The sequence below is a fragment of the Schistocerca piceifrons genome, chromosome 3, assembly GCF_021461385.2.
Source record: "Schistocerca piceifrons isolate TAMUIC-IGC-003096 chromosome 3, iqSchPice1.1, whole genome shotgun sequence".
NCBI lineage: Eukaryota > Metazoa > Arthropoda > Insecta > Orthoptera > Acrididae > Schistocerca > Schistocerca piceifrons.
This window is the reverse complement of record NC_060140.1, coordinates 389735899-389807987: the sequence shown is the minus strand read 5'-3', so window position 1 is coordinate 389807987 and position 72089 is coordinate 389735899. Positions and strand designations below refer to the sequence as shown.

The 72089-nt window shown below is 41.1% G+C and overlaps 1 protein-coding gene across 1 annotated transcript; it reads left to right on the top strand.

Annotated features, from left to right (window-relative positions):
• The first annotated feature begins 29618 nt into the window (after positions 1 to 29618).
• Positions 29619 to 60476, top strand: LOC124788683. Its single transcript, XM_047255965.1, has 4 exons — positions 29619 to 29665; positions 43067 to 43281; positions 43458 to 43645; positions 60300 to 60476. Exons 2-4 carry the CDS (start codon positions 43236 to 43238, stop codon positions 60474 to 60476), a joined length of 411 nt encoding a protein of 136 aa, XP_047111921.1. The 5' UTR covers positions 29619 to 29665; positions 43067 to 43235.
• Positions 60477 to 72089: the final 11613 nt, after the last annotated feature.

Genomic DNA, 72089 nt, shown 5'->3' with positions numbered 1-72089 from the left:
CTCTGTACAATGATGTTCACAGGAACTGGTGAACCGAGGCCGAACACGTAGTCATGAAGGAAGCGGCCGACATAGAGAGGCAACAGAACTTGAGGACTGAGCAATCGACAGAGAGGCACTCAGAGCCCCGGATTAATCGTTATCATCGATATAACAAGCAACTGGTGCTTCAGGGACTATGAAACTGGTGTAGAATATTCTCCATTGATGAGTTCCGCTTTCAGCTGAGCCCTGATCACTTGCGAAGATGGTGGTTAGCACACTGGACTCGCATTCGGGAGGACGTCGATTCAATCCCGCGTCCGGCCATCCTGATTTAGGTTTTCCGTGATTTCCCTAAATCGCTTCAGGCAAATGCCGGGATGGTTCCTTTAACAGGACACGGCCGACTTCCTTCCCGATCCTACCCTAATCCGATGAGACCGATGACCTCGCTGTTTGGTCTCTTCCCCCAAATACGCCCACCACACACACACTTGCGAAGATGTGTTTGGAGAGGACCTGCACAACGTTGGGATACTAACCCAACTGTCGCCTATCGTACAATGAGTGATGGTCTGAGGTGCAATTTCATTTCCTAACAGAACCCCTTCGGTTTCACCAGCCGCAACGTAAGAGCACTTTTTTTTTCTTTATTGTATTTCGATACCCCCCAGAGGTGGGGCGGGCTGGCAGCAGCACAATACGCCGATCTGCAGCCAACAGAAAAGTTAAAAAACAGAATCAGGAGATAAGAAAAACAAAAAGTGACTGTTAAAAACTGAAACACGGGAAAAAGATATGAAGAAAATATAAAAACAAAACGGTCAGCGATGCTGATTAAAACACATAGTAAATAGACATGCACAATTTAAAAAACACAGCGACAGTCTGGTTTCTGTTCACCTGAGATAAAAAAACACAACTAGCGACAGTATGGTGGATGTTCGCAACACTGACAGGGGACGCACAACACTGAACCTCACTTAAAATAGCGCTATACAGGCGACGTGGCAGATGGAGGGGGGGGGGGGGAGGACCTGGACCAATGAGGGGGAAAAAGGGGGGAGGAGAGGAAAGGAAAAAGGGGGAACCGACGGAGGGAGGGGACATGGAAAAGGGGGGGGGGCTGGGCGGACGCGAGAAGGAGTGGGAAAGGCATTGAACAGGAGATCAAAAAGGACTTGGGGGAGAGAAGGGAAGAAGAGAGTGGGTAGGCAAGGAAAAAACAGGACGGTAGGGGGGGGGGGAAGAGGGAGCCCAGGAAAAGGACAGAGGAAGGGAGGGGGTGATGAGGATCAGAGTTGATAGGAGGTATATATCGAGGGAGAGAGGGCATCATCCGGGAGAGGAGTCAATGGAAGCCACCTTTGGATAGGAGAAGAAGGATGTGGAGGTGGAGGGTAGGGGGGACACAACGGTGAAGACGTGGCAGAGGGCTGGGATGGAAAGGAGAGGAGCAACCAGGGGACGAGGGGAATCTAGGCTGTGGGAGGTGAAGAGGACATGGATATATTCGAGGAAAAGGAGCAGATGGGGGAAAGGAATCAGGTCATAGAGGATCCGCGTGGGGGATGGGAGGCATATACGGAAGGTGAAGTGGAGTGCATAGCGCTCGAGGATCTGCACAGGCTTCTAGAATTGGGGGGGGGGGGGGGGAGCGGCAGATATCCAGGCAGGACTGGCATACGTTAAAGCACAGCGGTACATCGACGATATTCTACGCCCTGTTTTGTTGCGTTTGGAGCATTGAATTGTGTGATAATGATGGTCTGTGGGACAACCAGAAAAGAAGTGAATCAAATGTTTTGAGATTTGGTGCTTCCTTCGTGAGGAAAGGAACTTATGGACATCACTAGAAGTCTGCATGTAATGTTTATGCTCGCTCGAATTTTTCTGTGTAGCTATTACCGCGTAAGTTCGGCAGATGACGACACAGCCGTTTTGGATTGGGGAAGTAGCTACACTCGACTTCATTGAAGTTCGTACGAGTTAGTTGAATGCTTAGTGTCTGTTCCTTCGATAGGATAGGCACGAAGCAGATACCACAGCTGTGAAAACTGAATACAAAAGAAATGGTTCAAATGGCTCTGAGCACTGTGGGACTCAACTGCTGAGGTCATTAGTCCCCTAGAACTTAGAACTAGTTAAACCTAACTAACCTAAGGACATCACAAACATCCATACCCGAGGCAGGATTCGAACCTGCGACCGTAGCGGTCGTGCGGTTCCAGACTGCAGCGCCTTTAACCGCACGGCCACTTCGGCCGGCAAAACTGAATACAATCTGAAGAAGTATCACTGCTATCAGCTGCAGCGGGATATTAATCGCAATTAGCGGCGACGAACGAAAATGTGTACCGGACCGGGATTTCGATTAATGTCTCGTTCGAGTTGCCCAAGCGCCACTCAGTCCACTACTCTACAATCACGGCGCGTGAGATGAGGAACAGCACGACAGCGAAACTTGACTCGAAAAAATAAATCCTGAGTGCCAAATACGATGGTCGTAACAGTGTCTCGGAGAGATTTTCGTTAGCAACTGATCTGAAAGTCCGCTACATATACTGGGGCAAACGCTCTGTTCTCCTTACACATTCAAAGACACATGTCCGCATGACACATCAAAGTGTAAATTCTGAAGCATTACCAGTTTCTTTGAAAGCTAAGGTAATTAAAAAGGCAGAAATTTCTGCCAGATATATTCGTCCATTTATATTAATATTGGCTGTAGCATGCACTTTATGTTAGGAGCTTGTAAATGTCGGTTTAGAATTAGTGCAGTAGACATCACCAATACTTTGCTTCATTGTACTACAGGAGAGTGAAAGACGACCCGATGATATTATTATGGCAGAGTATGATGTCCAGCGTTATCCACGACATACCCGTCAATGTACGAGGGCTATTCAGAAAGTGAGTTCCGATCGGAAGCGAATTGGGAACCACTGTAAGAATCCGATGTATCTTTGCACCGATGTGTTGGGCAGTGTCTGTAGAACGCCCGACGATCGCGTCACATCGCTCTTTTCAGTTCTGAGCGCAGAAGGAGCACGTAAATGTACCTAGAAAACGGTGTCTCCCACCAAGTACGCGGGCCTTCTGAGATATTTCGCCTGAAACTATGCAGCCCACGTAACATAACTGTCACGCCGTTCCTTCTTCATGACAATTCTCAGCTGCACTCTGCAGGGGCAATGAAGATCCTCCTACAGCATTTTCAGTGGGAAGTGTTTGATCACCCACAATGCAGACCGCAATTGACCCCTTGAGTTTCATCTTTGCTTGCACGAACCGCTGACTATGAAGACAACATTGTGGCACAGACAACGAGCTGTAGATCTGCGTAGAGAATTAACGGAAAGCACTGGCGGCTGCCTTCTATGACAAGGGTATTGAAAACTGGTACAACGCCACGACAAATGTCGAAGTCGGAGCGATGATTATTTAGATACTTAACTGGAAGTTGTGTCTAGCTGTTGCACATAACACATTTTTTATTTTTACAGTAGTGCCCATTTCGCGGACGATCGGAACTTACTTTCTGGACAGCCCTCGTATATGGATGTAGAACGAATATATGACTGATACATATAGGAAAATGTCTAACATATTTATTGCTACACAGTTTGTTTATCAAGATTAGGCACTGCGAAATATGATATTGGTTACAACTCTCTATTCTGAGAAGAAAAAACTACGGGAAATTTATTGAGGTCTACGTTGACGAAACATTATCCAAACTGTTACGAGTAAATCCCCAGCATTTTAATAAGACTTCGCTTTTTACTGACCGAGGCGGTGATATATACAAGGCACTGAAGCCTTTCAGCATTATGCATGGACTACACGTGTTTTGAACACAGTCCTGAACCACATTTTCGATGACGATTATTTAACATACGTGGTTGCAATGGTTTATTTTACGACTTATGCTGCCAGAGAGGACTATTCGTATCATTAAGAAAACTGTTGACTTAAATTGGGTACAGACAAGCTTCAAGCAAGAAACAGAGGGAAGGTGAAACAGCTTCTTTGATATGCTGCAGTCTGTAGTTAGACAGCAGAATTAAAGTGTGGAAATGCTTGTGGAGATAGGCGTCTAGGAAGAACTTACTGGTCGCGACAACAACACTGTAAAAGAACTCGCGCCTTTTTAGAACCATTCCAAGATGCAGTAGGAATGCTGGAAGGCGAGATGAGACATATCCAACAGTTCAGTTATTTTTTTATGAGTGCACAAACTGAAAACTCATTGTAATACAGGGCCCGAAGATACAGAGGAAAGTACAGTTTCTGTAGAGCTACTTTTCTTATTTAATACACTCTGCTTGTCCAGCAAATGAAAATGGTACTTAACTGCAGATCGTCAGTTTCAGTGTATTTTGGCAGTACATACAGCTGTCGTATTATCTTTTATCAGTGTAGATATTACGGGCGCCGCAGGAGCACTGTCTCTGTCTCATCGAGGAGAAAGTCGAAATTCGGACGTTCCACAGAACAGTTACACTACTGGCCATTAAAGTTGCTACACCACGAAGATGACGTGCTACAGACGCGAAATTTAACCGACAGGAAAAAGATGCTGTGATATACAAATGATTAGCTGTTCAGAGCATTCACACAAGGTTGGCGTCGGTGGGGACACCTACAACGTGCTGACATGAGGAAAGTTTCCAACCGATATCTCATACCCAAACACCAGTTGACCGGAACTACCTGGTGAAATGTTGATGTGATGCCTCATGTAAGGAAGAGAAATGTGTACCATCACGTTTCCGACTTTGATCCAGTAACTGTTAGCAGAATATGGAATCGGTGGGTTCAGGAGGGTAATACGGAACGCCGTGCTAGATCCCAACGCCCTCGTATCACTAGCAGTCGAGATGACAGGCATCTTATCCACATGGCTGTAACGGATCGTTCAGCCACGTCTCGATGCCTGAGTCAAGAGATGGGGACGTTTGCAAGACAACAACCATCTGCACGAACAGTTCGACGACGTTTGGAGCAGCATGGACCATGAGTTCGAAGACCATGGCTGCGGTTACCCTTGACGCTACATCACAGACAGGAGCGCCTGCGATGGTGTTCTCAACGACGAACCTGGGTGCACGAATGGAAAAACGTCATTTTTTCGGATGAATCCAGGTTTTGTTTAGACCATCATGATGGTCGCAGCCGTGTCTGGCGACATCGTGGTGAACGCACATTGGAAGCGTGTAACATCGCCATACTGGCGTATCACCCGGCGTGATGGTATGGGGTGCCATTAGTTACACGTCTCGGTCGCCTCTTGTTCGCATTGACGGGACTTTGAACAGTGGACGTTACATTTCAGATGTGTTACGACCGCGGCTCTACCCTTCATTCGATACTTGCGAAACCTTACATTTCAGTAGGATAATGCACGACCGCATGTTGCAGGTCCTGTACAGGCCCTTCTGGATACAGAAAATGTTCGACTGCTACCTTGGCCAGCACATTCTCCAGATCTCTCACCAACTGAAAACGTCTGGTCAAAGGTGGTCGAGCAACTGGCTCGTCGAAATACGCCAGTCACGACTCTTGATGAATTGTGGTTTCGTGTTGAAGCTGCACGGGCAGCTGTACCTGTGCACGCCATCCAAGCTCTGTTTGACTCAATGCCCAGGCGTATCAAGGCCATTATTAGGGCCAGAGGTGGTTGTTCTGGGTACTGATTTCTCAGGATCTATGCATCGAAATTGCTTGAAAATGTAATCACATGTCAGATCTAGTATAATATATTTGTCCAATGAATACCCGTTTACCATCTGCATTTCTTCTTGGTGTAGCAGTTTTAACGGCCAGTAGTGTACATTTCTGCAGCTGCTCTTTCGATTACAGAAAATTCTGTATCTGACAGAGATGAGGCGTTAAATACACAAGTCAGATTTGTGATGAAATTTCAGTTTCTGATGAGCTAGAATAATATTGTAACATGGCAGTAATATCTTAGTTTTTGTGATATCTGTAGACATTTATTTAGGGTCGTCTAAAGGGTGACAGCAGCGCTCAGGTCGTTCGCCGACAGCCTGCCCGCTTCGAGTGTTCGTACTCGTACAAACCATGCCCGAGCGCGGTGGACTCCAGCGATTATTAGCGTACAAAACGGGCTGTTTGCAGACCTCTAGGCAACACTGACTAGAAAAAGGGACAGTATGATAGGACATGCTTCACAACGTCGAGTAAGTTTCAGTGTACTGAAGGTAGCTGTAGAGGGCGAAGCTTATACGGCAAAACAGAAACTGAAATATAGCCAAAAATAACTGACATGGCGTGTAAGTGGCACTCAGATGAAGAAGTTGGACACAAGAAGAAGTCGTGGCGACCAGTCGAAGAAAACTGAAGAAAAACCACTTGCTCTATCGCAGCATTAATCTGAAAAACATATTTTAAATACAAACTTATAAAAACAACGCAAGCTTATAATAGATTCATAATTGTCTTCTTTTCTGATCTGTAGTTTGTTTGTGTTTATGATGCAAGAGAAAATGCAGCCATCAAAAATAGTTTAATGTTAATGTGAGAGTGAGGTTATGAGAGAAAATTCTACAATAAGGTAACATTAATTTCAGGAATTTTATTTTACTTCATATGCCACCTGCGTTTCGTGTAATAATATTTTTTGCATGATGGACGGAAGAATTAGACATGTGACCTAGCATATGTATTACGCTTAAAATTTCATACTTAAATTTTATTTCCAGGAGTCGAATTGGCCAGTATCAAACACCGTTCAGCTGTCAACTTTTTGGGCTTCTTTTCTTACTGCCTTGGTGTAATTGCCATGGCTTTGATAGCTTGGTTTGTCAAAAACTGGGTGCATTTTACACTGATTGCCGCCGTACCATGTTTTATTCCACTACTGCTTCAAAAGTAAGTATATCACGTATCCAAACAGCTGAGAGTACATACAGTGACTAACGAAAAATACACCTTGCGATACTGTTTCACTGAGTGTTCACCAGAAAAGTACAAATGAATAATTGTTTTCTAGTTATAAATTGTTTCCAAATAGATTTGTTGCTATGAATGAGGTAGAATATAATCCGAAAACTGTACCTTATCTTCAAGGTACCGTAAAAAATATACTTAGTCATTTAACAACCAAATATTTTATTTCGTTTCAGTTTTCGATAATCAAGAAATGAATGTTCACAAGGTCCACAGTAATTTTCATCTTTCGTAACATTCTCATCTTATTTCAAAGTCCGTTGAAGTTAGCTATTGATACTTCACTATATTTTGGTAGATAGCAAACCATAGAGTCCATATTCTTCATTTCGGAACCTGGAATGTAATAGCACATAATTCTCAATATTTCCGTTCAAACAAAACGTTAATATCTGGCTGTATTTTAGATAAAGAGGTCTGTAATTACCTGGAATTTCAGAAGGAGAGCGATCTCTGTATAAAAGCAAAATAGTAGTTTTATTGCAGTTGGTACATTTTCTGATTACGAACTGCTACAAATTTATACTGCCCTCTTCAGATCTGTAAGTGTTTTAAATATGTTACAGGTTTTGTGATTGTTATACGTAATCTAGAGTAAAGGTTAACGCAGTTTTACATATCATCGGATACGTGGATTATAAAGCCCCTACTTGTGGCACAGTGGCATCTGGCCACTGAAAACATGGACGTAAACTGTGAAAATAAAAATATTACTTAAATATAAGCGCTAAAAACGTTTAAGGAGACTCCGTCGTCTTAGACTACAGTAACGTATACCTCACAGAAAAGACACTCCCGTGTAACACTAAGTATACTGAAATAAAAGCCGTAGTTGCATCAGGAAGACACAGAGGTGTCAAATACATCAGACAGACCACATGCACTGCTGTCAGGTGTGTGCATGGTGATAACCGGCTCGGCACTGCTGGAAAGTTGTCAAAAGAACCGCGCAACACTACAGTGTACTAACAGGTGGCAGCAGTCTTACGCAATAACATACAATGTGGAACAACGTCAAGCTATATGCAAAGTAAATCAATCTATTTTCACCAACTGTAAGTTCACAACATTGTTGCAAAATTATAGAGCATGCAGTAATTTATTTCCGATCATACTGATCGAAAAACGTTTATTGAAAATAAAATAAGTGTATACGTGTATATTGCTATCGCAGTATTTTAACTTCAAATTGTACTATCCTTTGATGATGCCACAGCTTTTCAAACATAACGAAAATGTAAATTATGTGTTTACCATAATGGCATTTCCACTGAGTCTTAATATTTAGAAACTTGTGACAATGTGCATACAGTGTGTAACAAAGAGTAATTTCTGAATAACTGAAGTATCGTTCGATAAAGAGGAACATCAACAGGGAACCTACTGCACCTCTTCAGTCCAAGTTTCTAGGCTTAATTAATAAAAACTAGAAATAGGTTAAGACGGTGGTTCTAATGCTTCAGTTTTCTACATAGTCTCTCCACATGTGAATACAACGCACAGAAAGTCCATAAAATCATGTGAAACTCCTTCTCTGGAATATTGTACAACTCTAGGAGACAGAGCTCTCGTGAAAAATAAGTAATTTAGGTTGTAATTAATTGTAGTTGAACACTTTTAACTAATTAGATACGTTCTTTAGTGTACTCTTCAAGCTCACCATTAAAAGTTTTTCTCTTACTTGTGTAGTGTTCTAGTAATCGCGAAAAGTTCGTTTGTTTTCTTACTGCTACGTAGCCTAATTTTTCGAATGTGCATATTTAGCGTTATACCGCTATTGGAAGTGCATTTGCTGTAGTTTAACTGATTAAATACGTTCATTAGGGTGCTTTTCAAGCTCACCATTGAAGGTTTTTATTTTATTTGCTTATTGTTCCAGTAATCGCGAAAAGTTCGTTTTCTTTATATTTCGCGGCTTTGCCTTACTTTCCGAATGTGCATACTTAGCGTTATACCGCAATCTTAAGTGCATTTGGTATAGATTAACTAATTAAATACATTCATTAGTGTGCTCTTCAAGCTTGCCATTAAAGGTTTTTCTTTTATTTACGTATTCTTCCACTTATCGCAAAAAGTAAGTTTTGGCTACATTCGGCTGTTTAGGCCTAATTTGTGATCGTGCATATTTAGCGTTATACCACAAATTTAAGTGCATTTGGTAATAGTTTACTTACATATTAGTTTCCAAAACATATTTAGTGTCCTTTTGCATATGTATTTAATATATTATCGTTATCACTTAGTAAATCTCTTAACTAATTTCCAAACTACCATGGATACTAAGTGTGTGAGCTGCAGTAGGAAAGTTAGTTCAGGGGTTTTGTGCAGTTGTTGTGACAGGTGGTTTCATTGGGGAAATTGTAGCTGCGTGGGAATTGGGGAAGCAAACGAGACTCTTCCATTCTTTTGCAGGGTTTGGTCAAGAGATAGGATTATAGCTGAACAGGAGGAGAAAATTAGAGGCCTTCTGGCTGATTTGGACAGAGCGAGGGAGGAACTGAAGAGGTTAAGGGGTGAGGAGGGCAAACAGCGGTGGGAAATGGTAGCTGGGAACAGGGGCCATAGAAAGAGGACAGTGTCTGACAGTTTCCCAATTGGCACAACCAATAGATTTGCCTTGTTACCACAGTTAAGTAAGGAAGAGGCTCCAGCAGTAGTAGATGCAACAGACTCTAATTAGGAAACCAACTGTTTCAAAAAAAATAGAAAGTAAGAGGAAAGTTCTGTTGCTAGGTAGCTGCCATGAAAGAGGTGTGGGCCAGATTTTGCAGAAAAAATTAGGTGACAGGTACCAGGTCACAAACTTTTTCAAGCCAGGTGCAAGTCTTAGCCAGGTGGTAGAGGATATAGGTTCCTTGTGCAAGGGATTCACAAAGCAGGATAATGTGATGATAGTGGGTGGGATGGGAAACAGTATTGATAGGGGTCAGGGCTACAGTATTGAGTGTGACGTGGTGAAAATAGCCTTTGCAACAACCCATACCAGTGTTGGGCTGGTGCCTGCTTTTGTGTGGCATGATCAGCCCCAGTTAAACCGCTCTGTCAGGAGGGTAAATATGGAGTTGGATCAGTTGCGTAGGGTGGCCACTCTGTGAGACATTGGATTGGGTCATGTCGAGGCTATTGATAGGGGGGATTTCACAAGGAATGGCCTACATCTCAATAGGAAAGGGAAGGGTTAACTGGCAGGGTTATTAGCGAAATCCATAAGGGGGGACACTAGTACGCATGGATGTACCTCTGTTTTAGACTAATATCAGTATCCAATGAGAAGTTCAGGCAGGCAGGTGCTAAAGAGGTCCAAAACTCACAAAATTCTCACAAAAGGAAAGAAAATAATAATGTTACCATACTTAACCAAAATATTGGTGGATTAGAGTAAAAAGCAGATTCTCACAAAAGCAAAGTAAAAAACAATGTTACCATTTTTCACCACAATATTCCGGGATTGAAGAATAAAGTAGATAAGGTCTTGGTTTGCTTAGATGACATTGAATCTGATAATGTAATAGATATACTGGAAAAGGTAAATATCAGTGGTTATAAACTAGCTGCACATATGAGTAGAGAGAGTAAGGTGGGAGGAGGAGTTGCCATATATGTCAAAAGTTATCACTGTGTAGAAAGCTTAGATACAAAAAAGTTTTGTCTAGAGCAACATATAGAAGCATGTGCCTGTCAACTTAAACTGAAGGATGGCTCTTTTATAATTGTAATTGTATATAGGTCCACTTCAGGTAACTACCATTTATTCCTGGAAAACTTGTTGTGCTATCCGTCAGATAGGGGAAAGCAAATTATTATTTGTGGGGACTTCAATGTTGATTCACTGAAAGAGTGTAATAGGTAGAATGACCTGGAAGTCTTGCTTGGTTCTTTCAATTTGACATCTGTCATTAATTTTCCTACTTGGGTAGTAAAGGACAGCAGCACATTGATAGATAACACTTTATAGACCAAGATAGGTTTAAAAACATAAATTCTTGTCCTGTTTAGAATGGCCTTTCTGATTGTGATGCTCATCTAGTTACAGTATATGACGTAGCTCCATTCAGTAATTCAAAACTATCCTCCAAAGTTGTTTGTTCCATTAATGACTCAACAATTAGAAATTTTCAGAGAAAATCTTCAGCATTTAGACTGGGACGAGGTGTGCAAGGAACCAGATGCTAATTTAAAATATAACTTATTTCATGATACACTTGTAAGAGAATCTGAAAACTGTTTCCCCAAGAAAGTAGTTAACTCTAATTATAACAAACCATGCAAAACACCTTGGCTTACTATAGGAATAAAAATATCTTCTAACAACAAAAGGGAACTGTATAAAACAACAAGAAAGAGTAATGACACAGAAACAGCCAAATATTATAAAAACTACTGTGTTACATTAAGAAAGGTTATTTAAAAGTCCAGAAGCATGTGCATCATGTCTGAGATTAATACCTCTAATAACAAAATCAAAACAATTTGCAATATTACTACAAGGGAGACAGGGCAACCAAGAGTGCAGGGTCACGGCATCACCACCAAAGAGAATGGAATCTTGATAAACAACAAGCCGGAAGTCTAATATATTTTGAATAATCATTTTTTAAATGTTGTAGACAAAATAGGATCTAAATGTTCATTAGAAGAAGCAAGGCAGTTAATGGAATAGGCCTTACCCACACCATTTGATACAATTGAAATTCTACCCACCTCTCCTTCGAAGATAATAACCTCTCTCAAAAATAAAAGCTCATATGGAATTGATGGAATTTCCAGCAGGATAATAAAAGCTTATTCCCAAGAAATAAGTGGGATTCTTAGCCACATATGTAATAGCTCTCTGAAGCAGGGTATTTTCCCAGATAGACTGAAGTATGCCATTTTTAAACCACTGCATAAAAAAGGGGATACGTCTGATGTCAACAACTACCGCCCTACATCTCTTCTGACTGCCTTATCCAAAATTCTTGAAAAAGTAATGTATTGTAGAGTAGCTTCACACCTTTGTAAAAATAAAGTTTTAACAAAATGTCAGTTTGGTTTCCAGAAAGTTTTTCAACGGAAAATGCTATATATACTTTCACTAATGAAATATTAAATGCTCTGAGTAACCGGAAGTCACCTGTTGGGATTTTTTGTGATCTATCAAAGGCTTTTGATTGTGTAAATCATGGAATACTTCTAGATAAGCTCAAGTATTGTGGTATGAATGGGACAGTGCTCAAATTGTTTAAATCATATCTAACTGGAAGAGTGCAGAAAGTTGAAATGAACAGTTCACATAATATGCAAAAAACTGGTGATTTCTGAAACTGGGGAACAATCAAGAATGCGGTGCCACAAGGTTCGGTCTTGGGTCCTCTGCTGTTCTTAATATATATTAATGACTTGCCATTCCATATTCACGAAGATGCAAAGCTGGTACTTTTTACCGATGATACAAGTATAGCTATCACACCCAACAGTCAAGAATTAACTGGTGAAATTGTAAATGATGTTTTTCAGAAAATCATTAAGTGGTTCTCTGCAAATAGGCTCTCATTAAACTTTGACAAAACACAGTATATACATTTCCACACAGTAAATGGAATGACACCATTAATAAATATAGACTTCGATCAGAAATCGGTAGCTAAGGTAGAATATTCAAAATTTCTAGGTGTATGCATTACCTTCGTTCGACGTCCTGAATCATACTGTGACCTTAAAGTTACCGTTTTCTTCTGCAACACATATTAGGTATTGCTAGCTGATACATTCACATCTTACCGAACTTCAATTTTATTTTATTTCTTCGTAACAAAAACGTATAATATGTAGCCTAAATGTGCAACCACGTTAACAGAGACCCTGAGAGGCATGTGAGTAATCCAGATTTTACCATGTATATTCCTCATCATACTCACGATGTACCTAATACCAAACACTGCGGACAGTAGGCATAAGCATTGACACTAATTAGTGTTTTTAAGACACTTCAAGCAACACAGATTCCTGCTCCGCCTGCTTCTACATCTGTATCTACATCTACGTGGGAATTCCAAATGACTGTGTGACAAGGCTTTCCCGAATGACCTCGCACAAAATATCGTTGCGACTGGGTTGAATTGCAATTCTTTCATTACGTCTTTCGTCATTCTTTATGGTTAGGTGGTTGCCAGCTATTACAAAATTAAAGGCAAGGTGTCAACATTAAGATTGTAAGCGGAATTTCACTTTTAAACCCAGACGAGAAAGCAGATAGGCAAAAAAATTGTGTTGATTGCTTGTAGGAGAGGGAAGAACTATCTGACGGTGTGACAGAAGAAGAAGTGGGAGTCAACGTGAGCTACATAGGCGATACAATAATATAATCAATGTTGAATGGTGGAGCTTTGGAAGACTTGTGATCGAATGAGACAGGAGGCACAGATAATACTCCTTTGGAGTTTCTAATGTCGTTGGCGGAACGGGCAATCAAACGACTATTGAAAATAGACTGTAGAATCTACGAGTCTGGAGGCGTACCATTAGACCATCATAAAAATCATATCTAAATAATCCCGAAGACAGAAAAGGCAAATATTTGCGATAACTATCCCACAATGAACAGCTCACACATCCAAGTTGCTGACAGGAACAACATACAGATGACAGAAAAAGAAAATTGAGTATCTGTTTGACGATGCGACGATTAACATCGCAAAGCTCAAGGCATCAGAGAAGCAATTCTGACATCGCAGTTGATATAGGAGACAAGAGAAATCGAGAAAAGTTCATAGGATTCAGAGTGAGACTTTCACTCTGAAGCGGAGTGTGCGCCGATGTGAAACTTCCTGGCAGATTAAAACTGTGCGCCGAACAGAGACTCGAACTCGGTACCTTTGCTTTTCGTGGGAAAGTGTTCTGCCAACGGAACTACCCAAGCACGATTCAGGACCCATCCTCACACTAGAGTACTTGCCAGCGAAAGGCAAAGGTCCCGAATTCGAGTCTCCGTCCGGCACACAGTTTTAATCCGCCAGGAAGTTTCATATCGGCGCACATTCCGCTGCAGAGTGAAAATCTCATTCTGGAAACATCCCCCAGGTTGTGGCTAAGCCATGTCTCCCCAATATCCTTTCATCCAGATGTGCTTGTTCTGCAGGTTTGGAGTAGAGCTTCTGCGACGTTTGGAAGGTAGGAGACGAGATACTGGCAGAATTGCGAGGATGGGTTGTGAGTCGTGCTTGGGTAACTCAGTTGGTAGAGCACTTGCTCGCGAAAGGCAAAGGTCCCGAGTTTGAGTCTCGGTCCGGCACACAGTTTTACTCTGCCAGGAAGGTTCATAGGATTTGTCGACCTACAAAAACGTGTTCGACAATGTAAAATAGCGAAAAATGTTCACAATTCTCACGGAAGTAAATATAAGCTATAGCAAAGGACGTGTAATATATACTTTTTACAAGAAACAAAGGGAAAAATACGAATAGAAGACCAAAACGAAAGGGTAGGATCAGAAGCTATATGAGACAGGGATGCAGCCTTTGATCTCTACTGTGCAATCCGTTCATCGAAAAAGCTATGAAGGAAATAAGATGAGGGTGGAGGAACGTGATGAAAATTCAGAGTGAAGAGATATGATCAATCAGATTTGATGATGACATTGCCGCCTTCAGTGCAAGTGATTGCAGGACTTATTCGCTAGAATTTACAATTTAATTAGCTCATATCCCTACGGACCGAGGTTAAGCCGAAGAAGGATGAAAGCTGTGCGAAATAGTAGCATTGAGATTAGCAATAAACTTAACACTGAAATGGACACAGCACTGAACTTATCCAATAGTTACCGTAGAGGAAGGTGTCTGTGGTGATAAGACAACTATACGTGATTTGCAAGGAATGTTAAGAAAAGTAGGAAGCTATTTTTGCTTAGGTATACAAACTGTATCTGCATCAGCACAAAAATATTCAGTGCTGAGGACGATGAAGTAGAACACAAAAGGATAAAACTCGAAAGCATCGTTCAATACGCGTTAGACACGTATGTTCTGTGCAAGAACCAATGTGGTTTAAAAGTGACGTTAGAAAACTGCTACGTAAACAAAGAGAGCTTCATTACAGATTCAAGAGAAATAAAAACCTATAAAACAAGGAAGAGCTCAACGAATCGACACTCAGCGGAAGGAGAGCAATATCTATGAAAATAAAATTATGTCAACCGATCTTAGTAAAAAAAACCCAACAGGCTTTGGCCTTAAGCAAAATCATTAAGCGGATCGAAATCCTCTACTCGTTCAGTCAGTGACCACACTGGCACCAATAAGGTAGATAACAGAGAGATGGCTGAAATATTGAATTCGATCTTCCGAAATTGTTTCATCCCGTAAGATCGTAAAAAGCAAGGTCCCCCCTTTCAATCATCCAACGAATGCAGAAATGGCAGATATTGAGGTAACCGATCGAGGAACAGGAAAGCAACTTCAGTCATTAGCAGTGGAAAGGCATCAGGTTCAAATGGCTCTGAGTACTATGGGACTGAACATCTGTGGTCATCAGTCCCCTAGAACTTAGAACTACTTAAAGCTAACTAACCTAAGGACATCACACACATCCATGCCCGAGGCAGGATCCGAACCAGCGACCGTAGCGGTCACGCGGTTCCAGACTGAAGCGCCTATAACCGCACGGCCACACCGGCCGGCAAAGGCATCATGATCAGGTGATATACCTATAAGCTTCAACAAATATTATGCGAAAGAACTTGCTCCCGTTCTACCAGTAGTTTATCATGGATCGCTGGAGCAACGAACGATATCTAAGGACTGGAAAAAGCCACAGGTTATTCCCGTTTTCAAGATGTGAGTCTGTTGTAGAATTATGGATCATGTATCATGCTCAAGAATTAGAACGTTTTTTGGGAACAAAAATCTACTCTATGCAAACAGTATGGACTCCACAAATAGAGATCCTGCAAAGCTCATCTCGCTCTGTTACTACATGAGATCCACAACGCCGTAGACAATAGCGCTCTGGTTGATGCGGTGCTCCATGACATGAGAAACGCATTTGACACCGTCTCACATTGTCGATTAGTGAAAAAAAATTACCTACTATCGGACCAGATTTGCGACTGGATTCAAGAGTTCCATGCAGATAGAACTGAACACGTCAGCCTTAACTAAATAAAATGGACAAATGTAAAGTTTATTTCCGGAGTACCTCAAGCAAATTTGATAGGACATCTAAATTGTTTACATAACAAAATCTAGTAGAAAGCGCCGGAAGCTTTTTGAGACTCTTCGGAGATGACTCGGTTGTCTATAAGAAAACAGCAGCTCCACAAGACAGAATCGATTTGCACTACGACCTGTGCTGGAGTGATGAATGGTGGAGGCTCTGGCAGTTGACACTGAAATGTGTGTGAAATCTTATGGGACTTATCTGCTAAGGTCATCAGCCCCTAAGCTTACAGACTACTTAACCTAAATTATCCTAAGGACAAACACACACACACCCATGCCTGAGGGAGGACTCGAACCGCCGCCGGGACCAGCCGCTCAGTCCATGACTGCAGCGCCTGAGGCCGCTCGGCTAATCCCGCGCGGAGCAGTTGACACTGAACGTAAATGAATGTAACATGCAGCGCATGCATAGGAAAGGAAACCTACTACTGCACTACTACACTATTGATGACAAATTGCTGGAAACAGCATCTGCCGCAAGATATCTAGGAGCAGTTATTCAGAGCGCCCTTAAGCGGAATGACCACATAGAGCTAATAGTAGGGAAAGCAGATGCCAGACTGAGATTTATGGGAAGAATCTTAAGGACATTTAGCTCATCCACGAATTAAGAGGCACACACGGCGCTTTTTCAACCGATTCTTGAGTATTGTTCATCTATCTGGGATCCTTCCGAGGAAGAACTGACAAAACAGATATAGAAGATCCAACAAAGAGCGGCGCTTTTCGTCACGTGATTGTTCAGTCGGAGCAGGAACGTCACCGAGCTTCTCAACGAACTCCAGCGGCAGACGTTATAAGAAAGGCGTTGTGCACCTTGGAGAGGTTTATTATTGCAGTTTCGCGAGAGTACTTTCCGATAAGATTCAGACTACATATTACTTCCTTCCACATACATTTTGTCAAACTATCATGACGAGAAAATTCGAGTAATCAAAGTTAATACAGAGCCGTGCCAACAATCATTCCTCTCACACACTAGTCGCGAGTGGAACAGAGAAGGGCGGATCAGTTAGTGATACCACAAATACCCTACGCCACACACCTTTAGGTGGCTTGCAGAGTATTGTGTACACTTGTATTAACTTGTACTAGCCAATAAGAAAAGACGTTTGTAAGCACATGCGCAGTCGTTACGCCCCACTGTTAAATTATTTACGTTGATCAGTGATAGCTGGTTCTACCTTTTCTTAAACATTCGGTGTGGAGGCACGTGCCCGAGGTGTCGGTGTCCCACGAATCTTTCTGTTCCCCTCTCCACTTTCAAAGATGTTATACTACCAACCCTCGTTTTTCGGCGAAATTTCACAGCGTGCTGTTTCTCTCTACAAATGCAGCTCTTCCAGGAATCTGCCATTAAGAATTAATAGGCATGCATCCCACGGCCACACAGCTCGTGAAAGACAGACTCTGTTGTCCAGCACGTTCTGGAGGTATGATCTGCACTGTATGACTTCAGACGCTCGACGAAAGTGTGGATTTCTGCCTAACTCTCGTTCCACGGAAAACAGCCCAGCCCGACATTATACCTTTGTAACGCCGGAAATGCATATCCTCCTGTTTCCATCTACTTTACTATAATTTTTTTTCCTTATTTTGTTACCTGAAGATATGACATTTCTGTGTCTTTGTATATTGTAATTGTTTTACTATCTGTATATATTTATGCATTTATGTCGATTTATAATTGGTTTGTTTTGTGAATATTATTTGTATTTATACGCTGGGTCTGGCCTAGGGAAAACTATGCTATCGGACGAATACATCGATAGGTCGTGTGGAGAACCCAAGTGTTTAGGATATTTGGTAGTGTTAACTCTACCGCGTGGAGCGCGGGCAGAGCAGAGGGAGTCTGCCTGGAGTAGCGAGTGGAGTAGGTGTGTTGTGTGACGCTCCCGCGAGTTGCCGCGCTTTCGGGGTTTGGCAGCATGTAATTGCGCTCGACTTGCTATGATAGTTTCTGACACGGTGTCGCGGACGGGAAGCATTAGCTGGCGCACACTAAAAGCCCGTTTCACCTGGTGACCGTGTCGAGAAGGAGGCGCGCCAACATCCAGCTTCTGCAACGGCGACGGCCGACAATGAGTGACTGTCGCCACCTCCTCGATCGACGACTTCAAACCTTCAATCAACCAACAAGGAAGACTGGAAGCACGTAAAGTTTTAGATCTGTATGGCAGACCTCAGCTTTTAAAACTGTTCAAATCACAAAATTACAGCAACGTAGCATGAACCTTTGTTGCTCATTGTCCCAACTGCATTACCAAGCAGGGTCCCTTCCTTTTCCGGAATGTACCCGAGTGTCGTTGAAATTCAAACGCCAGCATTAAAGCAATATTATTCTATTTCACTGCTTTAATTTCAAAGTTCAGTTAAAGTATTCATAGCTGGCTACAATATTTAGATTACACAAGCAACAATTATGAGTGCGAGTTTTGTTACCATATTTTAGCTTACCTGTGACTACAGCTCAGCTTGGTACGTACTAAATTTCACTATTGTTAATTGTTCAGAATCATTTAATTCAAGTTCAAAGTTAAATATCTTATTTCTAAATTGCGTAGATTCAAGTAGCTTTTGAAATGATTGTTGAGGTAGTCCAAGACTAACCGTATCTTATTGAATTTCGATGTGCTTCAGAAAGAAAGCTCACTATTAAATTTAGTCACTAAATTAACTTTCGATTTTCCGGTTTTATTAATTCTTTTGCTAAATTAAGTCAGAGTGTAGCGAAATTTATTACTTCCGACAAACCTTCAGTTTTCACACTACACGTGTCAACCCTCAGTTGCCACGCTTCTAGTGCTAATTATATGTGTAATAACCTTTGTTTTTTCAGTTACTATAGTAATTGTCCTTAGGACTGGCGACCATAATTTCCCCCAAATCTCAAATATCTAATTAGCGCCAATTAATTGTTAACGTGACGACCGCACATTTACTTTCTTTATTAACTTTACTCATTTCAAAATTAATTTCCACCAGTTTCATTTGCATTTTTCCTTTCATTTAGATGTAACCCTTTCCTCCCTCTTTACCGACAGATTAACTTCGGTGACGATTGCTTTTTCCCAAATTTCCATTAGGTACACGCGGTTTAATTTTTCACTGTCATTAAGGTCGATAAGTGAGGGGGAGGTTACACATTCATGGCATATTTGTGTCCCTACAGCGCTCTCGTTCTCCGTGGAGCCCACCCCGCTTTCACAGTGGCTCCTCATTTGCCAACGATTGCAGTTAAACTCACGAATGCACATTTCATTATCCAGTGGAGATTAATTTAGTCTGATTTGATATGATTCTTTCTTAAGGTGTTTTACGTAAATTATGGGACAATTTGGGGAAAATGGTAGCGTAACAATTAAGTATTGACCTAAAGTTCCTGCAATATTTTCCAGTTACTTTCTTATTCTGAAAGTTGCATATTGGTAGATGCAATAGTTTACTTCCATAACATTTTACTCATGTGATCGTACCTGTCATTCTCACCCCACTTAGATGTTAATCCAACTTCAGAATTTTACGTTTACTTTATGATAGGACGCTTTTCAGCATTAATATACGCCACTGCAGTATATCTCTACTGAAGGGGGCTCTTCGGATTCCTGGCGAAGATATATACAGGGTGTTACAAAAAGGTACGGCCAAACTTTCAGGAAACATTCCTCACACACAAAGAAAGAAAATATGATATGTGGACATGTGTCCGGAAACGCTTACTTTCCATGTTAGAGCTCATTTTATTAATTCTCTTCAAATCACATTAGTCATGGAATGGAAACACACAGCAACAGAATGTACCAGCGTGACTTCAAACACTTTGTTACAGGAAATGTTCAAAACGTCCTCCGTTAGCGAGGATACATGCATCCTCCCTCCGTCGCATGGAATCCCTGATGCGCTGATGCAGCCCTGGAGAATGGCGTATTGTATCACAGCCGTCCACAATACGAGCACGAAGAGTCTCTACATTTGGTACCAGGGTTGCGTAGACAAGAGCTATCATATGCCCCCATAAATGAAAGTCAAGAGGGTTGAGGTCAGGAGAGCGTGGAAGCCATGGAATTGGTCCGCCTCTACCAATCCATCGGTCACCGAAGCTGTTGTTGAGAAGCGTACGAACACTTCGACTGAAATGTGCAGGAGCTCCATCCTGCATGAACCACATGTTGTGTCGTACTTGTATAGGCACATGTTCTAGCAGCACAGGTAGAATATCCCGTATGAAATCATGATAACGAGCTCCATTGAGCGTAGGTGGAAGAACATGGGGCCCAATCAAGACATCACCAACAATGCCTGCACGAACGTTCACAGAAAATCTGTGTTGATGACGTGATTTCACAAATGCGTGCGGATTCTCGTCAGCCCACACATGTTGATTGTGAAGATTTGATTTTTGATCACGTTGGAATGAAACCTCATCCGTAAAGAGAACATTTGCACTGAAATGAGGATTGACACATTGTCGGATGAACCATTCGCAGAAGTGTACCCGTGGATGCCAATCAGCTGCTGATAGTGCCTGCACACGCTGTACATGGTACGGAAACAACTGGTTCTCCCGTAGCACTCTCCATATAGTGACGTGGCCAACGTTACCTTGTACAGCAGCAACTTCGCTGACATTAGGGTTATCGTCAACTGCACGAAGAATTGCCTCGTCCATTGCAGGTTTCCTCGTCGTTCTAAGTCTTCCCCAGTCGAGAGTCATAGGCTGGAATGTTCCGTGCTCCCTAAGACGCCGATTAATTGCTTCGAACATCTTCCTGTCGGGACCCCTTCGTTCTGAAACTCTGTCTCGATACAGACGTACCGCGCCTCGGCTATTGCCCAGTGCTAATCCATACATCAAATGGGCATCTGCCAACTCCGCATTTGTAAACATTGCTCTGACTGCAAAACCACGTTCGTGATGAACACTAATCTGTTGATGCTACGCACTGATGTGCTTAATGCTAGTACTGTAGAGCAATGAGTCGCATGTCAACACAAGCACCGAAGTCAACATTACCTTCCTTCAATTGGGCCAACTGGCGGTGAATTGAGGAAGTACAATACATACTGACGAAACTAAAATGAACTCTAACATGGAAATTAAGCGTTTCCGAACACATGTCTACATGACATCTTTTCTTTCTTTGTGTGTGAGGAATGTTTCCTGAACGTTTGGCCGTACCTTTTTGTAACACCCCGTATATCATCAATCATGGCGTAGACTTTCTGGCCATGAGTCTTTGAACCAATAATGTGGTATAGTTTCCTAGCTTACGCGTGGTATCTCGTTCAGTAAGAGTTTGTTATGTTTCTAGTAGGTTGTGTGTCGGATAAGCACCTTAAAATGCCAGCTTGTCAGACACAGAATATTTGGACCACCAAATTGATATTTGGCATCTCCGAATTTGCTTTCGAACCTACCTTTCATTTCAAGTATGACTCGCAACAGAAACAGCGGGCCTTTTTGGCCGAGAGGTTCTAGGTGCTTCGGCCTGGAACCGCGCGACCGCTACGGTCGCAGGTTCGAATCCTGCCTCGGGCATGGGTGTGTGTGATGTCCTTAGGTTAGTTAGGTTTAAGTAGTTCTAAGTTCTAGGGGACTGATGACCTCAGATGATAAGTCCCTTAGTGCTCAGAGCCATTTGAACCATTTGAACAACAGAAACTCAGCGGTACTCTTCCCTATGCCCGATATAGTCTTTATACACTGAAGCGCCAATCGTACAGGCATGCGTATGCAAATAGATAGATACGTAAACAGGCAGAATACGGAGCTGCTGTCGGCAACGCCTGTACAAGACAACAAGTGCTTGGCACAGTTGTTAGATCGGTTACTGCTGCTACAGAGGCAGTGAGTTTCAGCGTGGTGCTATAGTCGGCGTACGAGCGATGGGGCACAACATCTCACAGGTAGCCAAAAAATGGAGATTTTCCCCTACGACCATTTCACAGGTGTATCGTGAATCAGGAATCCCGTGAAACATCAAATCTTCGGACATCGCTGCTGCCGGGAAAAGACCCTGCAAGAACAGGACCAACGACGAGTGACGAGAATCGTTCATCGTGTCAGAAGTGCAACCCTTCCGCAGATGCTGCAGATTTCAACACTGGTCCATCAGCACGTGTGAGCTTGCGAACCATTCAACGAAACATCATCGATACGGGCTTCCAGAGCCGAAGGTCCACTCACGTACGCTTGATGACTGCGCGACACAAAACTGTACACCCCGCCTGGGCCCGTCAACACCGACACTGGGCTGTTGATGACTGGAAACATGTTGCCCGATCGGACGAGTCTCCTTTCATATTGTATCCAGCTCCAGACATGAACATTATTGAGCATATCTGGGGTGCCTTGCAACGTCCTGTTCAGTAGAGATCTCTTGCCCCTCGCACTCTTACGGGTTTATGGAGAGCCCTGCAGGAATCATGGTGTCCGTTTCCTCCAGCACTACTTCAGAGATTAATCGAGTCCATGTCACGTTGTACTGCGGCACTTACGCGAGCTCGCGGGGGCCCTACACGATATTAGGCAGATGTACCAGTTCTTTTGGCTCTTCGGTGTATGTCACAGAAGTACACTTGACTCGCTACCTTAATAATTTTAAGAGAAATTCTACGTCATGTTCTACGAACATTCACGAAAATGTATCCCCACGACATAATTGCTAGGCTGTGATTCATAAATAATTGGGTTTTCCGCTTTACTTGACTGTTTTTCTCCTCATTTATCAGTGTCGTATTATTTTTACTTTTAAACGTTTATGTTATCTACTTACATGTACGTTCTTTACTTCCTGCAAGGAAACATGAAGGACGAGCCTCATTACCAGGAACTCATGAAATAGGTTTTGTTTACTTTACTTGTCCTTAAGGTTGCTCCGTTGTATCGTATTTCCATTGTCTCATGACAGAACGTGCTATGAATCAACGACAGACCTATTCATTACTCGGTGTTATTCAAAGACGTACAGTGCAATACGATGGAGTGCATCTACATCTACATCTACATTTATACTCCGCAAGCCACCCAACGATGTGTGGCGGAGGGCACTTTACGTGCCACTGTCATTACCTCCCTTTCCTGTTCCAGTCGCGTATGGTTCGCGGGAAGAACGACTGTCTGAAAGCCTCCGTACGCGCTCTAATCTCTCTAATTTTACATTCGTGATCTCCTCGGGAGGTATAAGTAGGGGGAAGCAATATATTCGATACCTCATCCAGAAACGCACCCTCTCGAAACCTGGCGAGCAAGCTACACCGCGATGCAGAGCGCCTCTCTTGCAGAGTCTGCCACTTGAGTTTGTTAAACATATCCGTAACGCTATCACGGTTACCAAATAACCCTGTGACGAAACGCGCCGCTCTTCTTTGGATCTTCTCTATCTCCTCCGTCAACCCGATCTGGTACGGATCCCACACTGATGAGAAATACTCAAGTATAGGTCGAACGAGTGTTTTGTAAGCCACCTCCTTTGTTGATGGACTACATTTTCTAAGGACTCTCCCAATGAATCTCAACCTGGTACCCGCCTTACCAACAATTAATTTTATATGATCATTCCACTTCAAATCGTTTCGCACGCATACTCCCAGATATTTTACAGAAGTAACTGCTACAAGTGTTTGTTCCGCTATCATATAATCATACAATAAAGGATCCTTCTTTCTTTGTATTCGCAATACATTACATTTGTCTATGTTAAGGGTCAGTTGCCACTCCCTGCACCAAGTGCCTATCCGCTGCAGATCTTCCTGCATTTCGATACAATTTTCTAATGCTGCAACTTCTCTGTATACTACAGCATCATCCGCGAAAAGCCGCATGGGACTTCCGACACTATCTACTAGGTCATTTATATATATTGTGAAAAGCAGTGATCCCATGACATTCCCCTGTGGCACGCCAGAGGTTACTTTAACGTCTGTAGACGTCTCTCCATTGATAACAACATGCTGTGTTCTGTTTGCTAAAAACTCTTCAATCCAGCCACACAGCTGGTCTGATATTCCGTAGGCTCTTACTTTGTTTATCAGGCGACAGTGCGGAACTGTATCGAACGCCTTCCGGAAGTCAAGATAAATAGCATCTACCTGGGAGCCTGTATCTAATATTTTCTGGGTCTCATGAACAAATAAAGCGAGTTGGGTCTCACACGATCGCTGTTTCCGGAATCCATGTTGATTCCTACGTAGTAGATTCTGGGTTTCCAAAAACGACATGATACTCGAGCAAAAAACATGTTCTAAAATTCTACAACAGATCGACGTCAGAGATATAGGTCTATAGTTTTGCGCATCTGCTCGACGACCCTTCTTGAAGACTGGGACTACCTGTGCTCTTTTCCAATCATTTGGAACCTTCCGTTCCTCTAGAGACTTGCGGTACACGGCTGTTAGAAGGGGGGCAAGTTCTTTCGCGTACTCTGTGTAGAATCGAATTGGTATCCCGTCAGGTCCAGTGCACTTTCCTCTGTTGAGTGATTCCAGTTGCTTTTCTATTCCTTGGACACTTATTTCGATGTCAGCCATTTTTTCGTTTGTGCGAGGATTTAGAGAAGGAACTGCAGTGCGGTCTTCCTCTGTGCAACAGCTTTGGAAAAAGGTGTTTAGTATTTCAGCTTTACGCGTGTCATCCTCTCTTTCAATGACATCATCATCCCGGAGTGTCTGGATATGCTGTTTCGAGCCACTTACTGATTTAACGTAAGACCAGAACTTCCTAGGATTTTCTGTCAAGTCTGTACATAGAATTTTACTTTCGAATTCACTGAACGCTTCACGCACAGCCCTCCTTACGCTAACTTTGACATCGTTTAGCTTCTGTTTGTCTGAGAGGTTTTGGCTGCGTTTAAACTTAGAGTGAAGCTCTCTTTGCTTTCGCAGTAGTTTCCTAACTTTGTTGTTGTACCACGGTGGGTTTTTCCCGTCCCTCACAGTTTTACTCGGCACGTACCTATCTAAAACACATTTTACGATTGCCTTGAACTTTTTCCATAAATACTCAACATTGTCAGTGTCGGAACAGAAATTTTCGTTTTGATCTGTTAGGTAGTCTGAAATCTGCCTTGTGTTACTCTTGCTAAACAGATAAACCTTCCTCCCTTTTTTTTATTTTCCTAATTACTTCCATATCCAGGGATGTTGCAACGGCCTTATGATCACTGATTCCCTGTCCTGTACATACAGAGTCGAAAAGTTCGGGTCTGTTTGTTATCAGTAGGTCCAAGATGTTATCTCCACGAGTCGGTTCTCTGTTTAATTGCTCGAGGTAATTTTCGGATAGTGCACTCAGTATAATGTCACTCGATGCTCTGTCCCTACCACCCGTCGTAACATCTGAGTGTCCCAGTCTATATCTGGTAAATTGAAATCTCCACCTAAAACTATAACATGCTGAGAAAATTTATGTGAAATGTATTCCAAATTTTCTCTCAGTTGTTCTGCCACTAATGCTGCTGAGTCGGTAGGTCGGTAAAAGGAGCCAATTATTAACTTAGCTCAGTTTTTGAGTGTAACCTCCACCCATAATAATTCACAGGAACTATCCACTACTATTTCACTACAGGATAAACTACTACTAACAGCGACGAACACTCCACCACCGGTTGCATGCAATCTATCCTTTCTAAACACCGTCTGTACCTTTGTAAAAATTTCGGCAGAATTTATCTCTGGCTTCAACCAGCTTTCTGTACCTATAACGATTTCGGCTTCGGTGCTTTCTATCAGCGCTTGAATTTCCGGTACTTTACCAACGCAGCTTCGACAGTTTACAATTACAATACCGATTGCTGCTTGGTCCCCGCATGTCCTGACTTTGCCCTGCACCCGTTGAGGCTGTTGCCCTTTCTGTACTTGCCCAAGGCCATCTAACCTAAAAACGCCCAGCCCACGCCAAACAACCCCTGCTACCCGTGTAGCCGCTTGTTGTGTGTAGTGGACTCCTGACCTATCCAGCGGAACCCGAAACCCCACCACCCTACGGCGCAAGTCGAGGAATCTGCAGCCCACACGGTCGCAGAACCGCCTCAGCCTCTGATTCAGACACTCCACTCGGCTCTGTACGAAAGGTCCGCAGTCAGTCCTGTCGACGATGCTGCAGATGGTGAGCTCTGCTTTCATCCCGCTAGCGAGACTGGCAGTCTTCACCAAATCAGATAGCCGCCGGAAGCGAGAGAGGATTTCCGCGGATCCATAGCGACGCACATCATTGGTGCCGACATGAGCGACCACCTGCAGATGGGTGCACCCTGTACCCTTCATGGCATCCGGAAGGACCCTTTCCACATCTGGAAATACTCCCCCCGGTATGCACACGGAGTGCACATTGGATCTCTTCCCCTCTCTTGCTGCCATATTATATATCAAGACGGGATTCGGCCTTAGAGGCGTTCAGACTTAATCCCAAGGATGGTAGCTTCGCACCACCGGCCGCTCGGCCGAGTGCGTGAACCAAATGCCCGAACCTGCGGTTCCTCTCGTACTGAGCAGGATTACTATCGCAACGACACAGTCATCAGTAGGGTAAAACTAACCTGTCTCACGACGGTACTCACTACTCACGAATAGTAACGGCACAGTATTTCGTGGTCGCTAGATAGGAAGGGGGGATCCTATTCCATGGCCTGCGAGGTCACCTGATATTAATCCCCTTGATCATTTCCTATAGGTATATGTGAAGTTATCTGTGCGTGAGACGCCAGTGGATATGGAGTTGAAATTAGTTGTGGGTAATGTAGCTGGTTCTGATATGATTCGAAACATACCAGGGATATTAGTCAGGGTGGGTCAGAATCTTGTTCGCCGATGTCACGCTTGCATTGAGGTTGATGGCCTTTAGTTTCAGCATCTTTTAAGATACGGTACAAATTTTACTTTCATTGTGACAGTGGTGGTATTTGCTGTCATGTAATGTAAATAAAAGAATTCACAGTAATGTTATTTTTTTCCTATTATCTCCTTAAGCTGGCTTCTCCAACCCCAGATTCCGTACCTCAAATTGTTCATTGGAGCATCCTCTATGTCCTGTTAAATTTTTCCGCGCTGTTACGGAAACACCCTATATACGAATAATAAAGGTACATATATATGTTTTGATAGTTCATATCTTTGGAACAAACTGGCGTAGCGTTGCAATTTTGCGCGGTAGGGAGTCCATTAATTTTTAGACAACATAGTTGTGTGGAGGTAACAGCGATTGATTTACTTATAATCAATTATTCAAAATGACAGCCACAATCGCATTATTTATTTTGCCGCGAACCTGTTTCAACCCGCGATATAATCATCTTCAGGGCAATTTACACACTTGCCCTGAAGATGATCCCATCGCGGGTTGGCGACAAAATAAATAATGCGATTGTGACTGTCATTTTGAATAATTGATTATAAGTAGTCCATTGCTTTCTCAACAGATTATGGCGTGCGTTTTCCAGCAGATGACATGGCAGCAATGAATGAAGTAAGATTGGAGCTTGAGCAACGCCAGCCCATATTCAAGTGGTACTGGTAGTACGATATTATGATAGAGGTACAATGGAAATGGCGTAGTGTAATTATACCGAACTCAGTCACGAACACGTACACCAATTTATCGTGTTCACTACAAAGTCGAAGCCGACAGTACTGTTCAGGACACACGTAAGGAAAAACCTGGCCGACCAAAAACATCAACAGACCAGCTTCCAGCGTTGCTGTGTGGCAACATTTTACTAGGTCACCTCAGAATTAGTGAAGTAGGGTGTACGTGGAAGTGAGGTAAGCCGATGAAGTGTACGACCAATTCTGATGGCTGAAAAGGGGAAAGTGTACATTCCAAGATCACTGTATGCTCTAGAGGAGGACGATCGAAGGAGGGAGTACTCCGTGTTGTTTGGAGATCTGCTCCTCGATGACGAAGGGTTTACAGGAACGATTATCTTGTCTGACGAGGCGCAATTCAAACCGAACGGTCCTGTAACCAGCCACAACTGCCTGCACTGGGCTCCTGAAAATCCTCACATTCACATGGGCAAACAGTTAATCTACTAGGTGTTAATGTGTAGTGTGGTCTGCCATCGTGCGGTTTGATTGTCCCATTCCTTTTTGAAGCAACTATAACTGGTGAGATGTATCTTCACATGCTGCAAACATTGTTTTTTTCTGCCAACCGAGAGGTATTTGGAAATGGAAGATTTTATCTACAAGATGCCGCTCCACGTCACAGATATGTCAGAGCTTGCTTGGGTGAAAATGTATTTGGGTGTAGGATATGCCGAAGAGGAGCTGTTCAGTACCCATAATGACCTATAGAACTAACACCTATTGACTTCTACCTATGGCCGGACACGGGTTTCTACCATCGTCCAGAACGCGAATCCAGTGTGCTAAGTACAGCGCCACGTCGCTCGGTGTTAAAAATCTGGAAAATCCATGGTTTCCACATGGTCCATTACATGTTGCATGTAGACAGGTGGGGCAGCCGAAAAAGTTATGCGCCACCTCTCACGGTATTAAACCTGAAAAATCCAAGCTTTATGATGCATTCTGACAGGTGGGGCAGCTGAAAATGTTATTTGACTTTGCAGAAGACAGAAAGACAAAAACTATTGTATATCCCAAAACACCTGAATAAAACTTTTCAAATTCACTTTAACACACATTATTGTCTTTTATTTATTTTGTAGATGTAATTGTGTCTGTTTGTACATTTGTGCCTGCTTGGAGAGAGAAAGAGGCACGTCAGGCACAGCTAGTAGTGGCTGAAATAACATACCAGGTATTGGCTGACAAGATTTAATTTTAATGTTCTATTAAACTGGACCGGTCTCTAGCCGCATGCTCATCTACAGCAGCAGACTGTATTGAAAATAAATGCCTTGCAACTGGTGTCCACCTTTAGTCACCTTGAAGTTTCTGAAATACCTGCAAACCGTAGTGCACAGAGAGTGTAAAACAGCTTTCGGTGTAAGCCCATACACTTTTCACATAAAGGAGAATAGAGAGGGGAGGGGAGTTCTACTGCTGTTAATTCATTCATTTGTGGCTCGCTCGTGATCGTTATGTATTGGGATGTTATAGCCTTTTCGGGCGAAAGTATGTGGCAGGCTTAGCTATTCAAATTTGTATTAAACTGCCAAACAGGACCAAAGAGAAATATTTAGAACTGAAATAAACAATTGTCTTATTAAAGAAGGTACTGAAATACTTTGAACTTCTCCTAACAGTTGTTCTCGAAGACAGATGTAGACGTATGATCCAAACCACGAATAAAAACGAACAGAAATTTTTAAAACCCACGCATCTGTTTGCAGGTACCTGCCTGAGTCACCACGATGGCTGATAAATAAAGGACGCACAGAAGACGCTTGCGAGGTCCTGGAACGTATAGCCCACACAAATGGAAAAACTTTGTCTCCTGACATCACGAAAAAAATTGATTTTCTTTGTCAACAAAGAACTTCGAAAATGGGCTTTACAATCATCATAACCAACAAGAATCTCCTGAAAAATACGATTTTACTTGTGCTCAATAGGTGAGTGGAACAAAATATTAGGTTCATTAATTTGAAGTTCATTATGTATAGTTAGTTCAGATTATACCGAAACTGCTAATTAGAAACTTATGTAGTTTCTCTTAATAATATAACTGCGACGGTTATTTGATAAATAACGTCCCACAGCTTTTTTCTCGGAATATATTTATGGTAAGAGCTAGAATTTGGTGACAATATCAGTAAACGTTTCTTTTACATGTACTGTTTTATACCTACTCTTCATTACATTCTATGGCCTTGCACCAGCATTTTGTAAAATCAGATATTCCCTGTTAGTGCAGCGTTATGTAAGAGCATATATTCCCTGCTGGTAAAACTCTGGTCGCTGTCTCGAAGCCATGTTTTCGCTCCATGAATTCCTCTCTCATCATCTTCGAAGTGTGTCCGTTGTAGAGAACAGCTAATACAGATACTTACTGACAATTATTGTTTCCACGTGCCGGCTGTTGAGGCCGAGCGGTTCTAGGCGCTACAGTCTGGAACCGCGCAACGGCTACGGTCGCAGGTTCGAATTCTGCCGCGGGCATGGATGTGTGTCATGTCCTTAGGTTAGTTAGGTTTAAATAGTTCTAAGTTCTACGGGACTGATGACCCCAGAAGTTAAGTCCCATAGTGCTCAGAGCCATCTGAACGATTTTTATTTCCACGTGCCATTCGCGACTGGAACAGGAAAGGTGGGATCGGATTCTTGAAGTTTTCCCAATGTGCTGTATGTTCGATGAGGTTTCGGGATTGCAGCCGGATCATGTTCACTTTTTGCCACGGTATTTCGGCTGGCAATCGTCCAGCCATTTGCAGGTGAGTGTCAGTCACCTGAGACTGCAAGTAATTTTTTTTTCTCTTTATTGTATTTCAACGCCCCATAAGGGGCGGGCTGGCAGCAGCAAAGGCACTGCTCTTCAGCTGAGAGACAGACAGTAAGTACAGAACATTGAGACATTTAAAACTACATAAAACAGGAACTACGGCGAAACAGACATATAAAAGTGGAAACATAATTTAAGATCGCGTAAAAAATGGGGCGACTAAAAATGGTTATAAAAATCTAAAAACTGCACACCAAGAACCACACACCGTGACGATTAATAGAAACACAAGGCGAATTATGGCTGGAGCATAAAAGTAGCGATGGGCGACGTAGCGCATAACAATCACTGACAGCAACACTGTGTACGAGTCCAGCACATGATTAAAATCACAGCTTCTGACGTGAGGGGAGAACAGCACCAAACACAACACTGACATAGCACACTGACGATGATGAACATACTGAGAGGATCTGCCAGGGGGATGGAAACGAGGGAGAAGGAAAGAAAGGGAGGAGGGGCGGTGCTAAAGGGTGAGAGAGGGGAATGGGCGAGGGGTGGCGAGCCGAAGGGGACCAGGGAGGGAACGACATGGGAGGGAAACAGTTGAGGCGGGGGTGCAGAGACTCAGTGAGGCAAGGAGGAAAATCCACTCTGGGAGAAGGAGGGGAGAGGAAATGGGGAGCCCTGGGGAGAGGTGGCACAAGGTCAGGCTACATTTGGTAGGAAGGGTAGATGCCATGGCAAAGTTCAACATCCAGGAGAGGAAGGTGCTGGAAATTGTCCTGATGAAGGACGTGGAGGGTGTGGAGGCAGAGAGAGGGAGTGATATAGCGAAAGAGGCGCATCAAGGGGGTGGAGAGGAAGGAGGAAACCAGGAGGTGGGGGGGATCAAGCCTGCAGACAGTGTAAAGTATGCAGATATGTTGGAGAAAAAGGAGGAAGTGGGGAAGGGGATGAGGTCGTACAGGAGTCTTGTAGGGGAAGGAAGCAGACATGGAAGGCAAGGTGGAGTGGGTGGCATTCTAGGTTTTGGGAGACCTTGTAAAAGTGGGAGGTGAGGGCGGAGATCCAGGCAACACTGGCATAACAGAGGATAGGATGGATGAGGGATTTATAGGTTCAAAATGGCTCTGAGCACTATGGGACTTAACAGCTATGGTCATCAGTCCCCTAGAACCTAGAACTACTTAAACCTAACTAACCTAAGGATATCACACAACACCCAGTCATCACAAGGCACAGAAAATCCCTGACCCCACCAGGAATTGAACCCGGGAACCCGGGCGTGGGAAGCGAAAATGGTACCGCACGACCACGAGCTGCGGACGGGATTTACAGGTGTGGAGGATGGTGGAAGGATGCAATCCCCATGTCTGGCCAGACAGGAGTTTCGGAAGGCAGAGGCGGGAATGGGCTTTCTGCTCTATGGTCAGGAGATGAGAGGTCCAGTTGAGGTGATGGTTGAGGGTGAGGCCAAGTTATCTCAGGGTGGGCGTGAGCTGGATGGGACAACCATAAATGGTAAGGTAGAAATCATGGAGACGGAAGGGGTGGGTGGTGTGGCCTATGATGATTACCTGTGTTTTGGAGGGGTTGATACGAAGAAACCACTGGTTGCACCAAGTGGTGAGCTGGTCAAGGTGGGTTGGGAGGGTGCGTTAGGACCATTGAAGGGTAGGATAGAGAGCCAGGAAGGCGATGTCATCAGGATATTGGGAGACTGCAAGTTTCTGGCGTCGGCTTTATAGCATAAATCGGCGCGGGAAGGCATGTGCATTGGCGGCCATCACAGGAGCGTCCTCTATCGAAATGCGCGCCCTCTGGAAATAGTGTTCCATCTGTGAAGCGCAGGTGCATGCATAAAGGTGAAAACTACAGGTCCGCCCTCTGTCGAAATGCGTGCTAGCGTCACTAAAAACCAGACGTCAGATGTCGGCAGATGTGTCATTATGAATAAACTGTCTTCTCTCAGAAGAAAGTAGAGATATCACTGGGTCCCAAGCCTTGTCCAGTTGAAAACCGCCGTCACGATTTATAAGAATTTGTGCTAGGCGTATTTCCACCGATTCTTTCATTACTGAATCACAAAAAGTTCTCGCTGGGGCCAAGATCTTTGTGGCAGAAAAATCCATAGCGTGTCCTGTGGTAATACAATGCTTCATGTACTGAGTGTGTCGTCTGACTGATGTAAGCTTTGCCACACTAGCAAGGAATTTTGTAGATTCCGGCCTTCTGCAGACCCACATAATCTTTTACCAAACCGAGAAGGGCACTAATCTTCGCTGGAGGCCCTAAGATTATTTTAACTTGTGTTTACTTAGGGTTCTGCCTACTTAGATAAAAGTGATTAACACTGCAAAATCACAGGTTAATGTAAGCGAGAGATATGAATATTCCGCCGTGCGGGATTAGCCGAGCGGTCTGAGGCGCTGCAGTCGTGGACTGTGCGGCTGGTCCCAGCGGAGGTTCGAGTCCTCCCTCGGGCATGGGTGTGTGTGTTTGTGTTAGGATAATTTAGGTTAAGTAGTGTGTAAGCTTAGGGACTGATGACCTTAGGAGTTAAGTCCCATAAGATTTCCCACAATTTTTTTTAAATAAGTTTATTACATATGTGAAATGCTGGTACATTAATAACCAGTGTAACTGTTAGAATGCTGAATCCAAGCACGCAAACATGCTTGCATTGTGTTGTACAGGTAGAGGACGTATGTTTGTGGATGAAGTATCATGCCTGTTGCAGCTGGTCAGTCAATACATTCATGGTTAATGCTGTTTGTGGAAGACTCTGGAATTGTCCTCTGGTGATGTCCCATGTATGTTCAGCTGGGGTCTGAACTGGTGACTGGGCAAGCCAAAGGAAAATGTCGACACTTTGTACAGCTTGTTGGTTTACAATAGCGAAATGTGAGCGTGTGTTGTCCTGCTGGCTGTCCCCTCTGGATGGTGATCATGAATGGTACCACATGAGGTCAAATCACCAGACTGACAAACAGTTTCGTAGTCAGAGTGCGTGGGATAACCACGAGAGTGCTCCTGCTGTCATACGAAAACTCACCCCAGACGATAACCTGAAGTGTGTACATCCAGCACGCCTAGCACACATACAGGCTGGTTACAGGCCCTCAACAGATCTCCTTCTAACAAATACACCGCCATCACTGGCACCGAGGCAGAACCAGCTTTCATCAGAAAACACAAGAGGCGTCCACCCTATCAACCAATGAGCAGGCGTCCACCCTATCAACCAATCAGCTCTCGCAGACACCACTACTTGCGAATGGCGGTGGTTTTGGGGTTAGCGGATGCATGCTAGAAGGGGCCCGGCATGGAACTGTCCTGATCTGGTGACCGAACAAGACAAGGCAAGATGTCGACACCGATTTTTAACAGGCGTCCACCCTATCAACCAATCAGCTCTCGCAGACACCACTACTTGCGAATGGCGGTGGTTTGCACGCTAGAAGGGGCCCGGCATGGAATTGTCCTGATCTGGTGACCGAACAAGCCAAGGCAAGATGTCGACACCGATTTTTAACAGTTCGCTGTGTCATTGTTGTGCCAGCTGTCGCTCAAATTGCTGCTGCAAAATACAGTTATGATCCGCCAAAGCCATACGCCTCTTGGTAGTGCGACTGGGTCGTTCGGAGCCCAGCCTTCTTGCAACTGTGCCTTCTCGTTTTTGTGTACGACGTGATTAAAACGATACAGAGTGGTGGGCTAAAGAATGGTGTAGCAAATGTGGTCATAGGGAGTCTGGACAGAGGCAGAAAGGATTAGCAACCAAGTGAACATGCGAGATATGATTGGAAAGTTTTAAGAATGGATCCACTACTGCTTACTGGTTTGGCAGGCAGGTACACGGAGGGTGGGGAGTGAATCATTGCCTTGTCTCTGAACGCCCTCTGGCAGGGAACTGCATTTCCTCTATTCAGTTCGAGGTGGCAGCTGGTTGAGTTGGGTCTGTTAGAGCTTGTTGTTGGATTCCGTCTGCGCGAAAATGGACGTAAAAACGGAGCAACGAGCTTGTGTGAATTTTTTTTTAAACCGGGAAATCTGCTTCTGACAGTTACGTATTATTAAAAACAGCTTGTCGAGATAATTGTGTGAGCCAGCAAAATGTTTTTGTCTGGTTGAACAGATTTTAAAATGGCGTCGAATCATTTGAAGATGAACCACGGTCCGGCCGTCCTCCCACCTCAAAAACGAATGAAAATGTTGTGAAAGTTCGCGACTTAGTGCGCTCTGATCGCAGACTTACAATTAGGGAGATTTCTAATGAACTTAATTTAAATTTCTATGCAGTTCAGTCAATTTTAACTGAAGATCTGAACTTGCATTAAGTGTCCGCAAAATTCATTCCGAAAGTGTTGTCAAGTGACCAGAGACAATACCGACTTGAAGTGTGCCAAGAACTGATTAATCGGACTAAAAATTTCCCGGATTTGTTAAATAGGGTAATTACAGGTGACGCATTGTCGGTATATGGATATGATCCTGAAACCAATGTGCAGTCTTCGCAGTGGAAGAATGCAGGTTCACCACGACCGAAAAAAAGCACAGCAAAGTCGGTCGAAGGTGAAGAAAATGTTGGTGTTTTTTTTCGATTATACCGGTATTTTGCATCATGAATTTAACCCAAGAGGACAGACTATTAACCAGGAATACTACAAATGTGTCCTTGAGCGTTTGCGCGAAAAGGTGTGGAAATACAGGAGTTGGGTGCTACACCATGACAATGCTCGGGCTCATAATGCCTTCTCCACCGTTGAATTTTTGACCAGATTCAAAATTCCTGTGCTTCCACAACCGCGATATTCCCGTGATTTCACCTCTGCGGACTTCTACCTTCTTCCTAAACTGAAATTTTCACTGAAAGGGAAGCGATCTGACTCGACTGAAGACATCCAGCCAAATATGGAGAGCGTCCTTAACACACTTCAGGAAAAAAAATTCCAGGAATGTTTCCAAAAATGGAAACACCGTTGGAGTCGGTGTGTTCAGTCAAAAGGGAACTATTTTGAAGGACATGCGTTACAGTAGCATGAAAGTACCACCAATGTACAATTACAAGCCCATTCTTAAAAGTTCCCAATTACACCTCGTATATACAGAAGAATTAGTTAACTTATATTTCTCTAAGCGAAGGAAGACTGAATTCAGATAATGCAGCAAGAAACAGAGTCCAGCTCATCACTGACAACAAGGAAGAACTGTGATGTTTGATCCCTTGACTAGATGGCGTCTGTACATTGTCAGAAGGCGAACTGGCTCTTAGTGCAAGTGGGCTGAGTCGCTGCCTCCTGCCATCCCATATTCCGGCGGCAGAGGGCGCTCTTAGTACACAGCCGCTGGATGCGTGGCTCAGCGGTCGCACACCATTGCGTCCGCTGATCCCGCGCGACCACTGTCAGCGTCTAAAGGAAACTTGCAATTCCGTTACCAACAGTAGAGCGCCCGTAAGGTGGTATCGATATGCGACACCACACTCGTGACCACTGCCGCCAGCAATCAAGTGGAATGGCCACATACCTGCCAAGTCTTTCTGCCGAAGGAACATCCAGCTTCTTGGAGCCGTGTAACACGACCTCGCCCACAGTCAGTGAGCCCTACTAATGGCGTCTTTGTCGCCTTAAAGGCATTCTTGGTTAACAGCAACTCACCACGCCCAATCTCAAAGGTAACTAACGCTCGCGACTGTTACAGCGTGTATTTTCATACTCATAGTGGCACTACCAGCGCCACTCCTATGCGAATGGCGCGAAATCTATTAGACTTCGTCTTTCAGATGTAGAAACACGCCTACCAACTTTCGGTTACGGCACAAAACTCCCCTTTTTTTCCCTTCACTATAATTTTAAAATGATGTAAATGGAGGCTGTATTCATAAACTACTATTTGTTAATTGTATGTATGCTGAAATTGTTCTTAATAAGTAATGCCATCTGTTGCCCTGTTAATTATAGCGTGTATGAGTTTAATAGCGCAATTAGTTGTCTGAACAATTGTAATACGATGATCTACTAGTTTTAGTCTTATTTCATGTTTAAACTCCGTCTAATTTATTATACGTATCTGTAAAACTACTATATGTAAATAATAGACATACTGCTTCCCTAGCGTCTTCTTGTTGCCGACATCACTTAAAATTTCACGCAGTACTAGGAATTAGCCTGCTCTCGTCTGTTGCCCACAACAGATTTCTACTTACTATGTACGCAAATGTTTAGTGTATGCAGTGTTTTCAATATGGTATATTTTTTTATACATGGTAAGATCTCCATAGATGATTCAATAATATTGTGGATTAAGTGTAAACATTTGTTGTACCAGTGATAAGACGCACATTTCTCCTTTAGCCTTGGAAAATGGTGTACGATCGAAACGCTTAAGGCTGCTATTCAGTAAACAATGTGGCGAAGGCAATTTGTGTGCAACATGGCCACTACGTCTCATACTACACTTCTGCATAGCTTTAATCCTATTGGCGTATCTGAGTATTTCTGTGGCTTCCCCGTCGAATCGGGGGTGGGAGTTGTTCTCCAAAGCGAGAACATTCGTGTCGGCGAATGTTATTATTCTGTCGGTCTCCCAAAGCGCGTGCTCCGCTACCGTCGATTTCTCCACTTGTCGCTATCGGAAATACCTTTTATGTTTGGAGATCCTGACGTTCATAGATCGTCTAGTAATTCCCACACACGCTTTTCCGCATGTACAACGTGTGCAGCATATTCCTGACATTACAAGTAGATCGTTTTCTGTCTTTTGCCAATCTGAGACACACTTTATAAATAGTCTTTGAGTGGTGTTTGCGGCGTATGAGGCCGATTCGTCCGTCCTCTGGGTATGTATGACATAAAGGGTGTTCCTATCGGTTCTTCTTCTGATGTATCGTCTGGCGGAGTGTTGTTCTTATTGTCACTGGTTGGAGTACCCATTGCTCTACAGAACGTTTCCCAAGTATTTCATTTCGCTAAACACTTACTCTTTCTGCTTCTGCCGCACGGCGAAAGACCGACTCATGTAAAAAGGACTCGCAACATTTCTTTGAGAAGCTGAAGAAACTAAAGCTCGAGCCAAGCAGCATGCCTGCAACACTACTAGGTGACATTCAGTCTCTGGCTAGCAGTGGTCACAATGATACATGCCGTCAGTGTATTTATGATGTATCACTTTCTGGAAATGGATCCACGAGTTCACGTGAAACCAAACAAGAAGCTGTTGAAAGAAGAGAAGTAAATAGCGAAATAATCTCTTTGCCTGGGCTCGTCGGCTTCTTACGTTCTTTTCGGCTCGGTCATCATATTTTATACTGCTTCCAAACATATTTCTTTCCATTACTCTCTATCATTCCATTATACTCATTGAATGTTCACTCCATTTATCAGGTCCTGAAATACATTCACACTTCTATGTGTATAGGAACGTTATTTGTCTGTCTTATCGCTGACATTCTTTCACTCTGAGTTTTAAGCCCACTTCTAAAGACTGCTTTTGTAATATATAGGTTGAACAAAAGAACAAATAAACTACATCCCTACATTATGCCCTTTCTAACATAATCGCTTCTCAGTCAGTAGTCCATACTTACTGGTTCACCTTGTTTCACGTACACTACGTGACCAAAAGTATCCGGACATCCGACTGAAAATGACTTACAAGTTTGTTGCAGCCTCCATCCTTATTTCCGGAATTCAATACGGTGTTGATCCACCCTTACCCTTGATGGCAATCTCCACTCTCGTAGGCATACGTTCAATCTGGCGCTGGAAGGTTTCTTGGGGAAATGCAGCTCATCCTTAACGGAGTGCTGGACTCAAGAGAGGTATCAACGTCGGTCGGTGAGGCCTGGCATGAAGTCGGCGTTCCAAAACATCCCAAGGGCGTTCTATAGGATTCAGGTCAGGACTCTATACAGGCCAGTCCATTACAGGGATGTTACTGTCGTGTAACCATTCCACTACAGGCCGTGCATTATGAACAGGTGCTCGACGGTGTTGAAAGATGCAGTCGTCATCCTCGAATTGCTGTTAAACAGTGGGAACCAAGAATGTGTTTAAAACATCAGTGTAAACCTATGCTGTGATAGTGCCACGCAAAACAAGGAGGGGTGCAAGACCTCCACACGCTGGCAGATGATGTTCACCGGGCGTTCGCGATACCCACAACCTGCCATCGTATCGCCACATTGCCGGCCGAAGTGGCCGTGCGGTTAAAGGCGCTGCAGTCTGGAACCGCAAGACCGCTACGGTCGCAGATTCGAATCCTGCCTCGGGCATGGATGTTTGTGATGTCCTTAGGTTAGTTAGGTTTAACTAGTTCTAAGTTCTAGGGGACTAATGACCTCAGCAGTTGAGTCCCATAGTGCTCAGAGCCATTTGAACCATTTTTGTATCGCCACATTGTGTACCGTGATTCGTCACTCCACACAACGTTTTTCCACTTCAGTCGTCCAATATTTATGCTACTTGCACCAACCATGGCGTCGTTTGGCATTTACCGGCGTGATGTGTGGCTTATGAGCAGCCGCTCGACCATGAAATCCAAGTTTCGTCTCCTCCCACCTAGCTCTCACAGTACTTACCGTCGATCTGATGCAGTTTGGAATTCCTGTGTGATTGTCTGTATAGAAGTCTTCCTATTAAACATAACGACCCTCTTCAACTGTCTGCGGTCTCTGTCAGTCAACAGGCGAGATCGGCCTGTACGCTTCTGTGCTGTACGTCTCTCTTCATGTTTCCACTTCGCTATGACATCGGAAACAGTAGACCTAGGGATGTTTAGGAGTGTGGAAATCTCGCGTATAGCCGTATGACACGAGTGAACCCAATCACCTGACCAAGTTCGAAGTCTGTGAGTTCCGCAGAGCGCCCCATTCTGCTCTCTCACAATGTCTAATGACTACTGAGGTCGCTGATGTGGAGTACCTGGCAGTTGGTGGCAGCACAATGCACCTAATATGAAAAACGTATGTTTTTGGGGGTGTTCGGATACTTTTGATCGCATAGTGTATATATTTTGTATTACGTCTTCCTCCGTAGTGTGTACCTACTTACACGAGTATTTCACGTGTCTTGCATAACTTTACATTGTCGAACGCTTTTTCTACGTCGAAAAACGCTACGAAAATACCTTAATTTTTATTAGTTGTTGCTTCAGTACCATGTAAAACGCCGGATCTCCATCTATCGTGCCTTCAAATAACCTAAATCCAAATCCGTCCTCATCTAACAGATCTTCATTCTTTATTCATTTTTTGTGTTTTATTCTCGTCAGGAATTTAACGTGCATGAGCTGTGAATCTGTTTATACAATAGTTCTCTCGTGGCTAGCTCTAACCGTCTTTGCAATTGTTTGGTTCGTATTCTTCGAAATTTTCGGTGTTATGCAACCATTATCATACATGCTGCACACTAACTTCACCAATCGTTTTGACTGTCACTTCTGCCAACGACTGTAGCTATTAAGCAGGAATGTAACCTATCCTTTCCGCCTCGACAGATCCCAGTTCTTCCGAAGCTCTGCGAAACACTGCCTCTCAGTCGATACTTACTTCCTCCTATTCGACACGCACTTCTTCTTGTATCACGTTAGGGAACAATTATTTCCAGTCATAGACACCCTCAGTCTCTTTTTCCATCCGTCCGCTTCCGCCTATGGATTAAAACTGGAATAGTCCGCAGCTCGTGGTCGTGCCGTAGCGTTCTCGCTTCCCACGCCCTGGTTCCCGGGTTCGATTCCCGGCGGGGTCAGGGATTTTCTCTGCCTCGTGATGACTGGGTGTTGTGTGATGTCCTTAGGTTAGTTAGGTTTAAGTAGTTCTAAGTTCTAGGGGACTGATGACCACAGACGTTAAGTCCCATAGTGCTCAGAGCCATTTGAACCATTTTGAAAAGTGGAATATGTTATTTACTGTAAATGTTGACAGCTTTCCTTTCAAATTTTGCTGAAATCATATTTACTTTTATACAAGCAGAAGTTGTTTTCCGAAGTCCTTTTACTTTTTATTCCTTCAAATTCTTGTTGTAATCGTCTAGCATTAGCTTCTTTATACGAAGGTGTGCTGAAAAGTAATCCCATCGAATCATTTACGTGTAAATTATTAAAAACTTCGGGATGAAACAGACATTATTAACATTCTACGTCTTTATGCTTCATGTGTACATATTTGAAGCATTCTCCCCCTAACATGTAACACCGGTGTGTGTAACATAACTGTGGCGGTGTCTGAGAAATAGCGTGCTGTAATCGAGATTCGAATTCTAAGAGTTCGTCCACATGAATTGTGCTTTTTGATATTATCGTGACATGCATGCAATTTTTGCTGGTGCATACCAACACTCAGCCCAACACTCCTTCAATCAATCAAATACAACGTTACTCCCTTGCGTTAACTGTTAAAAGCTCTTGAATCTGCACGCGACTGATGGGTTCCTTATAATTTTACTAAAATCTAAGTAATAACTCCAGTATAAGGCATTTTAGAAGAGGGAAGTAACATGACGAACATACGGCAAAACTGTATTCTTCTTGTAAAATTACACTACTGGCCATTAAAATTGCTACACCAAGAAGAAATGCAGATGATATACGGGTATTCATTGGACAAATATATTATACTAGAACTGACATGTGATTACATTTTCGCGTAATTTGGGTGCATACATCCTGAGAAATCAGTACCGAGAACAACCACCTCTGGCCGTAATAACAGAGCTTGGATGGTATGTACAGGTACAGCTGCCCATGCACCTTCAACACGATACCACAGTTCATCAAGAGCAGTGACTGGCGTATTGTGACGAGCCAGTTGCTCGGCCACCATTGACCAGACGTTTTCAATTGGTGAGAGATCTGGAGAATGTGCTGGCCAGGGCAGCAGTCAATCATTTTCTGTATAAGGAAAGGCCCGTATGGGACCTGCAACATGCGGCCATGCATTATCCTGCTGAAATGTAGGGTTGGTTGGTTGGTTGGTTGGGGAATGAGACCAGATAGCGTTGTCATCGGTCTCATCGTATTAGGGAAGGATGGGGAAGGAAGTCGGCCGTGCCCTTTCAGAAGAACCATCCCGGCATTTGCCTGGAGTGATTTAGGGAAATCACGGAAAACCTAAATCAGGATGGCCGGACGCGGGATTGAACCGTCGTCCTCCCGAATGCGAGTCCAGTGTCTAACCACTGCGCCGCCTCGCTCGGTGAAATGCAGGGTTTCGCAAGTATCGAATGAAGGGTAGAGCCACGAGTCGTAACACATCTGAAATGTAACGTCCACTGTCCAAAGTGCCGTCAATGCGAACAAGAGGTGACCGAGACGTGTGACCAATGGCTCCCCATACCATCACGCCGGGAGATACGCCAGTATGGCGATGACGAATGCACGCTTCCAATGTGCGTTCACCGCGATGTCGCCAAACACGGATGCGACCATCATGATGCTGTAAACAGAACCTGGATTCATCCGAAAAAAATGACGTTTTGCCATTCGTGCACCCAGGTTCGTCGTTGAGAACACCATCGCAGGCGCTCCTGTCTGTGATGCAGCATCAAGGGTAACCGCAGCCATGCTCTCCGAGCTGATAGTCCATGCTGCTGGAAACGTCGTCGAACTGTTCGTGGAGATGACTGATGTCTTGCAGACGTCCCCATCTGTTGACTCATGGATCGAGACGTGGCTGCACGACCCGTTACAGCCATGCGGATGAGATGCCTGTCATGTCGACTGCTAGAGATATGAAGCCGTTGGGATCCAGCACGGCGTTTCGTATTACCCTCATGAAACCACCGATTCCATATTCTGCTTACAGTCATTTGATCTCGACCAACGCAAGCACCAAATTCGCGATACGATAAACCGCAGTCGCGATAGGCTATAATCCGACCTTTATCAAAGTCGGAATCGTGATGGTACGCATTTCTCCTCCTTACACGAGGTATCACGACAACGTTTCACCAGGCAACGCCGGCCAACTGGTGTTTGTGTATGAGAAATCGGTTGGAAACTTTCCTCATGTCAGCACGCTGTAGGTGTCGCCACCGGCGCCAGCCTTGTGTGAATGCTCTGAAAAGCTAACCATTTGCATATCACAGCATCTTCTTCCTGTCAGTTAAATTTCGTGTCTGTAGTACGTCATCTTCGTGGTGTAGCAATCTTAATGGTCAGTCGTGTATTTTCCTCCATTTCCAATCGGCAGTCTGGCCCTGCAGTTTGGCGTTCTTATTAGTGTTGACCAAATGTTCACACAAACATGTGTTATGGTCAAGTGATGAGAAACGTGTGTAGTTCAACCGCCATATTATTGCACTTGGCCGTTACCGAAAACACATGGTGACATCACAGTAAGCAAACTCAGTTGTGTTTAAGCCAAACGAATCGCATTGTCAATGTTTTCATGTAAGTTGTGCTTACACCATCAACTCTGATTACGCACTTACCTACTATAAGGCAACCGAAGCTGCCTCACTCCCAGGTGCAATAATATTGTAACCGACTTATACATTAAAAGTGCTATATTTGACGAGAATAATTTCAAAAGATAAATAGGGTAACAAATTTTCATATTTTCGTTTTACAGGTCAGCTGCTGCGTTTACTGTTTTTACCCTACTTTTCAGCAACAGTAATTTCGGAGTGAATCCATTTGTTGCATTCATAGGAAAAGGATCACTGCAACTAGTTGCATTGTATGCGGCTCACTTTGTCGGAAACAAGTTCGGGAGACGGGTAACACAATGTCTGGTGCTAATGTCTACTGGTTTCTTCTGCATCATTCTCGTATTCTTAACCACAGGTAGCTCTTTGTTTAATCCTTTCTTGCATGTTTCCAACAAGAAACTGATTTAGAAATATGTTCAGGGGAAAGGAAACGTTCAATATTGTTAGATTGTACTTTACAAGCGATTTCGGTAGTCTTTAATTTATACAGATTTAGTGTTTTGTTATTTCAATGAAGTGACTCTTTTACAGGACATTCAACCCAGTGGATCATAACTGCATTTTCGCTGGTGCTACTGTTTTGCTGCGAGTGTTCGTATTCACTCTCAAACCTGCAGAGCTTGGAATTACATCCAACAAGTATACGACAAATAGGAATCGCAATTGAGTACGTCTTCGTTCAATGCACTCTGACTGCTGCACCTCATCTTGCTCACTTGGTACGTACCCGCACGATTTGTTACTTAAAAATAATCACAGCTGCACGTATCCGGGCTCATACAGTGTCCTCTATTGTAAACATAGTGATGTGAATGACATCCATTTGAATTATTAGAATACCTCCCAGTGTAAAACTAGACTCATCATTATCGTACTAGATCTGTGCAACATGAAAATTCATTCTGTTCTTTAAGATTCTTGTCAAGTTTTTTCTTTTGGCAATATAAATTTAAAGTTCGTCTAGGCGTCAAGGTACAGCCCTTCGTTTGCCCTAAGCAAGATCTCCATGTCGTTGTCAGTACTAGTGATTTCATGTTTGTGCGCTGATAAATGCTTACTTAACGCAGTTTTACTTAGCGTGAGGAAATGGCATTGAAGCACGTTTCAAATTTCAAATCTGCTGACGAACCCCACATCCCAACGAATTTTCAGTTGCGAAGACAAATTGCACGTTAGCTTCACGTAGAGGCCTTCAGATTTTTTTTAAGCTGTGTCACGATAAGCCATTCTTATAAAATGGCACTTCTTCCTTATTTTAGGTTCATGTCACTGACGCTTAAGTTTATTGTGTTTGTGCGAACTGTAGAATTGCCACACCCATTTGCTACCATAATCTACTTCAAGATCACGATCTCCTTGTCATATCTTCCTTTGCCCAAGGTAGTCGTATCACCCTACTCAACAATGAATGAAAATTGCTTTCTTACACCAGTTAGGATGACATGATGCTGCAGAGATTATAGTCTTGGTGCATGTGGGTTTTCGAAAGATGCCGAATTTGTGTTTACAGTTAGCTTTTGAAATGGTTAAGTCAAGATAATTCAGGATATTATCGTTTTCCACTTATAATGTAAACTACATTTCAGATCCATGGTACACATCTTCTCAGCCACCTGTCTGATTTTACCCCTTCCCATTAACATCCCTCTTGCAGTGAAAGACTCGACTTTTAACTACTGGATATTTTTGTAAAAAGTTAATTTCCAAGTCGTCGAGAAAGATTGCTTCAACAGTACCAGGCAGACTGTTACCCATAGCCACTCGCTCAACCTGCCGTAATACCCTGTTGTTAAACATGAAGAAACTGGTAGATAGTGTGAAATCCAGAAACTTAACTAGTTCTGAAATTTCACCTAAACTGGCTTTATTACACTTGAATAAGTTGTTTTTAATTATCAGAAGTTTCTTTCGGCAGTAAATTAGTGTCAAATTCTTAACATCAAGCTAAGCTAGTACCGTATCTTTAATTTGATCAACTATTTCGTAGCTTTTCTATAATGTACAATGTATCGATGAATGTATACATGACTCTCAGTCATTTTTTTTAACTTGATTGAGAATGTAGCTAGAACAATCCAGCCGTTGACAAAACACTTCAAGCAAAAACAAAAAAGAAAGAAAAATAATTCCTAAAATGTCCATTATTTGGAAGTCAATGATGCTATAATTTTATTCCACGAGAATGGGGAAGAATTTAAGCAGGTGGTTGACAAAATGTGTACCATGCATCCGAATATACAGTTGACTCTAGAAATGGAGAAGTCATTGTCTTGACTTAACCATTTCGAAAGCTAATCGGATCACCAAATTCGTCATCTTAGAAAACTTACATGCACGGCTACTATAATCCAGAATATTGTGTCATTCTAAGCGTTAAAAGGAAGCCTATTTTCACTCCACGTTTTGTTAGTTGATACGACTGCTTTTGGATCTTGACGAGATAGATATGGAGATTGAGGTACTGAAGCAGATTGTGGTAGCAAATGGGTACGGCAGGTCTATGGTTATGTGCACACTCAATAAATTAAAGCGTTCACAACATGAACCTAAAAAATTAATAAGGATGAACTGTTACTTAGTCAGCTTCCCTTAAAATGGCACAACTTCTAATAAAATAGGAAGGTCCCTACACACAAGTTGCCTTCATAACTGAAAATTCTTTGAGATTAACGGTTAGATAAAACATTTCACAAGGAAAGAATAAATTGTTACACTGCCATATTTATAAGGCCATGTCTGATGACAGTCAAAAGAACTGCATTGGACAGGTGGTACAAACATTTAAAACGGCTCTAATGAATACATGCTTACTCAAAGTAAAACTGACCTATGTAATCATTTATTAATGCACAAACATGAAATCACTAATATAGACAGTAACTTGGAGGTTTCGGTTAGTGCAAGCAAAGAGCTGTACGTTGACATCAGTAGATATGTATTGGGGTCTCTGCCCCTCAAGCGCCAGATCATAGAATCTATTCAAATCCATTTATCGACCCTATGAGACCAACACCACTTAGCTAAAGGAACAAGGGCATATTAATGAATACAAAATAAAATGAAGAAGTAATAGTAATCACAACAGGAGAGGAACTATTTCGTTCGAGAACGCCACCAAAGTAGAAGAATTAAAGGAACAAAGAAGATACAATTCAAACCCATTAAAATTAGAGCACTGCAACTCCAATTGAAACAAAACCAAATCGAAATAAATAAGTCACTTATAGAAAAATCTAAAACAAATCGCAAGTAAATACAACACATCGATATGAAGACAAAAACTAAAATAAAATGAGGAACTAAGAGTAAACACATCAAAACAGTTGGCCGTAACCCTTCTTTCAATGAGTTTTTATTAACAAACAAAACAGAAAACGAAGACCCTCAACTATAACGAGAAAGAACGAACCCAGTGAACCATGACCAGTAACATTTGTACATTAACAGTTACTAAAGTCCACAACAATGTAATAAAGTCGAATAAATACAATACAATCAGGATGAATAAATAAAAGAAACAATGAAATATAGTCGAATCAATATAACTGCACACATCAGAGCAATGACAATACAACCAAAATAAAATGAAGACACTAGCACACTCCATCGTAAAGATGTGACTGATATACTTGAATAAACAGACATGGGTCAAGCAATTAGCAAATATATAGACATAGAAAACAATAAAACACATGAACAAATGAGACCCAATGAAACACCTGGTTTGCCCACTCAAAACTGAGGGTCTATCCAGCCAAAAACGACAAGTATAATTTTAACGAAAGAAGAACTATTTTTATTAACCAGTTTGTTTATATTCTCTAATTTTAAACTAATGAATGAATTAAACCCCACCAACAAAATCGAAAAATGCGCTCTTCATTATTGTTGTTTAAGACGGCGATGTACAGATCAGAAATCACGTTAAACCTAAATACCAAAAAACATATACACAATTAAAGGAGAACGAATTGTTCCTCTCTTCAAATAAACAAACAACAATGGGTAGCAATTCGCTACTCTCTTCAAATAAACAAACAACAAAGGGCAAAAAATCGGAAAACATATGAAGAATTAAAGTGTCTATACTGCTGACTCTCTTCTGGCTCAAAGAGTCTATACTGTAGACTCTCTTCAACAACACATCCTCACACTATCTTTATCAATGAACCCGGCTTCTATTCTATAGTTATAAAGCTAGTATGAAAGAAGCAGATAAATCATATGTGGTGAAACATGGTTCTCTTTCTAATCAGGCAGCAGTGAAACATGGCCTCCTTTAAAAAGAACAACCATAAACAATTCAAACTTGCCAAAACGGCGGGGTTAAAAAGAAATGGACAAGTTCACAGTACAAAAATGAAATAAAAGGGAATCAAATCTAAAAATCATTCTCAAAAACGGCAAAAACCTTCTGCACCATGGAAGAAAACCCCCAGAGGGATTTTTTCAACTTCTCTTTATCTCATCTCTACCCTCCGGGGTTTTTTCAAAGTCTTCTCGTAGTCTAAGTTCCATTACCAGGTCGTCTTCCAGCGACTTGACGGTAGCTGCCCTTCCGCATCTGTCACCTGTCGTCTTTAATTCAGGGGGCAGAGCTCCAGACAGCAGTGTCTTGATGAACGATGATCCTCATTGCTTGGCTTGGTCAGACCCAACTCACAGCCTGGGGCAACTGGGAACTCAAGCAGTCCTGTGCAGTTTGTATATATAGTCGGTTTTCTAGTGATAAAGTACATTCTAAAAGCTCTACTTTCATCAGCTTCTTCTGGACGTAAATATATAATTTCCATCACATTATTGTATGTCATTTGGAGAGACTAAATCTAAAGCACATGTAAATGTTAGTATGAATAAAGAAAACAACATTTAAAAATTCCTAATTTGTGTTTAAAGTGAAACACGATCCCCTAGTAATTAAACAGAACAAATATGGGTGCCATCTGTTAACGGAAGCTCGAAGCTAGTACGTGTCTCAGCTTCCCATTTTAATGTATGAATCAGCGCCAGCTTCTGTGCAAGACAGCGAGGCTAAGAAGGTCACTAGCTGGTTGCATCACACACAGCGCAAAAAGCACGCCAAGGCTGACAGCTATCATTTTCTCCTATGATTACACAGAAACGTTGTAGCGCCTCTAATTAAAACGGGCTTTTATGGATACACACATAAAAACATCATAAACTAAACTTAACAAACAATTATTTACAAACCCCAGCCCATTTTCCTTTTTGTGTACATAACACCAGCGATACCAGCCGATGCTAACTTTTCGTTCCATTCAGAATCTTTACTAAAACCATTAGCCAACACTTTATCTTGTAGGACTTTATCTGCCTCATGTCTCTTACTTTATTTTTCGTGATAAGCTATATTGTGTTCTTTACAAGCTTCACCTAACTTATTAATTCCTTCATTTCCACTGTTTAATCGTTCTTCCAGCTTTGTAAATGGACCACAGTAGTTATAACCAGGAATGTGAAGCTCAGGCATTTTAAGATTATTCAAAGCCCAATTAACTATTCCTTTGTCATATTTCTTATTTTCCCAGAGTGATGGTGGTAACATGTTTAAGAATTTTATAATGTATGATGTACCTTTAGGGCTATTAATCACAAAATCGTTAAACGTCAACGTTAACATTTCCATTATTGTAACTTTCTCATTTCAGAAATTACTGTTTCCTGCTTTCTCTTCACCATCAATAACAGCCGCTTGATAAATTAAGTCTCTAGCATCGTTCATCCAAATGTATTCGATTGGCAGCTCATTACATTCTTTAACAAAACCTTTACTTCTTTTTGATCTTGGAGTACTAGTTTCAAAACTTGATTCTGAGCTACTATCATTTCTACAGTGTTTTCCTAGAATGTGCTCAATTATTGATTTGTATTTTGCCCCTCTACTCCATCTAGGCTTCCCATTACAAAAAATGAGTTTGATTCAAGTAAGATTTCTGCATAATTTTGTAAATCATCTTCATCAAATTTATCATCAAGATCATCAAAAGTAAAATACTTTTGGGTAAGAATATTCATTAATCCATCAGTGACTTGATATTCATTTCTTTGTACAGTTAAATAATCGTAGTGTCTTCCTCCAATAGTTAATGTATCAAATTTTACAGGTTCATCACCAACATATTTTTCAGTGCCAATTGATTTTAAACCAAAAAATTTAGTCATTGCAGTTGTTCAGGTGTCCCAGTAAATGTGATCCTATAAAAGTTGGTTTTGGTTTCGGTTTTGGAGTTGCTAGTGCTTCTGAGTCATCATATTGTTGATAATCATAAGCCATTTGACTTGCTATGTATTTCATTTCACTTTTCTTCATCATAATCACAAAGCATATTATCTACTTCCGATTCGCTTAATGTTCTATTGACTCCCAAATCTTCACTTGTATTAAATTGAAATGGAATAGGGTCTTTACTTTTATTCTCAAGAGCTTTATCTAGTTTGCCTTCTAGTCATTCACCAAAGTTACCAGTTGCATCAATCACAGGTTGTTCCTGTTTTTTGTATTTGTCATATTCATCATCCCTTTTGTTTGTAAATCCTTTAAACCTATCCCTTAAATATTCTCTCATTTTAATTGCTCTCGTGCTTTATGTACATCATTAGGATTCTTCATTTTGGTAATAATTTATTATACAAAATAATAAAACGTAAACACAACGTAAATGTAACGTAAATGCAATGTGAAAAAACGTAAACACAATCTAAACGTAACGTGAAAAAACTTAAACTTAACGCAGTCTTGAAACTCTTCTGCTTCTGGTTTCTTGTTCCATAATTAATTAGTGTAAACCAGTTTCATGCAAGCTTGATGGTTATGTAACCATAAAGCACTCATCTTTCAATTGGTCTAACATATAGTGAGAAAAGAAGCATTTGACTAAAGATTCAAGCTGAGAGAGAACAGTTTTAAAATTATTAACTACTTGTGCGACTGTTTCAGGTTGCTTTTTGCATTCTATTCCAAATGTTGAGAAATTATAATTTTCAACTTTAACCAATGTGATTGTAAACTCGTTAAAAAGGAATACTTTGCCATTATTAAAGAAATGCAATAGCCTATCAACATACCTAAATACAGAATCAATGTTTGTGAGTATGCCTGGGAAGTCTCTAAGAAAACTGTATCTTTTAACTGTATGGTTACATTCATTCAGTTCAAGATAGTAAACATCATCATAGAAGACAAAAGTTCTCCCTGTGTACATATTTACAACCCCATTTATTTTGGTATTCGGCTGAATTCCTACATCAGGCACGGTTTTTGGATAACCACTAACAAGACATAAGTCTGGAAACGTTATCATTTACACCATGTTTTTATAAAGAGAACAACTTCACCAGATGGACGTTGATAAATGGCGGTAATCTGAGATTTACAAAGCCATACCATTAAACCCATCAACTTACAGGGTGAAGGATTTAAGCAGAGAACGTGTTGAAGGTTTGTTTTATGAGCCTGAGTTGCTTAAGATAAAATATCCAGATGTTTGTTTGGTTGAGAAGGTGTTGAAAAAGAAATGTGACGAAGTGTTTGTTAAGTGGTTAGGTTTCGATAGTTCTCATAACTCTTGGATTAATAAATCAAGCGTTCTTGTTTGAACAGCTTTGGTGGCTAATATCATAAAAGCACAAATAAATTATCTTAATTCATTATATAATAAATGGATCATTTGGTTGATTTACAGAACAACGTTTTTACATTTAAAACAAAATCTGTTGGTTTTATTACTACTGTTGAAGATAGCAATGTTAAGATATGGTTAAAGGTAAGGATGTAGCAGAGATTCTAGAATATAAAAATAAACATGAAGCAATTAGATATTATGTCAGACTTAAATATCAAAAAACATTCAAACAACTAAGGGAGGAGCGATTTTTTTTATCAAATGCTTCAATGTAACGATCAGGTGAAATTACCTTGTAGTCGTCTATGTAAACAACGACCTTAGCTCCAATTTTGGTTTTGAGTAGTTCAGTCTTTTTGATTAATAGTGTTTCGTTTAGTGGAAGTTCATTTAGGCTCTTGAATGGGATATTTGGTCTGCCTATTTCATTTAGTGATAATGGATTCCTTTATCCTATTTCTTATAAGAGTAAAAAGTTTTTTTAATTCATTTTTGTTTTTGTGATGTTCAAGGTGTAACCAGTTTTTCTTGAGTATCATATTGATCATCAGAAATAGTTGGCTTATCAAAATCAAATTCGTCATCAGTAGATATGTCATTGTTGTTGTTATTGTTGGATTGTCTTATAATAGTTCTGCATAAAGGACAAGTGTTGTTATCTCTTAATGCAGTAAGCATACACTCAGTCCAAAACACATGATTGCATGAGGTTTTACGCGTTTGAGTTTTGGTTTCTTTACATACTGGATATTCATCTGAGTTCTCTATCGCAGTTAAACCAGTTTAAAGTAACAACGGTTAGTTCTTGAGGTATGGGCTGACACATTCATTACGTCTTAAGAATAGAACCATTTCGATTTTGTTTCTGAACTTCATTAGGAATTTTTCAGAGAACTTTCTATCCTCACAGCTCCATATAAGATCATATAAGTTTGAACCCCAGTTTTCAAATTCAAGAATAAAACTTCCACTCTTATCATGTAAAAGTACATCTCGCCAACAGACTCTATCTAGATATTTTCGTACTAATGGTCTGTTCAAAATGAGTGAGGCTTTTGTCCAATTAATAAGATCTTCAAATTTATTTACAAAAGGTTCTGTGAGTAAAATCCTTTTACAAGAGAGAACATTCCAATCTAAGTATTCTCTGAAATTTCGACAGAATTCAATAGCACTTTTTGTTGAATGCTTTTTTTAATTGTATGCAGAACTATAGGCTTTCCAATCAATATTTTCTTTAAATTGATTTAGGAAGTTTCCAGACATCTTTCCTGCATGTTTTCATGTGTATGTTGACCAGCTGATATATTGTCTTTCACATTCTTTATGTTTTAAAACGAAATCTTGGTTTAGATAACGATATTGTCTACTAAAAAATTCTCTTCTTCTACACATTATGTCCCAATGAAGTTTATCAGCATATTTGTCAACAATATCTTCATGAGTGGGTAAAGTTTGTATTCTTGATACGGAGATCCAATCGATGTATTTCTTGAAACGTTTGATGAATGAGAGTGATTGTCCATAATTAGAAGTAATGTAGCTCCAACATAATTGTTTCCTAAACATATAAATAAAATCTTTGGACAGATTCTTTAGTTGGGATATCTGTGCCCACTTTTTTCTTGATAGGTTATTGAGAACATCGATTACCATACCTTTAAACACAGGGTTTTGAAAGTAACATACAACATGTTCAGGGTTCAGATGTTGGATCAGTTATTTTATAAGGTTTACTTTAATTGATATCATTTCTTCTTGGTTGTTCTCTGCTTTTTCGTCTTCGTTGGTTTTTTCGTCTTCTTGGTTATTCTATTTTTCCAGAATGAGACTTTCACTCTGCAAAGGAGTGTGCACTGATATGAAACTTCCTGGCAGATTAAAACTGTGTGCCCGACCGAGACTCGAACTCGGGACCTTTGCCTTTCGTGGGCAAGCAAGGTACTGGCAGAAGTAAAGCTGTGAGTACCGGACGTGAGTCGTGCTTCAGTAACTCAGATGGTAGAGCACTTGCCCGCCAAAAGCAAAGGTCCCAAGTTCGAGTCTCGGTCGAGCACACAGTTTTAATCTGCCAGGAAGTTTTATTCTATGCTGTTTCATCTTGGTTGTTTCTTTGTTGATAAGAGTTAATCAAGATTATAAGATCAGATTTCCTTAGCTTTGAATTAGTTGTCGTTGAACCTGTTTCATATGAGTTAATTAAACTTATTAAATCTACTTTCTTTAACTTAGAGCAACCACGAATACCGTTATCTCTGCAGTACTGTTTAAGCTCAGTTATAGTTTTATTTTCCATCATATATCGTTTATTATATAAGAAAACTTATTTTTAGTCTTTCAGTTTTTATCTTCATGAAAAATAAATTAATAATTTTCAGCCATTTTTGAGGGTCTAAGTGGGAACCACATGGTCTCTTTTATAAGAACCACCTATAAAAGCACTAATACTAAAACACACACATACACACGTAAATACTAATAAACATAAATGGAAGTCTTAGATCTGGCAGTTTATTGTTTATTTAACTCTTGTTCAATTTTATAGTGTCCCCAAGGTAATGTGTTTATTCCATTTGGCAGTATATATCATTTGTCATCTTTGTAACTTAGAGCAAGTTTGTTTAATTCAATTGTAGACACATTATGGTGTTTGCTTCATATTAGTTTCATAGACTTGTAAATCTCGCATTGTTGTGTTAAATGGTTCCTATAGTCATCAAAGTTTAAATCTTTCTTCACATTGCTTGCTTTAATTCCTTTCCTTGTCATAATATTTTATCGCATACATTTTTGATCTTAATCCAACAAACTCTGTCATGATTTTGCCTGATAGTTTATCTTTCATTTTACCTAAGACTTTCTTATTAACTAGGGGCAAGTTGTATATGTTATTCTGGTGATAATCGCTTGAATCAAAGTGTTCAATCATTTGTTTCATATCTTGGTAAAATATTTTATCGCATACATTTTTGATCTTAATCCAACAAACTATGTCATGATTTTGCCTGATAGTTTATCTTTCATTTTACCTAAGACTTTGTTATTAACTAGGGGCAAGTTGTATATGTTATTCTGGTGATAATCGCTTGCATCAAAGTGTTCAATCATTTGTTTCATATCTTGGTAAAAGTCTTGTGTTCTGATGTGGTAGACTAAACTGTCAGTATCCTTGTAGCAAATGTTTATGTTTTCTCCATATTTGGGTTTCATTATGTTGTAGTGGAAATTGTACATAAGTTCTTTGGATACTTCTAGAATGCCCATTCCTACATGTATCAGTCTGTTAAAGAGCACTTTAGTCTTCTTCATGTGAACTATAACTAATGGCTCAGTAAGAATAGTTCGATGGTAAAAGTTAGGTTTTGGTATGAGTTTAATACACTTCATAGCATCAGCCAAAATTCGTATGTCAACTCACTTTCTAATGTTTTCCAGAGTTTTTCCAAATACACTGGTGTTCATTGATTTATAAAAGTCCTTTTCGAAATCGTTGGTTGCCTTGGTTCTCATTTCTGTATTTAAATCTATATATTTCTTTAACCAAACTGACTGCTTAAACTGAATTACTCTATGTATTTTCTTCGACTTTAATCCTAGTTGTAGACGTTTTGGAGACTTCTGTAGTGAATAACATACTTTTATTTGTTGTGTAGTGTTCCTAGGAGTTTAGGTTGATTAGAATCTGGAGGACACATGGTTTCTAAAGCTAATGGGAAGTCTTTGTGTTGTTCATGGAGTTCTTTAGGGTATCCTAAATCAACTTCCAATATGTAGCCAGTTTTATTGTTCTTCGGTATGTTTTCAATATCAAGATTTTTTATCTGTTGTTTAGTTAGCCATGTAAAGTCTTTGTAAGGCAAATGTTGACTCATAGCCCATCCATGTAAGTTGCTTGCATCAAGATAGGCAAGGTAACTACTTTCTTTATTTGGATTATAGTTTTTCATATATTTATTGTTTGCTTTAGCATATCTTTGACAGCATTGGGAAATTCCTCCTCTTACACCTTTTTCAATCATTAGGATCATTTCATAATCAGTTATCATATCTAAGTTTATTCGAGTCATTTTTAGCATAGCATCCCAAGCCAACCAAGGACTTGTGTAATACCATGCAGGATCTAAATCATAAGTGCTCATGCATGTAGTTCTAAAGCATTCAAACACATCAGCTAGTAATAACACATATGTTTTTAAATACAAATCATGGTAGTCACCAATGTTATTCATATCAAAATGTTTCCAAATCTTTTTAGCATTTTTATTATATTTGCTCGTTATATCTGATTGTTCAAGGCTGTTGTAAAAGGATTCTATAGATGGAAGTTGTGTTTCTTTAAACTTGTCTCATGAATCCATAAAATCGTATGGGTATACTCCCTTTTGACTTAAAAGTTTTAATCAATCTTCGTTAATGCATTTTCTTGTGTGAGGCATTTGCTCTGGTTTAAGACTATTAGCTAAAGAGGCAAGAGATTAGGACATAAATCTAAACGAGTCAACAAACCGTAAGTTAATGCCTTCTTTAACATGCTTAGTAAATGATATGTATTTTTCTTCATTGTTTGGAATATGAACAATTTCTTCATTTGTGCAGACTAATTCTCTGATAAGCAAATGAGAATCATAGCCACTAAGATTATGCATAAACACTAGAAGAAATGTAGGTAGCTTAAGTTTAAGGTATCAATTATTACATGCTGGTGCTATAAACTGGCTGGTAAGATGATCATGGTGTCTAGTCTTATAATTTTCAGTTTATATTCTCAATTACAGTCATTTCTGGAGGTACAACATTTTTATATACTTGGTGAATCTCCTTGGCCTCTTCTGTTAGGTCTTGAATAAACTTCTTTGATGCTTCTGGACCTCTGTGCTGTTTAAATTCGGTTAACGTTTCATTTTTAATAACAAAGTAAGCGAAACTACATGGTTCATGTTTTTGACATTTTCTTATTTGATTGGTAGGATTGTGATTGTTAGGATAAATTTTACAGTTTAAACATTCAAAGTCAGCATAAATCACATATGATAGCCGCATTGTATTTTGAATGTTCTTAAAGTAAATTTTTGAGCCCTCTTCTGGCATTAGTATTTTCACAGCATCATTAGCACAACAGTCTTGGATGTGATTGTTATATTTTGTTTTGTTGTTAAAGTGTAGCATACAACCTCTGCAAATATACTTCTTTTCTTTGTGTTTACTTACTTGAGCAGAAATTAGATGAGAAAGGTTTCAAATCAAGCAGAAGTGTCTCTGCAGTCCTTTAGTTGCTAATAAAAGATCGACAGATTTATCAGAAGTTTTTCTTGCTTTATTTGGATAGAGAGGATAAATCATTCCTTTTGAATCATAGCCAAACACATTTATTTGTAATCCAGTTCGTCTTTCAATTTTGGGGATATCTATAAGTGTGAAAGGGGATGTTATATCTTTAAATGCGTCATCAATATCATCCTTCAAATTAATATACTTAGAAACTCGATCAGGATTATGATCATTGCGAGGTGGTGGATGTAAATAAGATTTTAGACAATATAAGAAATACTTGTTATCATTATTTTTGATGTTAAGTACAGCTTTTCTCGATTTAATAAATTTTGGAAGATCAAAGTAAGAATTTCCTGCATAAGGCATATATGTGTTAAGTCTTAATTCAAGTGTTTTAATTTTGTGGAGAGACCAGTCAGAACCCCTTCCTTGAAACTCACTCATCTCTCTAAGTAAATGTTTTCTAACTTGTGCCATTTATCTGGTTAGGTTTGTTGATTCTGAGATTCTTTCATTTTTAGTCTTAAAATTAAACTCTTGTATTACTCTTCCTTTCTTATAATCCCACGTTAGTAGAACATTAACTTTAAGTGAATTTTGATTTTGAAGAGTGCTCTCACTTTTATTAATCATGGCTTTGGATGTTTGATTTAAAAATGCTGTAACAGGATCGTCAGAAGGTGTTATTTCTTGTTGTTCAAATAACCAAGTTTCGAGCCTACATTTGAGGGCTTGTTCCTTCTTAACAACATTAAGCTTGCCTCGTGATACAGGACTGATTAAAGTGTTTTCATTGTCCTCGTTATAAAAAGGTAGTTGAGTAAGTGGGTATGGTTTGATACCAGACTTGATTGTATGTTTAATAAGAGCATTTCTGTTAAACTTTTTATAGCCTCGGTTTTTGTAGGTTTTGCAAAACGACTTGTGTTGTGTAAGTGTCATATCATGTAGATATTTGGAATCATGTGGTGTGTTATAGTAGTCAGTTAGTCTTGAAATTAATTTCTTCTTATCTCGAGAACTATAACCACAGATGTTGTTGGCTTTCCAGATTTGTTGTAGCCTGTGAACTGACATTTTGTTAAAATTAGGACACATGTTGGTTTTACTATTTCTAAGTTCACTTTCATTCATACTCTCATTGCGTTCGTCATTAACAGTATTTGACACTGTATTTATTATATAAGAAATCTTATTTATTGTCTCAATTTTTATTTTCACCGAAAATAAATTTATCATTTTCGGCCACTTTTGGGGGTCAAAGGAGGTACCCCACGGATTTTTTCAAAATTTTCTTCATTTTTTCAAAATTTTCTTCATTTCTTCAAACTTTTCTTCATTATTTCATATCTAACATCGATGTGTAGTGTAATGGAGGTCAGATTTTGACCCCCTTTTGACTATATGCTTGAAGAGAGGCCCGATTAGTTGTTCTAGAAAGAGACATCTGTTTTTGCCTTCATAACAATGTGTTGTATTTACTTGCGATTTGGTTTAGATTTTTCTATAAGTGACTTATTTATTTCGATTTGGTTTTATTTCAATTGGAGTTGCGGTGCTTTGATTTTAATGGGTTTGAATTGTATCTTCTTTGTTCCTTTAACTCTTCTACTTTGGTGGTGTTCTTGAACGAAATGGTTCTTTTCCTGTTGTGATTACTATTACTTCTTCATTTTATTTTGTATTCATTATCATGCCCTTGTTCCTTTAGCTAAGTGGAGTTGGTCCCATATGGTCGATATATGGATTTGAATAGATTCTATGATCTGGGGCCAGTGGGGCAGAAACCGCAATACATATCTACGACGTCTTGTGGAACTTTAAATTTATACTGCTAAAAGCAAACAACCCGACAAGAATCTTAATGAGCAGAATGAATTTTCCCATGAAGCTTTGTTCAGTATTTATTATGACTTCCTAGTGCCTGGTGTCTCTCTTCAGTCCTCAAATATAAATTTGTTTATTTTGTTGTCTGGTTGGGGTGTAAGGTAGTCGGCACAGATTGCAGCCAATGATACGCATGTAACCATTAATACTGTACCCGTCTCGCTCGTCATTCAACCTGCTATGGTAGGTATCGCACTCTAGCGGCCACTCTTGTTTCTCACACTATTATCGATAAACGTTTTCGTGATTTGTAGTATTTTCGAGAAGCTATAGTATTTTTGTAACTCTCTTCCCCGTTTTCCAATTTTTAGCATACGGTAATGGTCCTCGATTTATCTGAATTCTCGTTCATTAATATGAAGGCCAGTATTAATCACTTAATGCCTGAATAAATTTCTTTTTGGAACAAAGAGTAAACAATTATGTCGTTCTAGAAGTACCTGAAACAATCAGGACATGGCAGCACACGTCAAAAGCGTTGGTAGCTCTGTGTAGAATCTGCATCTACCGGCCCTAGCGCTAGAAAACAGTTAACCTTACACTTGGTCACAATGATATGACGCGATTTCGCGACGCCAGCGTTAAGAGGTAAAAGTTGTATTTTAATAGGTGGAAGACTCAAACTATGCTCATCAGATAAGTAGGTTAATCTTGCAATGATTTTTAAACTATAAAGTTGAGAACGAAATGTACTATGCATGCTGTGCTTTGAGGTTGTCTTTTACATCGGTTTTTATTTTTTATTGTGTGACGTGATGTACATACCGCAACCTGCTATTGATGATCATGTCTTTTAGCTGTTGATTTCATTATTTATTTTAGTTCCCTTTATGATGGAAGAACCTCTTTGATGCTGGTTTTATATTGTAGCTTATGACTTATGAACACGTCACATGGCTATCCCTAAATTTTGTAGCCTATAACATGAACACATGTGACCATACAATATTCTTTCTTACCACATCCATAACCTTTGTGCCTTACGTTAGCTGACAAACTGAATTTTGCGGCTCCAGGTATGTGTGGGTTCTCAAAATATTTTGTTGTTAACTGTGCAGTTTCTGATGCTAATATTTGTAATGTCACACTTTTGTAATTTTTATTTTCGTTGCCCCTTTTTGCTGTTCAAACTAGACCTGACGATAATCTGCAGCGCAGACTCAGACCAGAACTCAGTAATAAAGGAAGTGATTCGGACAGTGTCTGAATTAGAAAATAGTAGATTTATTGGTGCTAGATCCAGTGCAGAATATGGTGGTAATTTTTGAGCGGACTGCAAACAAGTAGAGAGTCATTCTCATTCTTTCAAAACCTTTTAGAGTCGTTGACTACATTGTTGAGATACGGAATTCTACGTCCTGTTCGTTCTTTGTAACACAATCTAGAAGACCTAAATGTTTCTGTACATTATACTATATGCACTTTGTTTAGAAACTGAGTGATATTAAGAAACCACTTCATCTGAAGATAATTACTATCCATGGTGAAAAATGATGAGCAATGAAGATCGCTTATAAAAATCCTATAAATGAAAAACTGTATGTATTTTTATGGCATTGATAAAACTCTCTGTAATTGTCGATAACAAACGATAGCCACCGTATTATTTACTGGTCCGTTTGACGTACGTCGACTTCATTTATCATTATGACCTCTATTTTAATGAACTACATTTGTGAGCCTTTTCATTTATACCAGTAGTATCGCCTAGTAAAATTCTTTAAAAACATATTTAATACAAGTACACTTGCCTGACAAAACAACATGAAACATCCAGATCATATTATTGGATGTCTATGTTACTTCGTAGACGTGCTCATCATCGGCGGGGACGTCAAAGATCCGAGTTAAAATTTTCTGTGGTAGATAGAATGGCCACCAGAGCGCATTAGTATAGTTCGTGTTTAGTGCTGTTATCCGGCCTGACAAAGTACCTGAGGGACGTAAAAACGTCAAATGCTGAATTATCTTTGCGAATTGCGCAGAGATGTCGCGGACTCCTGATGACATCAGGTCAAGGCTTGTAGTGACTGAGGGATTTCTACGGTACGTTCGCAGATATCCTGAGTCGTCCTGTGTCACCTTTCGCGGAAATGTATGACGGTGTCATGTTTCTACATATCACCGCTCTTCTACAAATTGTGTCTCTATAAACGGTCAGCGTGATGTTGATGTATTCCTGTGTCTACAAAGAGCCCAAGATCTGCGCCCCAATAGATCACCTGTGGATCCAGCTCGGACGTAACTTCAACTCCGTGTCAATATCCGAGATATGAAGGACGAGTTACATCGGCTGTTGGCCAACTTGCCCCGGGAGAGGATTCTGCGGCTTTGTAGCAGCCTTCGCAGGACGAGTCCAAGTCAGAAGGCGTGCAACATCAAACCGATAATTGGGCTTATACTGCCAAGTTCTTCGTGATCTTATACGCTTGTGTAATCACTGAAATAAAATCACGTACCCTCTGAGCCAGAGAGGTTTAATTTAGTTTTTTCTCTGTCTCTTGCGCACTCGCCTTTTTGTCAGGCAGTGTATTTAGATGTGAGTATATGACATTCATATTTTTGTTTACAGGGGAAGACTTCTGGAATGCATATCGTATTCAGCGTGCTTGCAGCTGTGACACTGATTATGTCGGCTTTAATGTCTTTTGTGCCAGAGTCATTTAACGAGAAGCTCCCGGAGACAAAAAACGATATTTCACTCCTAGGAAAGAATCAGAAGTACTGGAGCTTTCCTGCCAGAAAGTAAAGGGGATCGAGAAAATATTGCTGAGCAGAACTGGAGCTGTGGACATGATCCTGCAAAAGTCTGGAGAAACGAAATACTTTGATGACAATAATATATAGGCGGTGTTCTTTATTCTAACAGAAATGAAAGCAATTCCTTCCTGAAATAATGATACGACCATGATTCAAGTGGTATGATTGTAAAGTGGTGAGGGAGACGAGTTACATCTACAAATGAAACAGATATATAAATCGAACACCTACAAGACAAACAAATCGATTCTACCAGCTTAAAGATACTAAAACATGCAAACTATAATATTTATGAAATAACTTCATTTTTTCTTCATGATGCATTATTACCCTTGTTACTGTTATTATTATTATTATTATTATTATTATTTTGTAAATACAGTTTAACACATTCAAATGATTATAGTCTTAATTTCAAGCCCATACAACCAAGACAAAGTTGATTCAGGAAAATTAATAAAGTTATTGATCGAAAGAAGACACGAAACTACATTATGGCAGAAAAATATATTACTGACGAAACTCAGAGATTACTAAAACTAATAACAAATTAATTAGTAACAAAGGTGTGGCATAAAGTCACGTAGAGGGCTAGAGGGCATTCTAGTAAATATACGTAGATCTGTTGTTAATAGGGCAAGGTCACATAAAAAGTGATACAGCAGCGCAAGAATGACTTACTGATCACAAAGAATGGGTGACACGTTTCGGAATTTTTTTCGTCTTCAGAGATATAAACTAGAAATGTAACAAACGAACTGGTATACATAATTCATGGTAATAACTATTTTAGACAGTAACAACTACACAACATTAAAGTGCAAACACCATCCATTCTTATGTGTCCAAATGCAAAGGAAGGACAAGGACAAGAGCGTCATCAGTAACATACGTTACACGAAAGACAGATTGTTAAGCGAGTTTCCATGAAACCGTGATATGAAAATTCAATCACCACTAGTTTTCAGTAGGGTAAACATTGTGGCGCCATGTCGTGTTTACTATGATAATAAATTGCATAAAACGACACAATAAAAAGTGATACGTCAGTGCATATGGGAAAATCATGTAATGAGCTATTTTAATAACATTATAAAGGAAACATTAAGAAACATTACATATGGATCATATGATCCAAGTATGTGGCACCATGAGCCCAAAGGTATTCATTAGTAACAAATAGTGTATGACGATCCTGTACGTGCTCAAGTATGGACAGTGAAAGGTTATCTAGATTCTCTTTTGGATGATTCCTGGGCTCAGTATACTAAGTGGAACCATTTTAACGTTAAGTGCATCCTACTGAAGCTTTATTTGGAATGACAAGTTTGTATATTTTTGTTGGTTTTTCCAGTACGTGCTTTGTATTTTTCTCTTAGGGAAAACGACACCATCACCGAGGAAGGGAGCTTTACACTTCTCATTTACTACAAATATCTACAGTGAATTGTGCTTTTCTGATTTATGGTTTAAAAATATCTGGTGATAATAACTTTTTTTGAACGAAAGCGGTTATTTGTAAATGTACAATGACGTTCTACCTTTCTCTTGTGTTTATTGCGTCCGATATCAGTTGGTGTAAGGTCAGCTATTGTCTCTGTTATTATAAATCGTGAGAGAGCAGAATGGGGCGCTCCGTGGAACTCAAGGACCTCGAACGTGGTCAAGTGATTGGGTGGCACTTGTGTCACACGTCTGTACGCGAAATTTACACACTCCTAAACATTCCTAGGTCCACTGTTTCCAATTTGATAGTGAAATCGAAACGTGAAGGGACACGTACAGCACAAAAGCGTACAGGCCGACCTCCGCTGTTGACTGATAGAGACCGCCGACAGTTGAAGAGGGTCGTAATGTTTAGTAGGCAGACTTCTATCCAGACCATCACACAGAAATTCCAAACTGCGTCAGATCCATTGCAAGTACTATGACAGCTAGGCGGGAGGTGAGGAAACCTGGATTTCATGGTCGAGCAGTTGCTCATAAGCCACACATCACGCCGGCAAATGCCTAACGACGCCTCGCTTGGTAGAAGGAGCGTAAACTTTGGACGACTCAACCGTGGAAAAACGTTGTGTGGAGTGGCGAATCACAGAACACAACGTGACTATCCGATGGCAGGGTGTGCGTATGGTGAACGCCCGGTGAACGTCATTAGCCAGTGCGTGCAGTGCCAACAGTAAAATGCGGGGTCTGTGGTGTTATGGAATAGTCGTGTTTTTCATGGAGAGGACTTGCACCCCCTGTTGTTTTGCGTTGCACCATCACAGCATTGAAGGTTTAAGCGCCTTCTTGCTTCCCACTGTTGAAGAGCAATTCGGGGATGGCTCTTGCATCTTTCAACACAATCGGTCACCTGTTCATAATGATCGGCCGGTGGTGGAGTGGTTACACGACAGTAACATCCCTATGACGTACTGGCCTGCACAAAGTCCTGACCGGAATCCTACAGAACACCTTTGGGATGTTTTGGAACTCCGACTTCGTGCCAGGTATCACCGACCGATATCGATACCTCTCCTCAGTGCAGCAGTCCGTGAAGAATGGGCTGCCATTCCCAAAGAAACATTCCAGCACCTGATTGAACGTATACCTGCGAGAGTGGAAGCTGTCATCGAGGCTAAGGGTGGATCAACACCATATTGCATTCCGCCATTATCGATGGAGGGCGCCACGGACTTGTAAGTCATTTTCAGCCAGGTGTCCGGATACTTTTGATCACATAGTGTAGCTGCGTCCCTCCTACCTGTTCTAAAATTAATGCAGTTGGCATAGCGCCCTCCAACCAGTGAGCCTCCCGTAGCCCACAGATAGAACCTATGGCAGTGCAGCCGCTCAGCGGCCTTCGCTCGTGTGGCGAAACTCATTGCTGCCTGCCTCAGCTCATGTGGACACACACTGTTCCTGCTGCGATTCTCCTCATCCACACTACCTTCGTGCGCCCTGTCCTGTGCTGAGAGGCTGTTTGCACTGTGGACCATCGTCCACTGCTGAGGTCACCAGCCTTACCGAGTGGCTTCCGTCATCACTTTACCAGCCGTACGACACTGCATGTCGCCGGGGCGCCTGTTGACGGCCGCATCTCTTCACAGGCCACTTACCACATACGTTCATGAAACGTTGGAGTCAATGTGTATCATCACGGTTGTCGTTAACTATAAATTAATATTTTAACAATGATGTTACCACAATTAATAAAATATTCCGGGATATTATGCCGTGGCCGAAGAGTTTTCACTTTAAAACCCGAAGTTTCGTTCCCATCTGTGGAGAATATTTTCAAGGGGAATCGTAGCTTTGTTGAACGTCGCTCAGTAGCGAACCAGGTGTGAATCGGACGTTCAACTAATCTACGATTCCTCTTGAAAACGTCCTCCGCAGATGAGGACGAAACGTTGGGTTTTAAAGTGAAATCACTTCGATCACGGCATAATAGTCCGGCGTATTTTATTAATTGTGACAATTACTACCGTGAAAGCTTATCAAGAAGATACGTCGGACAGGAGTAACTGGTTTTCGGTTACACAGATTCCTTTCGTATTCAGTTAAACGTGACTGTTAAAATAGCTCGAAAAACCTGTCTCTTTCGGTTTTTTGCTGCTGCTACTTCCACAAATTTAGACGTCGAACAAACACCGAAAACATCTAATAAAGGTGGAGGAATATAAAATCATAGACGATATGGGGCTGAGGCTGTGGCAGAAACCGGTCGCATTGTCTCCAGCAATGATTGCGAACGTGAAAGAGATGGGGTGGTGACAGCGACCATGGAACTTCGCAAGTTGATGACTTCTCTGCATCATCACTTTTGGATGAGATCTATTTTTAACCCAGAGGCAGACATAAAATTAAAGATTCAATTATCATCCTCAAGTATGCATCAAATGTACCTTCTCTTCCTAGGAACATTATAGATGTTCTCTCCTTATACCATGAAGAACCAGAGAAACTGGTACACCAGTGTAGAGCCCCCGCCACCAAGTAGAAGTACCGCTACACATCGTGGCATGGACTCGATTGATGTCTGAAGTAGTGCTGGAGGGAAATTACACCATGAATACTGCAGGGCTGTCCATAAATCCGTAAGAGTACGAGGGGGTGGAGATCTCTTCTGAACAGCACTTGCAAGGCATCGCAGATATGCCCAAAAATGTTCATGTCTGTGGAGGTTGGTGGCCAGCGGAAGTGTTTAAACTCAGAACACTGTTCCTGGAGTCACTCTGTGGCAATTCTGGACGTATATGGTATTGCATTGCCCTGCTGGAATTGCCGAAGTCCGTCGGAATGACATGAATGAATGCAGATCATCAGACATTATGCTTACGTCCGTGTCACGTTTCAAAGTCATATCTAGACATATCAGGGGTCCCACACCAGTCCAACTGCACACGGCCCAAACCATTACAGAGCCTCCAGGAGCTCGAACAGTCTCCTGCTGACGTGTAGGGCTCATTTTGAGGCTGTCTCCATACCCGTACAAGTCCATCCGCTCGATACAATTCGTAATGACACTCGTCCGATCAGTCAACATGTTTCCACTGGTCAACAGTTCAATGTCGGTGCTGATGGGCCGAGGCGAGGCGTACAGCGTTGTGTCGGACAGTCATCAAGAGTACACGAGTAGGCCGTCGGCTCCGAAAGCCCATATCGACGATGTATCGTTGAATGGTTCGCACACTTGTTTATGGCCCAGTATTGAAATCTGCAACAATCTGCGGAAGGCTTGCACTTCTGTCACTTTGAACGATTCTCTTAAGTCGTTGTTTGTCCCGTTCTTGCAGGATCTTTTTCCGGCCGCAACGATGTCGGAGATTTGATGTTTTACCGGATTCCTGATATTCACGGTACACTCGTGAAATGATCGTACGGGAAAGTCCCCACTTCGTCGCTACCTCAGAGAATCTGCGTCCCATGGCTCGTGCGCCGACTATAACACCACTTTCAAACTCACTCAAATCTTGACAACCTGCCATTGTATCAGCAGTAACTGATCTAACAAGTGAGCCAGACACTTGTCTTACATAGGGGATGCCGATCGCAGCTTAGTGTTCTGTCCGTTTACATACCTCTGCATTTGAATATGCTTACATATACCAGTTTCTCTGGCACTTGAGTGTATGTCGTCGCACGCTCTTGTCCCTCCCCCCGTTTTTAACGTTTTCAAGCATGTGGGGAATTGTATTTCATTACTACTGGATTCCGTAAAAGACTCAGAAACTACGTATGGTACCATTCTGCAACACAACCAATGTCGAAAGACGACAGTAAGAAACCCAGGTACACGCGTACCGTCTAATATACCACGTGTACCGTACAATAGACCACGACACACGGCAATAGGCATATTAATCTATCTGCATTGCTGTACCAAATCTTATGTCATGTGTTTGTCGCTGGTTTATTACAGTATGCGTTGTTAATAAAACAGTGCTGACCGCTTTTTCCAATTACTACAGTAATTAAATTTTTGAAAGCAATGGTAACTTTTAACAATAAACATTTTTTGTTTTTTAAGAAAGTATTATTTAAAAACATAAACTTGTCACTGCTGCTATGACAAATTTATATGCCTTTTTTTAACTTTTAACCTGGTTATCAGAAAAAAATGTAAAATACATATTATGACCGAGACCAAACAAATACCGAAATAGCTGTTATTCAGAACTGAAATACCAGTATTGGTTTAAACCGTCGGTTTACCGCATCCATAATGAGTACCAGGCATCCACTCAGCCGCGAGGGGTAGCCCCGCGGTCTAAGGCGTCTTGTTACGGTCCGCACTCTACCCCTGTCGGAGGTTCGAGTCCTCCCTCGGGCATGTGTGTGTGTGTGTGTGTGTGTGTGTGTGTGTGTGTGTGTGTGTGTGTGTGTGTGTGTGTGTGTTGCCCTTAGCGTAAGTTAGATTCAGTTAGATTAAGTCGGGCGTAACCTTAGGGACCGATGACCTCAGCAGTTTGGTCCCATAACACCTTACCACAAGTTTCCAAGTTTGCATCCACTCATGGCTCCACTGCTAGCCCGCTGGTGGTGGTGAACTACTAACCACCTGACTCCTGCGAGCCAAGATCAACAACCTATCACAGGGGCCTGCAAACCCGGCCCCTATAAGTGATTTTAGAAGTGGTCATTGACACCTGGCCGCGCGGAGTGGCCGCGGTCTAGGGCGCCATGTCACGGATTGCATGGCCCCTCCCGCCGGAGGTTCGAGTCCTCCCTCGGGCATGGGTGTGTGCATTGTTCTTAGCATCAGTTTAAGTTAGTTTGAGTAGTATGTAAGTCTAGATGCAAGGGCAGGTGGACACTTAAACGACAGGTAATGGTCGTAACCAGGATGAGCTAACTGGGACGGAAGAGGCAAAAGCTTCGTTTAGTGTGCTACGTGTTACTTCTGTGGTTCACATGTGTGGCAATTCTAGTGACTGAGGACGTGCCAGCGCTTATTGGAAATCTGGAATTTGCTGCTGGTCTGGGTAGTCGGACGAAATACACGAGACCACGTTAAGTACATCATGTATCACGAGGGTGTGAATAAGAGGCGCCCATTTGAACAACTCAAGACAGGACTATTAGCGCTACCACAAACAGAGTAGTGACAGATATTTTACGGATGTGGCGTTCGCTGTGTTTTTCAGTGGTTTGGTATTTAACTAATTTGTAAATGAAAATGATAAACATATTTTATTACATTGATTAATTACTAAATCATTTTTCTCCCGGCTAAAGATTTGGTCAAGTTGCTAAAGAACTCCAAGTTAACGTCGTGTTAAAGTTTTGTCTATAAGTTGTGTAAGTGTCACTAAATCACAGTTCATACAATAGATTGTATACAACTATTGATTGCGATGGAAACAGTTATCTTCAGCAAAATGATCATTAAAACCACCGAATATCAGCCGCGCACAACACTAACGTTTGTTACCTGAAACAATATTCTTCGCAACTCGTGCTTCATTAATTTCGGCTCCATACATCAGCTAGAAAAGTTTGTTATAACGATCGTGCTATGAGCACTGCTTTTGAAGAACTGTCCGTCCACGGTAGCTGAGAGGTCAGCGCGACAGAATGTCAATCCTAAGGGTCCGGGTTCGATTCCCGGCTGGGTCGGAAATTTTCTTCGCTCAGGGACTGGGTGTTGTATTGTCCTAATCATCATCATTTCGTCCCCATCGACGCGCATGTCGCCGAAGTGGCGTCAAATCGAAGGACTTTCACCTGGCGAACGGTCTACCCGACGGGAGGCCCTAGTCACACGACAATATTTTAAAGAACCAATCTGATTCGAATTATTTTCATTAAAATGAGTTCGGGGCCACCGGTGCACATTTATTTTTAAACATTTGTATTACCTTCAGCATTTATGTCTGCAGAGTTGCGTAATTTGAATTTGCCGCTGAGATAATTGTTAAGATGGCGGCAGACAATTGATAGAGACTTTCTATTGTTAGAGCAAATAGGATAAGTATTTGAAATGCTTATTATACTTTACTTTCGTATTGTGCACTATTTACACTTCATCAAGCAAACATTTGATTTTTTTTCTAAGGAAAACACAGATAAAAAACGCGATACAGATCGCTATCATCAGTGGCTGCGCTGCTTGCAGCGGAAAGGAATAATTAACACAGATAATGCATATTGAGTGAGGAATTAAAGTTACAAATAGTCACTCATATTTATAATAATAAGGAACTCTATTCTCAAGTAATAATTATCAAATAATTACAATTTCTTAACAGACCTCAGTTTGATATGCGTCCGCAACTTATAAAAGCCATCCAACAAAACGTAAAAAGAAAGGAAGACAAACACAGATCATAAAAGGAATTTACAATTATCATTGTCTTTGTATGATACACATCGATATGTCCAATTACATCATAAAATATTATATAAATAATTAATATTTATCATCGTTTTCACTGTTTTTTATATGTCGAACAGATAATGTTTATACCTGTTGGAGGCATAATTTCCTCTCATCGCACTGTAGCTAAAATTTATCTCGTGGATGTTACAATGCCCCTTGGGCTGAGAAAAAAAATTAGTTTATCTGTTGTATTTTTTTTATCAGTCCACATAATCCACGTAGATTTGCTACTCTCAAGATGCAAATGTTTAGTTTCAAAGTTGTTTTAGACATGATAAAATTATAGTTGAATCGAATACTTTAAATGACTTCAGTAACTGCATTATCTCGGAAATTGCTGCGGATACTTCCCGGATTAACTTAGCCCCCCCCCCCCCACCCCATTTGGGTTCACTGGTCTCGGAAAACCGGGAATAAAACCGTCCAAGGGGCTTCTAGAAAATACAGACACCTACTTTTAACAGTCAGGTTTGACATGAATGTAATAAAATACGCTGGAAAATGCAAATTTACGACTCGGTTGTAAGCATCTGAGATAATGAATGTTTTTTCATGGTGGTATATCATAACATTTTCCAAAGTCACTCATTTATTGAATGTCATAAGAGTTTGCCGCTGACGCCGTAAGACCGCCCCCGTGTCGAGCCGTTGGAACGCAGACAGGCAGTGGCTGCTGCTGAACCACCCCCGGCCGAGTCGGTGGGGCGTCGGCTGCATCGTGGTTTGGATCTGCTGCTGGCTAGAAGTCGCGCTGCAGCCTGTCTTGCTTCTCCTTTCCCACGTCCCTCAGTTTAAGATGGGTACATGAAATGTCAAAATATAAACATCAGTGACAAGATAATTACTATTCTCATCCTGTCGAAAGATCTATTAGTGTCCATTTCACTCGCATTCACACGGATGGAATTAGACCGTTTTTGGAGTATGTTCTGTATTTTGACACTGTTCAACACAATGTAGTGATTCACACGTAAGTTTATCACAATATACACATTTTGAACACTGCACCGTTTAATCGTACTAGTGTCCGTAGTGTGCTTCATTTCCTTAAGCGGAATGTAAAGACGCGCTGCGTAGCCAACGTTGCATTATTGTTTTGCCGCGCGACTGGCTGTACAGTCTGCCACATTAAATTTGGCACAAGAAGACGCTTCGTATCAAACTACTAAAGGTCATCAATTCAATTATTAATATAGTCAACATCACTCAACGTTCATAGCGTAGCTGCTAACTTTGACACTCCAAGAGCGTTCATAAGGTTACGTGAACACAGTTTTTATCACTGTTTATCATTATTCACAATATAAATCACAGTTCTTCACGCGTCCACTTAGTTCCTGCGAAACACGTTTTACCGTTCTGATTGCTGTCCGTAGTTTTCCACAGTACTTAACAGACAATCTATATGCAAACGACACTTTTCAAGTAAGGAGTTCTGGTACACTTGCACATAAGTTCATATTACCATGACTGAATAACAAAATTTAAAATTTTACCATGTCACATAAACATGAGACAATATAAAACTTTCAGAATCTGCTACATTATCTTGACCATGAGATCATTACTGAACTGTCCAGATAACAGTACATTTCCATTTTTATTACAGATACATATATTTATATATTTCTATTTTTTATTTATTTTTTTATTGGGATTGTTATTTACCATGTTTTTGGGACAGATGTCCATGTTCGTTTTATCTAACCGGAATGTTGCTCGTAAGAGCATTTTAAATGACTTCGTAATGAAACCGTGTACGTAAATCAGTACACATTCAGATTTCGCTTAACTTTTTTTTTTTTTTTTTTTTTTTTTTAAGTCACACAGCTCACATACCACCAACACTCGCTGTGTGTGTGGGACTACATGACTTAATCTTATGAAAATATTTTTGTTATATCCATTCTTACACACGAACAAATATATTATTTAAGCATTTTAATCATTTCTATGCTACGTATAGAACGGTAAAATTCCTCACATTTAATGCAATAACACCCAAGTGTTTTTCAAGTTATTGATCCCTTTAGAGTAAAAACACATATATTATCGAGATTCTCTACTCCTTCTTCAAATAATTCAAGAACATTACAGTGTAATACTTGACGGAAATGCTTATAAACTGATACATAATATTATCAAATTATTACTGCTAATTATTTTACCATAAACATCATATTTACAGTTATGGGGTAGTGCACTTGCACTTCTGATTGGTCCATTGTATCTTCACTTCGTTTTTCTTAGTCCAGGGGACCGAGTAAGATGCTCTGGAATAGGTCTTGTGCGGATATACTTCCATATTATGCTGGTAATCTTTTATGATTCCAGGGCGTTCACTGAATACTTCGAGGTATCCGGATAATAATTCTGTTAATTGTCTAGCCTCTGAAGCATTAATGCAAGTTGCCTCCTGTACTTTCTCTTCATTGTTGTGACGATGTCACTCACGTTGCTGGGTGAATCGTTATTTCGATTTTTGTGACACATTTGTGGGTGCTTATGATACAACACTAACAACTTCTGTTTGCTGACATAAAGATTCATTTTTCTCATCAGCGGAAGGTTCGCACCGAACTCCCGAGTCAACATTAATGTTATGGGTCGCTGTTTGTACTTAAGTGTACATGTCCCACGGGCGAGATCAATTACAGCTTCCCTTTCACGAAGGAACTCAAGACCCAGAAGCACCGGTACTGACAAGTTATCCATTAGTAGGAACGTGCATAATAAGCGATCACTTCCCAAGGAAACTTCCACCTGTGTCTGGTTTTTTTATACTCTGTGCCTTTTTTCCCAATGCCCCTATAACCTTACAATTTGCAACCGGCAAAATCAGCAATCTTCTTATCTCTGATACCTTCTTGAAAAACTGCGTGTTCATAACTGATACATTCGCACCTGTGTCAAGCAGAATAGTTGTTGTTACACCATTTACAGCTCCGGTGACACTTGCTTGGATATTTTCTCTTTGTGGCATATCAGAGACAGCAGGTTACTGATATAGCTCATCTTCGATCCTCTTGCCATCCTGATACCGTATCATGTTTATTTTTTTTCCGTCGACCTATAGCTTTCATCGTTGGCCTCGGTCATCTGGCGAAGGCCTACAGGGACTGAAATTAGTTTGTTGGCTTCTGAGTGTTTTGTTTTGCTTCCGAAGGTACCTCCACTATTCTAACATTTTGTAAGTTTTCAGTCGGAGGAGGCCTGCTTGGATCCCACCAAGGTGGATATTGATTGCTCGGTATAGGTATAGCCTGTACATAATTTATTGGCTGACCTGAATTGATAGAATTTTGCTGCGGCTGCCAATGACTTGGCCCTGGCTGTCGCCAATATTCACTGTCACCCCGCATATTTTTAGGCTTGTCTTTATATGGACTGTCTGACCTGTTGTCATTTCGTTCCTTTCGGTTGCTATTGTTATTGTTTGGGTTTTCATTGTGGTACTGCCTCTGGTTACCATTCGGTTGTTGGTGTTCTTCGGCCTTTTGATAATTACTGTTATTATTATTAGGATAACCAAAGTTTTGGCTGTATGGATTCCTACTATTATTATTATTATTATTGTATTTTTCGTTACTATAAGCTTTACTTTTATTTTTCTTTGGACTACCTTCGCCCCTATTTCCATTATTTCCATTCCATGAATTTTTTCTATTAGGACTAGTATTATTGCTGATCACGTCAGAATTTTTTCTGGCGTCTTCTTGCACTAGATCCAGAGAA

Coding starts and splice junctions, on each gene's coding strand:
- LOC124788683 (XM_047255965.1), top strand. CDS start 43,236: ATGTCTACTGGTTTCTTCTGCATCATTCTCGTATTCTTAACCACAG. Junction 43,282..43,457: donor TCTCGTATTCTTAACCACAG/GTAGCTCTTTGT, acceptor ACTCTTTTACAG/GACATTCAACCCAGTGGATC. Junction 43,646..60,299: donor CACCTCATCTTGCTCACTTG/GTACGTACCCGC, acceptor TTTTGTTTACAG/GGGAAGACTTCTGGAATGCA.